The sequence below is a fragment of the Tachypleus tridentatus genome, chromosome 2 (genome assembly GCF_004210375.1).
Source record: "Tachypleus tridentatus isolate NWPU-2018 chromosome 2, ASM421037v1, whole genome shotgun sequence".
NCBI lineage: Eukaryota > Metazoa > Arthropoda > Merostomata > Xiphosura > Limulidae > Tachypleus > Tachypleus tridentatus.
Window position 1 is genome coordinate 155370804 of NC_134826.1, and position 66337 is coordinate 155437140.

The following is a 66337-nucleotide window of genomic DNA, read 5'->3' on the forward strand; positions in this document are numbered from 1 at the left end:
TGTTAGGTGATGTTGTATAGCTAGGATCCATTGTTAGGTGATGTTGTATAGCTAGGGAACCATTGTTAGGGTGATGTTGTATAGCTAGGAACCATGGTTAGGTGATGTTGTATAGCTAGGAACCATTGTTAGGTGATGTTGTATAGCTAGGAACCATTGTTAGGTGATGTTGTACACCTGGGATCCATGGTTAGGTAATGTTGTATATCCAGGAACCATGGTTAGGTGATGCTGTATAGCTAGGAACCATGGTTAGTGATGTTGTATAGCTAGGGATCCATTGTTAGGTGATGTTGTATAGCTAGGATCCATTGTTAGGTGATGTTGTATAGCTAGGAACCATGGTTAGGTGATGTTGTATAGCCAGGAACCATGATTAGGTGATGTTGTATAGCCAGGAACCATTGTTAGTGATGCTTGTATAGCCAGGATCCGTGGTTAGTGATGCTGTATAGCTAGGAACCATGGTTAGTGATGCTGTATAGCCAGGATCCATGGTTAGTGATGTTGTATAGCCAGGAACCATTGTTAGGTGATGTTGTATAGCTAGGGATCCATTGTTAGGTGATGTTGTATAGCTAGGGAACCATGGTTAGGTGATGTTGTATAGCTAGGGAACCATTGTTAGGTGATGTTGTATAGCTAGGGATCCATGGTTAGGTGATGTTGTATAGCTAGGGAACCATTGTTAGGTGATGTTGTATAGCTAGGGAACCATTGTTAGGTGATGTTGTATAGCTAGGGATGCATTGTTAGGTGATGTTGTATAGCTAGGGATCCATTGTTAGGTGATATTGTAATTTGTTTTGGTTTGGTTTATTATGGGTTTTGGGCAAAGCTGCAATAGGGCTATCTGCGCTAGCCGTCCGTAATTTCAGTGTAAGACTAGAGAGAAGGCAGCTAGTCATCACCACTCACTGCCATCTCTTGGGCTATTCTTTTACTAACCAATAGTGGGATTGACCGTTACATTATAACGCCCCCACTGCTGAAAGGGCAAGAATGTTTGGTGTGATGGGGATTCGAGCCCGCGACCTTCGAATTAGAAGTCGAGTATCTTAACTACCTGGCCATGCCGGGCCATGTAATGCTGTTTATCTATGGAAACAATGTTCAGTTAATGTTTTGTAGCTAAGGAAGAGTGTTTAGATGGTGTATTAAGTATACTATATAGTAGGGTAAGGAATGTTAATTATATAGTTTTGTTGTACAGTACACGAACTAATATTATGTATTACATACAGTACACGAACTGGTATTAGGAATGATGTACAGTACTGGGACGTCGTAGTTGTGAGACGTCACAACAGAGAGCCGGATGTTGTCATGCCGCCATGACAATTGACCACGGAAGTCGTCTGTCCTTTGAAAGAACTTTGGTGAGGCACGTCACGTGACACCATAGTTCAAGTGCTGTTATTTAAAATTCTGAATCATAGAACATTAAAGTTGAATGTTTTACCTTGTGTTTATAACCTGGTAATAAGTCATCTTGTACAATTAAATATGATAAACTAAAGACTTCTGTTTAATCATTCACTTCATTATTATAGAAACTACATGACATAGCAACACTTACTATTTTTATGATTTTATATAGAACTTGAAGTACAAAACATAGTATACCGTTAAAACTTTGTGGTTTGGGAGTAAAATTACAGATTTGTTTACGTGTTAATCATAAAATCTGTAACTGTTATCTTGTACAGACTTCTAACTTACGTTAATACTGTTTGAAATGTCCAAACTAAGATGGCGTTGTTGAACTTTGATTGTTATGAAATACAGAAGATGTTGTCACGTTTCTAATAAAACAATCCTTCCTTGAAGCCTGTAGAATAAAAGATGAATAGAATTTAGATGTCTGAAATGTTGTAAAATAACACACAGACGCGTTAGTAAAATACGTTATTTCTAGTTTGTTATGGTAAGTCATTTCATGATAATTAAAACGTGTGGCAAGTCAGAAATTATATTAAACCATAACATTTAACCTTAATAGTTCAGAAAATATCAAATAACTGTTTTACAAATGAAGATATTTTATATCCGAAAAGAGTTGGAAGTCACAGCTTAAAAAGGATTTTTAATTATAAATAATGTTATTATTATATCATGTTTTATAAATAAAAAAAACTTCTTGTTTATCATTACAGAATGCACTTTACAATAACGGTGTATCTCAGAACGGCTGATACGGGTATTAAAACTTTTATTGATATGCAGAGAACAACGTTTCGACCTTTCTTGTTCAACTTCAGGTTAAATGACCTAGGAAGATCGAAACGTTGTTCTCTCCTTATTAATAAAAGTTTTAATACCCATACCAGCCGTTCTGAGATACATTTTTATTTCAAGTGGGTTTCTCGTCTGCAAGAACTACTTTACGATAACAGTGTAAAATCACGGATGTGATAAATATACCTAAACATTTATTAACGAAACTTCAAGATACAATAATATATTTATGTTAACTTATAAAACACTGAATAAGGTTTCGTACAAATGTCGTACACTATGTTCATATTACTATTTCAGTTAGACTTTATATTTGTAATATGTGTAACATTACGTGAAAGCAGATGCTATGATTATCACGAAACATTTTGATACATTGTTCTAAAGATATGCCATTACATGAATAAAACATTAAAGGAATCAGACTTGTGCATCAAAGTCAGTCATAATCGTGCCATATTTATTCACGCTGCATATTGAATACAAACTAAACATTTGGGATTTCAGTTTATTAGCTTATTGAACGTTTCATTACTTTCATAATTTCGATATTATCTTTTTACTTAAAAAATATAAGAATTGTCAATTGTAAATCATTTGAAAGCTTTATGAATAGAATCTATAAACGATCTTGAAAAATATGTTAATTCTGTTGGTTGTTACGGTAGAAGATATGGTTTATAATAAAATACGGTTCTTTTACATTTTATAAACATATTATCGTTACTGTTTATCATTACAGGGTACACCCCTCCCCCTCCAAACTACATTGTTTGCATCTATAACCATGAAGAACGGAGTTTCTATGTCACTGAATTCAACAGTCTGTAACAAAAACAAGTTTTTATATTTTTGCACATTACATAATGACACAGAAAGATTCGATGGATATTAGAAAGTTGGTATCTGTATTAAGTCACTGCTTTCTGTAGAAGTCACATATTTGTAGTTGAAAACTACTGTTGTTTACAGATATAACCTGCACCAGATATATCTGTTCTTCAAGGTCGATTTGTAAATAAATATCAGTAAAGTCCACTCTACAAGTTAGGTTGTGTGCTCTTCAAATTTGTCAAAGGAACACATTTTGCTATTCTACAAGTTAGGTTGTGTGGTCTTCAAATTTATCAAAGGAACACATTCTGCTATTCTACAAGTTAGGTTGTGTGCTCTTCATATTTGTCAAAGGAACACATTCTGCTATTCTACAAGTTAGGTTGTGTGGTCTTCAAATTTATCAAAGGAACACATTCTGCTATTCTACAAGTTAGGTTGTGTGGTCTTCAAATTTATCAAAGGAACACATTCTGCTATTCTACAAGTTAGGTTGTGTGCTCTTCATATTTGTCAAATGAACACATTCTGCTATTCTACAAGTTAGGTTGTGTGGTCTTCAAATTTGTCAAAGGAACACATTCTGCTATTCTACAAGTTAGGTTGTGTGGTCTTCAAATTTATCAAAGGAACACATTCTGCTATTCTACAAGTTAGGTTGTGTGCTCTTCAAATTTGTCAAAGGAACACATTCTGCTAACAGCTTGATACCTTTAGATATTTAGGAATAACATAAATTGGAACATATATGAATTATAACACACTAAATAATGTAGATTAACTTAACTTTAATACAAGTCGTGTACATCTTAGTTAGTGTACAATTGTTGTGTACTTTCCAGTGATTTAGACACTCGTTACCGATCTGTGTTCATTATTCGTATAGCTGTCAGTGATTTCAACTCGATAATGAACCTGTTCTATTGTCATGCAATATTTGAACATAATCCTTACATGAACTAATATATTTCATTGGATACATAACAACACAGAACACTGATTGTAACATGAAAAATTAGATTCTTATCACATAGATACTAATAATTCGTAAACGTTATACTTACATAAATTATGTTAACAGCGTTAACAGCACCGTTATTAACATGATGTGCGGTAACTTATTAATATCTTATAAATCTTCATGATCTCGGGTTGGTTTATTGCTGAAGATTTGATGTGTTGAAGTGTTTTATGAGGTAGGGTTAACACTGTCAGGCTCTTGTACAATATAAATTATGGATAATGTGTTGAATACTTTGATGTTACATCAGTTTGTTTATGAATATCATAATGGTTATTTTCAATATGACGATACCTTTTTCTTGTTTCTTTTGTTTTGAATTTCGCGCAAACTACTGAAAGTTATCTGCGCTAGCCGTCCCTAATTTAGCAGTGCAAAACTAGAAGGAAGGCAGCTAGTCATTACCACCCACCGCCAACTCTTGGGCTACTCTTTTTACCAACGAATAGTGGGATTGACCGTCACATTATAACGCCCCCACGGCTGGGAGAGCGAGCATGTTTGGCGCGACGGGGATGCGAACCCGCGACCCTCAGATTACGAGTCGAACGCCTTAACTCACCTGGCCATGCTGGGCCTACGTTTTGTTAACTTTTGACAAAAATATAGTCAACAAAAAGAGACATATGTATCCCTTTACATGAAGTCAGTTTATTAAGATGGTTCATATAACTTCACGTTCATCAACATAGATTTATCTCCACAGACTGTGGATGACATAGGTTCCCTTGTACAGCTTGTACACAGTCTAAATAATAATAAAAAAACAACAACAAATAACTTTCGTTAATTGTGTAACTACACCCTGAGTAAATACGTGACGTTCAAACACGTAGCAATAAGGTTGATAATGTTGTTTTTACAAATCTTTCTTTAGTGACCCTTTTATATGGGTTTCAAACAGAATATGAACTGGACACAGCTTGCGACCATGCCATTACTAACGAGTTCTTTTTCTTAGTACCACAACTCGTAGGGTTAGCAGGAACACAACACAGGAGTCAATCAATCTCAGGTGACGATATGCAGAGATTGATTTTTAAGGTAATGTATATCATTGAAATTAATATCAATTAATTAAAAATTGTAAACAGTTAAAATGACATAAAAACAGAAGATGATAAAATTGGTTTTTCTCCACTGTTAACGCGACATCATCAAGTACGTTATAAACCCGAACGCAAGTTTTGATACTTTGTTTGTTTCGGAACAAAGCTACTCGAGGGCTATCTGTGCTAGCCGTCCCTAATTTAGCAGTGTAAGACTAGAGGGAAGGCAGCTAGTCATCACCACCCACCGCCAACTCTTGGGCTACTCTTTTTACCAACGAATAGTGGGATTGACCGTCACATTATAACGCCCCCACGGCTGGGAGAGCGAGCATGTTTGGCGCGACGGGGATGCGAACCCGCGACCCTCAGATTACGAGTCGCACGCCTTAACACGCTTGGCCATGCCAGGCCGTGATTTTGGATACATCTAACTGTGATGTCATGACCTTTACCTTAGAGTATATATAAACTTCTATTTTATAGATTATAGACGTACCAATTCGAATTGGTTCTTTTATTTAAAGTTTAATAACATAGGTTTCATAATTTTGTTTTCACTGCGATTTTGTGTTGGCAGATACGTAACGGACCATGTCCATGTTCTAGTATATAAGTATTGGTTTCCTCTTGATAGAATATGTTGTTGTATGGCTGTTCTTCCATTTTACATTATACGGGCCAGTGTACGTAAACTATAACACGTTTTTACAAGATTGAACAGTGTGACAACTTTTAGGCTAACTGTACCACACTAACGTAATGGGATCGAGTTACCAGTTCAGAACATTCCATGAGTGCGGCATCTATACAACAATGGTTGTCAGTTTTATTTTTAGTGTTAAAAATCTCAATCTTGGACTTTATTCAGTTAGTCACCAAAGTTTTCATATTTAACTTTTTTAATGGTTACACTTCAAACAATGTTACATGTTACATTGCTAATTCTGTAGGTTATATTGCTTGTTTATTATCGTTCTACTACTAAATATAACATAGCAATGCTACCTTCTCTTGACCTATAAAGATGTACTTATTTAGGGCTAAGAATTTGTTTCAATTATTTATGTATCAGAAATCATAGTTTATTTTCACAGCTTAATAGTTTTTACAACTGCCACCCGGGGCGCTTAAAAAGCACGACCTTGAGCAACTTGTGTAAGAAACTTTAGTATCTGTGATTGGTAGCAGCTGAACTACTTGAGATAAAGTTTAAATCCAATGTTTGTGACGTTTCTTCCTAAGCCACTAGGCCTTGTTTCTACTCCTTGAATAATGTTTCTTTGTAACGTGAAAAACTGCTCGTTTTGAGCTATCGCTGGGAATAATTGTAGACAATTTGAAAATCAGAATAATGAGTGAGACGGAAACCAGAAATGATATCTCAGGTTAGTAAAAATAATGAGTTGAAAATTAATTATTAACATTTATTAAATAATTAAACTTTACAATACAGATATCAGTGTTTGAAGATTATTGAAACTCTTAAGTGGATATCAGATGTTTACAACAAACTTTTGTTGACTCCGGGTTTTCGTGGGTTTGACCTTAGTCAAAGTGCTGGACCCATGTCATTTTATGTTATGTTTAGTTATTTAAAGGAAGAACACACTCAAATTGTTACTAGCTATAAAACTAGGTGTTAATCTTAACAGTTTTGTATTGTTCTAGTTAGATCATTTACAACAATATCACAAGCTATACAGTAGACAGGTAGTGGTTTATATATTTTTTAACGTCCTAACACTTTAACATCAAGTCCATTTGGTTGTTCCACGAAGCTCGGGATACAGAATAGATGAAATAAGCTTCGATCTCAGTATCAGGTGCTGACATTTCTCGATATGAAATAGATACATATGGGAAAATCGTTAAAAAATAAACCACGAACTTTGCAAGAGAAGGAAAATTGAGCCAAATGTTTATGTTAACATGGGAAGTGAAACGTGTTGATAAAGTGACACCAACACCGACCACTCTATCATTAACACTTTGACTTTTCACAAAACTTCACCTTTAACTATTCAAGTTAATCGTATCAAAAGAGAACGAATCGCTTTGGCCCAAAGTCTAAACAGTACAGCCCGAGAATGGACCAGTAAATAGCGTGCCGGACTGTGAATATGTAATTATGTGATTTTATTGGGTCCAACATGGATCTATGTTTTATACCCTGTACGTGTTATAAGAATAACAGTCATACTCAACTGTTCTGTTTGATGAAAACAGACAGTTAAAGAGTTGGAGATGTGTGGTTTGGGCTAGACACCTTCCATTTCAAAACTAGGAACGGTAAACTCAGATATACCCTCGTGAAGTATTGTACGAAATTCAGCAAAAATGAACACCATAGAGAAGCAGTACGCCAATCAAAAGAGAGTGAAACCTGACATCACTAAAGTGTATTAGTGCGTCTTCAGGTAGTTTGTTTTAGAAACTTAGGCTCATATTACTCGACTGCCCAAGAATCAAAACTATCTACATCTTGACACGTTTCTTACGTAGTGTTCAGTTCAGCAATTTAATATCCTGTCACAGACCGTGACTTTTGACCTCTGTTTTAGAGAAGTACCCCAGCGGTCACAGGTTATTTTCTGTCTCTGAAGAAATAACGGAATTATCAAAATAATCTGTTTAATGTGGCAAAAGTAAATAAGGATACAAAATACTGAAACTTTCGGTTGAAACAATGTTTGTTTGTTTGTTTTTGAATTTCGCACAAAGCTACTCGAGGGCTATCTGTGCTAACCGTCCCTAATTTAGCAGTGTAAGACTAGAGGGAAGGCAGATAGTCATCACCACCCACCGCCAACTCTTGGGCTACTCTTTTACCAACGAATAGTGGGATTGACCGTCACATTATAACGCCCTCACGGCTGAAAGGGCGAGCATGTTGGCGCAAAGGGGATGCGAACCAGTGATCCTCAGATTATGAGTCGCACGCCTTAACACGCTTGGCCATTCCGGGCCAGAAACAATGTTACGATACATGTCTGTGTTTCTATAGTGACATTGTTATAACAGATGTTTGTGTTTCTATAGTGGCAATGTTAAAGTAGTTGTCTGTGTTTCTATAGTGACAATGTTATAACAGATGTCTGTGTTTCTATAGTGACATTGTTATAACAAATGTCTGTGTTTCTGTAGTCACAGTATTATGATACATGTCTGTGTTTCTATACTGACAGTATTATGTTACATGTCTGTATTTCTACGGGGATAATGCTACGGTACACGTATGTGTTCCTGTAGTGACAGAGTAGTCTTCAGTTTGGAAGACAGTTTAGTGTAAGAAGTGTTCTAAACGGACGTTCCCTGTCTCCAGACAGTTTAGTGGATGAAGTGTTCTAAACGGACGTTCCCTGTCTCCAGACAGTTTAGTGTAAGAAGTGTTCTAAACGAACGTTCCCTGTCTCCAGACAGTTTAGTGTAAGAAGTGTTCTAAACGGACGTTCCCTGTCTCCAGACAGTTTAGTGTAAGAAGTGATCTAAACGAAAGAAAGAACAGCGATGGAGAATACACGTGACCTCCAAGAGAATGAGAGGAACTAGTCCTGAAAACTGCCTATTAAACATATCCCTTGTTTAGTCCCGAAAACTGCCTATTAAACATATCCCTTGTTTAGTCCTGAAAACAGCTTATTAAACATATCCCTTGTTTAGTCCTGAAAACAGCTTATTAAACATATCCCTTGTTTAGTACTGAAAACTGCCTATTAAACATATCCCTTGTTTAATCCTGAAAACTGCCTATTAAACATATCCCTTGTTTATTCCTGAAAACTGCCTATTAAAAATATCCCATTTTTAGTCCTGAAAACTGCCTATTAAACATATCCCTTCTTTAAAAATGAAGTGAATAATTATATTAGTGACACGTGTATTACATATCTATTTGAAACAAACCAAAAATAATAGTTCGTATATTTATTGGAAAATATTATAATTTTAATTGAGCAATTTCATACAGTCAGCTGTTTGTGATTGTGTTACAAATGAATATATAGTGTTATGTTTACATTAAAGATGGTTAACTAATACAGTTACATAAAACCATTTGTTTAACGTCCGTCTATGAGAGTGATAACGTTACATTCTTCTAACAGCAAAATCCAAACCAAACAAGAAAAATGTACAGCCAATAAACTTCTTAAATGATGGTTTTCAACTGTCATTTCGAAACGTACCACCAGATGGCGGATGGGGATGGATGGTTGTGCTGGGAATTGTTGTGAATAATATCTTTATAATGGGACAAGTGAAGGCATCTGGTGTTTATCTAACGATGCTGATGGACGAATATAAAGCTAAATCGTCGAAGGTATCATGGGTCACCTCGTTACAATATACATTAATAAATGTTCTGGGTAAGTCTGTTGGTTTACCTTATGTTATCTTGTTTCTTAAAGATTACCTTAACAAACATTCAGTGTAAGTCTGATGGTTTACCTTATGTTATCTTGTTTCTTAGAGATTACCTTAACAAACGTTCAGTGTAAGTCTGATGGTTTACCTTATGTTATCTTGTTTCTTAGAGATTACCTTAACAAACGTTCAGTGTAAGTCTGTTGGTTTACCTTATGTTATCTTGCTTCTTAGAGATTACCTTAACAAACGTTCAGTGTAAGTCTGATGGTTTACCTTATGTTATCTTGTTTCTTAGAGATTACCTTAACAAACGTTTAGTGTAAGTCTGATGGTTTACCTTATGTTATCTTGTTTCTTAGAGATTACCTTAACAAACGTTCAGTGTAAGTCTGATAGTTTTCCTTATGTTGCCTTGTTTGTTAAAGATTACATTGTTAAACGTTCAGGGTAAGTATGTTGGTTTACCTTATGTTATCTTGTTTCTTAGAGATTACCTTAACAAACGTTCTGGGTAAGTCTGTTGGTTTACTTTATGTTATCTTGTTTCTTAGAGATTACCTTAACAAACGTTCGGTGTAAGTCTGATGGTTTACCTTATGTTGCCTTGTTTGTTAAAGATTACATTGTTAAACGTTCGGTGTAAGTCTGATGGTTTACCTTATGTTGCCTTGTTTGTTAAAGATTACATTGTTAAACGTTCGGTGTAAATCTGTTGGTTTACCTTATGTTGCCTTGTTTGTTAAAGATTACATTGTTAAACGTTCGGTGTAAGTCTGATGGTTTACCTTATGTTGCCTTGTTTGTTAAAGATTACATTGTTAAACGTTCGGTGTAAATCTGTTGGTTTACCTTATGTTGCCTTGTTTGTTAAAGATTACATTGTTAAACGTTCGGTGTAAATCTGTTGGTTTACCTTATGTTGCCTTGTTTGTTAAAGATTACATTGTTAAACGTTCAGGGTAAATCTGTTGGTTTACCTTGCTTTCAGTAAACGATGGACACACATTTAAGAACTATTTATCTGGTGATTTGTTTTGACTAGTTTAGTATAGGAATCACAGACTCTATTTTTGTTTGTTTTTTCTTCAGGTCCTTTCTGGAGCGCCACAGCCGAGATTGTTGATGTTCGCATAATCATGATAGGTGGCACTGTAATGCATTCTGTTGGCCTTGTGTGTTCTTGCTATGGACCAAATGTCGAATTTCTCTTCTTTTCATTGGGAATTCTGGGAGGTATAGAGCTGAAACTAAGTTTAGGCTATATATGCATGTTTTTAGATTACTTAGAATGACAAGCTCTATAAAAACTACAGCAGGTGTGCAACACTATTTATGATAAAAATGAAACTAAACTTATGAAAAGTTGAGGTATTTACGAAAACCGGTGTTCAAATAAATAACTGAGATCAATATGGAAAATATGTCATCCAGGGAGTTCTAAAAACATATAGTCTTATCTGTGGCGTGCAACTCGTAATCTGAGGGTCCCGGGTTCGCATCTCGGTCACACCAAACATGCTCGCCCTTTCAGCCGTGGGGGCGTTATAAAGTTACGACCAATCCCACTATTCGTTGGTAAAAGAGTAGCCCAAGAGTTGGCGGTGGGTGGTGATGACTAGCTGCCTTCCCTCTTACACTGCTAAATTAGGGACGGCTAGCACAGACAGCCCTCATGTAGCTTTGTGTGAAATTCAAAAATAAACAAAACAAACTTTTTATCTGCTATTTAATAAAACATAACAAATTAACAACATTTTCAAGAGGGGGGAAACTGTTTTTGCCCCTTCCTGTATATGTAGTCAAGACAGCTGAATTGGGTATGATAAAATTGTATTTAAGACACACTAAACAAGTAACAACGATTCGATCGTCTTAGGTCATCATCAAATTAAGAACGGTATTTGAAAAGTTACCATTATAGATCACGTGCCGTGTAAACGACAGCAAAGCTCACAGGGGCGATGTGAACACTTAATCTACAATAACTTTATTCTAATTATTCCTCTGTGTTAACTACATTATTGTTGTTAATATTAACTTGATACTGTCCTTAGAATATCAAAACGTTAACACTTCCATTTTCCTTTTAAATTAAAGTTTTTGCTACCCATATGCGAAATGTAAATACACAAAACAAATTAAATATCATAAACCTTAAGTAATCACGAGCAACACAATAATCTAATTTCATCAAAAGGAAACCTAATATTTACATATTCAGACTTCACATCTTTTGAGTAATTAAAAACTTTTTCCAACATATCTATCTGTATTACTTAGACATGGAAATATTTATTAATTGAAACTTATTTCCAGTATTTCTACTTGTATTACTTAGACATGGAAATATTTATTAATTGAAACTTGTTTCCAGTATTTCTACCTGTATTACTTAGACATGGAAATATTTATTAATTGAGACTTGTTTCCAGTATTTCTACCTGTATTACTTAGACATGGAAATATTTATTAATTGAAACTTGTTTCCAGTATTTCTACCTGTATTACTTAGACATGTAACTATTTATTAATTGAGACTTGTTTCCAATATTTCTACCTGTATTACTTAGACATGGAAATATTTATTAATTGAAACTTGTTTCCAGTATTTCTACCTGTATTACTTAGACATGGAAATATTTATTAATTGAAACTTGTTTCCAGTATTTCTACCTGTATTACTTAGACATGGAAATATTTATTAATTGAAACTTGTTTCCAGTATTTCTACCTGTATTACTTAGACATGGAAATATTTATTAATTGAAACTTGTTTCCAGTATTTCTACCTGTATTACTTAGACATGGAAATATTTATTAATTGAAACATGTTTCCAATATTTCTACATGTATTACTTAGACATGGAAATATTTATTAATTGAAACTTGTTTCCAGTATTTCTACCTGTATTACTTAGACATGGAAATATTTATTAATTGAGACTTGTTTCCAGTATTTCTACCTGTATTACTTAGACATGGAAATATTTATTAATTGAAACTTGTTTCCAGTATTTCTACCTGTATTACTTAGACATGGAAATATTTATTAATTGAAACTTGTTTCCAGTATTTCTACCTGTATTACTTAGACATGGAAATATTTATTAATTGAAACTTGTTTCCAGTATTTCTACCTGTATTACTTAGACATGGAAATATTTATTAATTGAAACATGTTTCCAATATTTCTACATGTATTACTTAGATATGTAAATATTTATTAATTGAAACTTGTTTCCAACATTTCTACCTGTATTACTTAGATATGTAAATATTTATTAATTGAAACATGTTTCCAGAGTTTCTACCTGTATTACTTAGACATGGAAATATTTATTAATTGAAACTTGTTTCCAGTATTTCTACCTGTATTACTTAGACATGGAAATATTTATTAATTGAAACTTGTTTCCAGTATTTCTACCTGTATTACTTAGACATGGAAATATTTATTAATTGAAACTTGTTTCCAGTATTTCTACCTGTATTACTTAGACATGGAAATATTTATTAATTGAAACATGTTTCCAATATTTCTACATGTATTACTTAGATATGTAAATATTTATTAATTGAAACTTGTTTCCAACATTTCTACCTGTATTACTTAGACATGTAAATATTTATTAATTGAAACATGTTTCCAGAGTTTCTACCTGTATTACTTAGACATGTAAATATTTATTAATTGAAACATGTTTCCAACATTTCTAACTCTACTTTTTGAAGTTGTTAATATATATTAATAGTAGCAATAAAATTTCTTATAGGAAGAACTCGTGTTGTTAACCCTTGTATGATGTTATTTTCCATTTTTGTGCCGTTATAATCTGTGTTCAACGCATTAAACGAAAGCATGTGGCCTCTAGCAGCCATTATTATAAGTAGAATTTAATGTTTAGTTTGAGATTCAGTGAGAACTATCTTATCTACAGATTAACTGCCATTAATTCTGTTAGTTAGCTTTCATTTCTTTCGTTGTCTCAGTTCTTTACCCCTTTTTTTTTTAGGAATTTCTTGTGGTATCTGCTATTTTTCTGGAGTGATAATGATTACAAAGTACTTTGATAAACGGCGAACCTTTGCTAACGGCCTTGGACTAGGAGCTACTGCTTTAGGGGGTATTTTAATGCCTTTACTACTAGAAGCATTGGTTTTTGAGTATGGAGTCCGTGGAACTATGCTTATTATGGGTTCTTTAATGTTACATGGAATTGTTGGCGCTATGTTATGGGAGCCGGTGGAGAGACATGTCAAAAAAGAACATATCATCATTGCAGAAACTCGCTTCAAGGATAATCATCAGACATTTCGCGGCCCTCGACATTCTGATCCTGTAATTAATTCAATATTTCAACAAGAAATTAGTGAACGCAAAGACCTGGAGAATCAGATCAAAGTTTCAGAAAAACATGAGAGAATTGATTCTGTAATTTCCGATCATTTGTCTCCAAGGAGGTTCACAGTTAACCATGTCGATCATTCCTTGATATGTAAGGATCTGGAAAGCAACACACGACGAGGAGCACGTGATTCCACTATGTTCACCAGCATGATCGACCTTGGAGGAACTGTTAGAAACATGAGTTCAGAGAAGCCGAAAAGAAAGGGCCTTGAAAATATTTTTCTACACTACAAGAATCTGTTCGACTTGTCACTGTTTTCGTCACTACAGTGGTACCTCCTAACTGTGACGTTTGTCCTCACGCTGACCGGATATCCTGGATCCCATATATTTCTCCCTCTTCGAGCACGCTACGCCGGATTGAGCTCTGAACAAGCGTCGTCTTTGATATCTGTCATGTCTGCGACGGATACAACAGCAAGAGTTACGTTTTCTTGGCTAGCAGATCGAAATTTCTGCCCAAGAAAATACTGGTACATTGGAGGTGTCGTATCGGCCGGAACTGCATGTATTGCCTTTATTTTCACCGACACTTACTTAAGCATGCTGGTTACAAGCTGTCTCACTGGCTCTGCATCCGGCTGTTATCTGCCACTGCTGTTAACCATCTTTGGAGAAGAATTTGAAGCAAGAAACTGGCTACAGCCTATAGCTTATCAGCCTTGTTCGCGGGCTTAGTTGTTTTGGGCACCATTCCATTTCTTGGTAAGTAATTCGTTTCATCATTCGCATACAAAACCTCTCTTTAAAAGTTTCATCATGAGCACAATTGTTGGAAAGATATCACTTGAAACGTTACGAAGAAAATAAAATGTAAACATTACCTCATAATGGATAAAATTTTTAATAAAAGCAAAAAAAACTGAAGTTTAATGTAAGAAAGAGATTACATTATATATCGGAACGAAACACTAATTAATACCAAGCAATGTAAGGAAACGTGTGTGTGTTATAGAAAATCTAACATTGTACTCGTCCTCTACCGACAAGGATGAATAAACACTGAGGTTCTAACTGTAAATTAACTGGTGTTCTAACTGTAAATTAACTGATGTTCTAACTACTAGCAAACTTAAACCTATCTTACCCTTCAACTGCTAACCATCTTAAACTGTCTCATGTTCTATTATTATACTGTCTGATGTTCTAGCTACTAGCCAATTTGAATTGTCTTACGTTTCAACTGCTAACCATCTTAAACTGTCTCATGTTTTGACTATTAGCCAACTTAAACTATCTTACGTTTCAACTACTAACCATCTTAAACTGTTTAATGTTCTAATTACAAGTCAAGTTCAACAGTCTCATGCTGTAACTACTATTATGCTGTATGATGTTCTAACTACTAGCCAACTTAAACTGTCTCTTGCTGTAACTACTATTATGCTGTCTGATGTTCTAACTACTAGCCAACTTAAACTGTCTCTTGGTGTAACTACTATTATGCTGTATGATGTTCTAACTACTAGCCAACTTAAACTGTCTCTTGCTGTAACTACTATTATGCTGTATGATGTTCTAACTACTAGCCAACTTAAACTGTCTCTTGCTGTAACTACTATTATGCTGTATGATGTTCTAACTACTAGCCAACTTAAACTGTCTCATGCTGTAACTACTATTATGCTGTATGATGTTCTAACTACTAGCCAACTTAAACTGTCTTGAGTACTGAATACTAGCCAAATTAAATTGTCTTAAGATGTAACTACGGGTTAAGTTAAATTCCTAAGTTCTAACTACTAGCCAATAAGTACCATATTAACAAACATGATAGTCCTAACAACTACTATATTGACTGACACAGCAGTTCTAACAACTACCATATCAACTAACATTACAGTCCTAACAGTTACCGTATTAGCTTACACTGGTCCCAACAGCTACCGTACTGACTGACATTACAGTCCTCACAAATACCGTATTATGTAATATGGATGAAAATGTAATTTTACATTCCTTTAAAATTGGTTTAAGTATACTATATCGCAGTGTTAACATTTGTATAAAAATACAATATTCATGTATTTTTAAAAGCATGATTATTTTACTTAACTAAATAGTAATGATCTTACTGTTTAGGCTACCTGGTGGACATCACAAGAAGTACAGTGTTGTGTTATAGCGTGCTCGGGGCCTGTTTGCTGACAGCAGGCTCTGTTGTTTTCCTCAGTCATCTCCTATCAACAAAAAGGGTAATATGAACATCTGTTGAATAGCAACACTTATAATAACAGTTGGACAGGATGTCTGGTCCACATAGTGTCGTGGATCTTCAACATTCCTTCATGGTGAACAATAAAACATACGTTGTCTTACAATAAACACAGAATGAAAATCATTCTTTTTTTAACGCTTGCAGTGTATAAATGTCAACATTTCTTTTAGCCTTTTGGCGTGAAGCAGAGTCATTCTCATGGTCGGCTTCACTGACGCAATCCCAGATTGTTGGCTTTAATCGAGACACACAGATTTTAACACTGGCAATACCAAATAAACTGACCAGAGACATATTACCATGATACAGACACACAGGGTTTAATACTGGCAATACCAAATAAACTGACCAGAGATACTTCCTCATGTCAACTGAGAATACAGATGTTCTATTCAAAAGCTTCAACCTTTTACAATGTGCTTCATATCAGGTTCACCTGTAAAGTTTATTTTGCCTTACGCTGCGTCATTACAGTCAACACGGTATGTGGCACATCCGAGGCTGTTGTTAGTAAGGAGGAGTTGAGACTGCACATTATAAATGGAGACAATAATCCATGGAGCTGTGATCCACGATGGGGATTTCAGAACGTGATCATCAGCTGCTGTGAAAGCTTTCTTCTGCAGCTTCCAAAGTCAGTCTCTCTCGTTTTTTACCAGCGAGTCACAGTCACTGCTTAAACTTGATCCTGCCACCAATCTGTATGGACATCTGCTTAAAAACAATGACTGCTTCCACGTGATGACGAGAAACCCATTTGAAGTAAAAATCTGTTCTGAAGAAGGCTGGTATGGGTATTAACACATTTATTGACATGGAGAGAACAACGTTTCGACCTTCCTAGGTCATCTTCAAGTTAACAAAGAGAGAGTTTGCACCTGACCGTTGCACGTCTTAGGAACGAGAGTGTAACCAGGTACGGGATTGTAGGGGGAGTGGAATTTAGATGTTAGGTTAGTGGTGTGTTCTTTATTTTAAAGAGGTCTAATGTACCTGATCCTCCTGGGTATTTAACATCAATACCCAAATACCCACTCAGCGAGACTCGACTCTTCAGATTAAAGTGCTAATACCCATACCAGCCGTCTTGAGAATAGAATATCTGCTTTTATATTTTCGTAGAGTTAACTAGTAACCACAGGTCATGATATCTTCTCCGATGTGCATTCTGTCAATAGACTTATAAATTAACCCTAAGCTAGAACCTCCGTTTATAGCTAGGACCTGCAAAGCTGACAGTGATATGATTTAACACTATTGTGTCATCCATAAAGCAGTAACTACACCTACATTAGTTAGAAACACATGACCAAATTGTGTGGTGTGATAAATATTTCCACCATTATAATAACAATTCTGATATTGGTGAAGCGACTAATAACAAATCGTATATTTCTACATTTTGTAAGAAATTAATAATAACTCTCTAGTTTCTACAATAAACATTTTATATTATAACTTTAGTAAGTAGGTTAGTATCACACTAACATTTATAATCCTTATAAGTAGGTTAATATCAAACAAACATTTATAATCCTTATAAGTTGGGTAATATCAAACTAACATTTATAATCCTTATAAGTTTGGTAATATCACACTAACATTTATAATCCTTATAAGTAGGTTAATATCACACTAACATTTATAATCCTTATAAGTAGGTTAATATCAAACTAACATTTATAATCCTTATAAGTTGGGTAATATCACACTAACATTTATAATCCTTATAAGTAGGTTAATATCACACTAACATTTATAATCCTTATAAGTAGGTTAATATCACACTAACATTTATAATCCTTATAAGTTGGGTAATATCAAACAAACATTTATAATCCTTATAAGTTGGGTAATATCAAATTAACATTTATAATCCTTATAAGTTGGGTAATATCAAACTAACATTTATAATCCTTATAAGTTGGGTAATATCAAACTAACATTTATAATCCTTATAAGTTGGGTAATATCAAACTAACATTTATAATCCTTATAAGTTGGGTAATATCAAACTAACATTTATAATTCTTATAGGTAGGGTGATATCACACTAACATTTATAACTTTATAAGTTGGATAATATCAAACCAGCATTTATAACCCTTATAAGTTGGGTAATATCAAACTAATATTTATAATCCTTATAAGTGGGTAATATCAAACTAACATTTATAATCCTTGTAAGTTGGGTAATATCAAACCCTTGCATGTTGGGTAATATCAAACTAACATTTATAACCCTTTAAGTAGGGTAATATCAAACTAACATTTATAATCCTTATAAGTTGGGTAATATCAAACTAACATTTATAATCCTTATAAGTTGGGTAATATCAAACTAACATTTATAATCCTTATAAGTTGGGTAATATCAAATTAACATTTATAATCCTTATAAGTTGGGTAATATCAAACTAACATTTATAATCCTTATAAGTTGGGTAATATCAAACTAACATTTATAATCCTTATAAGTTGGGTAATATCAAATTAACATTTATAATCCTTATAAGTTGGGTAATATCAAACTAACATTTATAATTCTTATAGGTAGGGTGATATCACACTATTATTTATAACTTTAGTAAGTAGGATAATATCACACCAGCATTTATTACCCTTGTAAGTAGAGTAATATTAAACTAATATTTATACTCTTGCAAGTAGGTATTATCAAACTAACATTTATTACCCTTGTAAGTAGAGTAATATCAAACCCTTGCATGTAGGATAATATCAAACTAACATTTATAACCCTTTAAGTAGGGTAATATCAAACTAACATTTATAATCCTTATAAGTTGGGTAATATCAAACTAACATTTATAATCTTATAAGTTGGGTAATATCAAACAAACATTTATAATCCTTATAAGTTGGGTAATATCAAATTAACATTTATAATCCTTATAAGTTGGGTAATATCAAACTAACATTTATAATCCTTATAAGTTGGGTAATATCAAACTAACATTTATAATCCTTATAAGTTGGGTAATATCAAACTAACATTTATAACCCTTGTAAGTAGAGTAATATTAAACTAACATTTATAATTCTTATAGGTAGGGTGATATCACACTATTATTTATAACTTTAGTAAGTAGGATAATATCACACTATTATTTATAACTTTAGTAAGTAGGATAATATCACACCAGCATTTATTACCCTTGTAAGTAGAGTAATATTAAACTAATATTTATACTCTTGCAAGTAGGTATTATCAAACTAACATTTATTACCCTTGTAAGTAGAGTAATATCAAACCCTTGCATGTAGGATAATATCAAACTAACATTTATAACCCTTTAAGTAGGGTAATATCAAACTAACATTTATAACCCTTTAAGTAGGGTAATATCAAACTAACATTTATAATCCTTTTAAGTAGGGTAATATCAAACTAACATTTATAATCCTTATATGTAGGGTAATATCAAACTGACATTTATAACCCTTGTAAGAAGGTACTATCATACTAATATGTATAACTGTAGTAAGTAATGTAATTTCAAACTAACTTTTATATCTCTAGTAATATGAAACTAACATTTATAACCGTTGTAAGTAGCGTGATACCAAACTGACGTTTAAAGACGACTGTACTGGTTAGAAGTACACGTGACAGATGGAAGTCGTTTTGCCTATATGAGCTTCACTAGTGAAAGTTGTCTGCTGACAGAGAGCGCGTTGCTAGGAGATGTCATGTTGCATCATGTTCGAGTGTTCCTAGGTGTGGAGTATATGGGTAAGTGTCGTAGTTTCACGACTTAACACCAGATGGCGCAACATTAGAGACTGATGCTGTTATTTAGGTTCTTTAGGCAGACAGTGCTACTCAGTGTATTCTAAACACGGCTGATATGGATATTAAAACTTCAAATAAAATAAAGTACAGAACACAGTATCGACCTTTTTAGGTCAACTTCAGGTTAACAAAGAGAGTTTGCAACTGATTGTTGCTGGGTGCATGTCTTAGGAGCAAGATTGTAAACAGGTACGGGATGATTAGTGTTGTTAAAGGTCTGTAGGAACACAGTGTTAATAAACTTCTATATTTTCATTTATATCTTTAAGTGACAAAAGCGATTGGTGTTATTGGGTAAGTATTGTTGTTAAGGCTCGTGCTGCTTGGTTGAGTTGTGTTTCTATAAATGGGTAGTTTAATAGGACGATGAGTTCATCTTAGGGTAATTACCTCATTAACATTTAGGACAATTAATTATATACACAAAAAATTTATAGGAGAAATCATTATTTCAATAAGACACCTATTATACCATAGTGTATTACCAATTAGTTACTTTATAATAATTTTACAATTATATGTCGCAACAATAAATTTTGTCATAACTGTTGTTTTTTTGCTTTTTCATAATACTGAATGAAACCGTTACATTATTATATTACATGTGATTGCGATTTTGATGATTTAGTACATATTTAACACATTAAAACTATACTGCAGTACAGTTTTCGCTTCTGTTTTCAATGTGCATCAGATAATTTTACAACTATTGTCCTGAAAAAAGATGTATTTTTCACCATAACATAATTATTTAAAACCAGATAACATACAACAACCTAACATTAAAGTTGAATGTTTTACCTTGTGTTTTATAACCTGGTAATAAGTCATCTTGTACAATTAAATATGATAAACTAAAGACTTCTGTTTAATCATTCACTTCATTATTATAGAAACTACATGACATAGCAACACTTACTATTTTTATGATCTTACTTGAAGTACAAAACATAGTATACCGTTAAAACTTTGTGGTTTGGGAGTAAAATTACAGATTTGTTTACGTGTTAATTATAAAATCTGTTATCTTGTACAGACTTCTAACTTACGTTAATACTGTTTAAAATGTCCAAACTAAGATGGCGTTGTTGAACTTTGATTGTTATGAAATACAGATGTTGTCACGTTTCCAATTAAACAATCCTTCCTTGAAGTCTGTAGAATAAAAGATGAATAGAATTTAGATGTCTGAAATTAGAAAAATGTTGTAATATAACACACAGACGCGTTAGTAAAATACGTTATTTCTAGTTTGTTATGGTAAGTCATTTCATGATAATTAAAACGTGTGGCAAGTCAGAAATTATATTAAACCATAACATTTAACCTTAATAGTTCAGAAAATATCAAATAAATGTATCACAAATGAAGGTATTTTATATCCGAAAAGAGTTGGCAGTCACAGCTTAAAAAGGATTTTTAATTATAAATAATAATATTATTATATCATGTTTTATAAATCCAACATATTTACTGTTTGCCATCACAATAAATATTTCTTTACAAAAAACTCTCTGGACAGCACTACTTTTCAGTACAAATCCACAAATGGACTGTTTACTAAATGTTTCATTTAAAGGTTACTAAAATTAATTACATTAAACAAACACAATTAGCAAAGTAACTCAAGTTTAAGCCCACTGACCTCGTGAGGGCACCAACAATCATTACGAACCGACAACCCTTGCACTGAGAGAGGACGCTGTTCAATGGGGCTGTAAGAAAAGTTCAGTTACTCATGTTTAGTGTTAGAGATAAAACACCTAAAATAGTGAATACAAACTCGTACTTGTGTTTAGAATCTGCATTATAATGAAGATAGTTATTATAATTTTAGAACTGTTTCCATGAAGTGTGGAATTTTGTCAACAGATGTCGGGTAACATCGTTACAAGATAGTACATCCAAAGCTATTCATATTTTGTTTCTTATTGCAGACTCACTATTTTGTAAATTTATTATTCCGTTGAGCTGGTTATTTTAAGATAATTGTACAAAATAATTCGAAGTCCATTTGATAGTAACAACAAATTAGTTTATTTCTTAATTAACATTTCTTCAGTCTACTTTCAGTAGATGATGACCCGGCATGCCCGAGCATGTTAAGGTGTTCGAATCGTAATCCGAGGGTCGCGGGTTCGAATCCCGGTCGCACCAAAACATTATAGCCCTTTCAGCCGTGGGGACGTTATAATGTGACGGTCAATCCCACTATTCGTTGGTAAAAGAGTAGCTCAAGAGTTAGTGGTGGGTGGTGATGACTAGCTGCCTTCCCTCTAGTCTTACACTGCTAAATTAGGAACGGCTAGCGCAGATAGCTCTTGAGTAGCTTTGCGCGAAATTCAAAACAAACAATTTTTTCAAAACAAACAAACATAATTTACTTTTGTAAATTATGGGCTTAAACATAAAAATAGCGTAAAAAGAGAAATACCTCGTTAGTTGTGCTGCGTAAAAATAAATTCACTTGTACAATGTTACGAGTTGTTAGTCGTGTAACTAAATATATGACTGTTAACAATAAACTAAATATACCACTCAAGTTAAACACTTAAATAGCACTCTTCTAATGATCGTAAAGAGGTTGATTCACTGTTCACTTTTAGCTGACTAGTCTACTCGCATTTGTATTGAATTTTCACTTCAAGCTGTTCGTCTAAGTTACTACCTTTTCACGACATGAAATTTAATGGTCACCATATTTTAACTATGAAATCATCGTCACTATTTTATTTAGTGCTTCAGTTATATTTTGTTAGTAAATTAAAATAAATTCAGGTCAACAGTGTTGATAAAGTAACTTATTTTATTCTAATTTATTTAGTGCTTCAGTTATATTTCATTTACCTATTTTATTCTAATTTATTTAGTGTGTAATTAGATAAAAGTAGTTCAATAAACAGCAGTTTCAGCAGTTCGGTTAAGACGATAAAGTTTATCGTTTCCTTGATAATAAAAAAAAGCTTGAAATTTGCTAATTCGCTTTTCTCCAGTAGGTGGAGCAACACAATAGCTTTGACAAAAGTTGAAGACATGCGATGTTGTTCACGTTGTTAAGTATTTCTTTGTCAGTATTTAGTTTTTAATCAAGTAACCATGTTTTTTGTTATACAATATATGTTATGTTTGTTTTATATGTTTTTGTGTTATTTGTTATACAATTGAAGTTATGTACATAATACACGCTAGTGTTGTACAGAACAGAAATACTGCCGTACATAATACACACTAGTGTTGTACAGAATAGAAATACTGCCGTACATAATACACACTAGTGTTGTACAGAACAGAAATACTTCTGTACACAATGCACAGTAGTGTTGTACAGAACAGAAATACTTCTGTACACAATACACACTAGTGTTGTACAGAACAGAAATACTTCTGTACACAATACACAGTAGTGTTGTACAGAACAGAAATACTGCCGTACATAATACACACTAGTGTTGTACAGAACAGAAATACTTCTGTACACAATACACACTAGTGTTGTACAGAACAGAAATACTTCTGTACACAATACACACTAGTGTTGTACAGAACAGAAATACTTCTGTACACAATACACAGTAGTGTTGTACAGAACAGAAATACTTCTGTACACAATACACAGTAGTGTTGTACAGAACAGAAATACTGCCGTACATAATAATACACTAGTGTTGTACAGGGACAGAAATACTTCTGTACACAACCACAGTAGTGTTGTACAGAACAGAAATACTTCTGTACACAATACACACTAGTGTTGTACAGAACAGAAATACTTCTGTACACAATACACACTAGTGTTGTACAGAACAGAAATACTTCTGTACACAATACACAGTAGGTTGTACAGAACAGAAATACTGCCGTACATAATACACACTAGTGTTGTACAGAACAGAAATACTTCTGTACACAATACAACACTAGTGTTGTACAGAACAGAAATACTTCTGTACACAATACACAGTAGTGTTATACAGAACAGAAATACTGCCGTACATAAACACACTAGTGTTGTACAGGACAGAAAATACTCTGTACATACAATACACAGTAGTGTTGTACAGAACAGAAATACTGCTGTACATAATAACACTAGTGTTGTACAGAACAGAAATACTGCTGTACATAATACACACTAGTGTTGTACAGAACAGAAATACTGCTGTACACAATACACACTAGTGTTGTACAGAACAGAAATGCTGTACACAATACACAGTAGTGTTGTACAGAACAGAATACTGCTGTATATACAATACACACTAGTGTTGTACAGAACAGAAATACTGCCGTACATAATACAGTAGTGTTGTACAGAACAGAAATACTGCCGTACATAATACACACTAGTGTTGTACAGAACAGAAATACTGCTGTACACAATACACACTAGTGTTGTACAGAACAGAAATACTTCTGTACACAATACACACTAGTGTTGTACAGGACAGAAATAATGCTTCTGTTATTCGTTATTAGAGGTTATGTTTGTTTCACCAGTTAACCATGTTTATGTTCTTTGTTTTGCAATGTAAGTTATGTTTGTTTGACCTGTTAACCATGTTTTTGTTATTTGTTATACAACATGTGTTATGTTTCTTTCAACGATTAGCCATGTTTCCATTATTTGTTATACAATATATGTTATGTTTATTTCACTAGTTAACCATACTTGTGTTATTTGTTTTACAATAAATGTTATAGTTGTTTCGCTGGTTAACCATCTTTCTGTTATTTGTTATATGACAAGACTCTTGTGACTTTGTTGTGATGTCATCTCAGCGCCTTTTGGTCATGTGTGCGAAATCAAATTTAAGAACACGTATGTTAACATTTATTTATTGTCATACAACATTCTAGGCTTATCGTTTAAACAAGATAATACAGACACCAGAAGTATTTTTACACAGTACAGAAAACAAACACTTCGCACTATACACACTTTTCTCACGTATAATAAATAATCCATTTAGGCCCAACAAACAAGCAATCAGTCATATCCACTTCACGTAGTTATTTATATTATATCATTACGCACACAAAAGAAATATTTAATATCTAAGAAAATATATTCATAAAGTTAAAATATAATTTAACATCCAGATGCAACTTTTCAACATTTCTTACTTACTATCCTAATATTTTACTACCAATATTATTATCTTAAATATTGGTTGAGTATAAATTTAATATCTACATCTTATCATCATTTGGTCCGAATTTTTTCCAAATTAGTGTTTAGTATAAAACTTTCCAGCTTGGAGCAAAATATTCATTTAGAAACAATTTACATTTCCATACAAAATCTTAGTTAGATTATGTTCAGCAAACTGCAGACTGATGAATTTATTATATCTTATTTCACATGAAAAATATCTTTATATCGTAATTACCATTTAATGACATTAAATATTTTATTTACCAGTTAGGAAATTTGTTTCATCATCATCTTACGCCACTAAGAACAGGCTCGAGTCGTCAATAAATATTCAGTATAAAACCTTAAACAGGAAATATTGGTCCCGACATGAATATTTTTCTCACTAATCCTTTCAGAGAACAGTTGGAATGGACAGTGTGATGAATATACCACTTCAGTAACACTTAATTAACACATTATCTGCGCAATAACTTAAGTCAAGGGCATCGACCATTAGGGTAAAAACCATACCTTGTATAAATTTTAAAAAATAAACTAATGTCTTTCCGGTAGTCTTAACATAAGATTTTTATTTAAATAACTTCGTGAAATTTTGTTTATACATTATGTAAATTATTTTAAGAATGTAGAAACTTTAGTACTATTAACGCAAATAAGATTAAACTATGCACAATTAACCTTTTGGAAGCTTGAATATCAGTAGTTATTTTAATTAAGTTAAAACCTTCCGAGGAATATGAAACAACAAATTATATCAATATTTAACCTGAAGATGACTTGAGAAGGTCGAAACGTTGTTCTCTGCTTTATTTTGGATAAATATGTTAATACACATACCAGCCGTCTTGAGATACATAATTAGAAAACTGATAAGAAAAACAAACAAACAAACACACACACAAAAAGTTATATGTAATTTTAGAGAAATCGCAGAATAAGAGGAGGTGACAACAGTTGAAGTAAATAGAAAGAGTCGCCGTTTTATCAGTTTCTTATTGACACATAAGTTAAATTTGTCAAAATATATAAAAACATAAAATAATTGTACATTATAGTTTTGGGACAACAAATTGAAATAATTAAATTTTGCATTTCTTGAGAAACGTGCCTGAAACTTTTGTACAACTAACTTGATTTTTAAATACATCAAAGGGTAAATTTGTTTTACTTGTACAGATTGGAGGCGAAACGTTAAGTTCTACATTTAGCCTCTAATTACAAATCGTGTTACCTTTCAAGAAATGTTCATTAACTGGTTTATAACTTTCCTCATACAAAAATAAGCACTAAGACATTTAAGCATTTTATAATCTTGAAGCAAAGTTCCATTTACTACGAAATAATATATTATAATCAACCCTAAACCTAGACACACTATGCAAACCCTGCTATTTCTGTAAATGGTAAACATGGGATAATTATACATGGAAAACTTAGTTATTAAAGTGAATTCTTTTCTCTTCTTTTCAAGATGTCGCCCTTGTCGCACCTTTCATCATATCTCACAGCTAGTGGTAACAACAACGTGACGAGTGCACCACAAAGCATGGTCGATCCGAAGAAGGCGAAAACTGCCAAATATTCCCCGGTATAATGATAGAGATTACCTGTCAGTTGAAAAACAGTCAAAATACACGACGCCATAACATCTTTATCTTGACAAATAGAAAAAAAATGTATTATAAGACGTTTACTAAACAGATACACTTGCCCTCATATTTCCATAACATGGTTTTACGATTACTAACATTCAAGGTAATATCATTCAGGCTACCAGTAATTATCTCTTTTCTTCACGATCAAGGTCTATGATAAGAATGACAAGTTTTAAATTATTTTCTCGACAGTACTGCTTTGAGGTTATGTTTCTTTATACAGAACTCTCTGGACAGTACTGCTTTGAGGCTATGTTTCTTTATACAGAACTGTCTGGACAGTACTGCTTTGAGGTTATGTTTCTTTATACAGAACTGTCTGGACAGTACTGCTTTGAGGCTATGTTTCTTTATACAGAACTGTCTGGACAGTACTGCTTTGAGGTTGTATTTCTTTATACAGAACTGTCTGGACAGTACTGCTTTGAGGCTATGTTTCTTTATACAGAACTGTCCGGACAGTACTGCTTTGAGGTTATGTTTCTTTATACAGAACTCTCTGGACAGTACTGCTTTGAGGTTATGTTTCTTTATACAGAACTCTCTGGACAGTACTGCTTTGAGGTTATGTTTCTTTATACAGAACTCTCTGGACAGTACTGCTTTGAGGTTATGTTTCTTTATACAGAACTCTCTGGACAGTACTGCTTTGAGGTTATGTTTCTTTATACAGAACTGTCTGGGCAGCATTGCTTTGAAGTTATGTTTCTTTATACAGAACTGTCTGGACAGCACTGTTTTGAAGTTATGTTTCTTTATAAAGAACTCTCTGGACAGTACTGCTTTGAGGTTATGTTTTTTTATACAGAACTGTCCGGACAGTACTGCTTTGAGGTTATGTTTCTTTATACAGAACTCTCTGGACAGTACTGCTTTGAGGTTATGTTTCTTTATACAGAACTCTCTGGACAGTACTGCTTTGAGGTTATGTTTCTTTATACAGAACTCTCTGGACAGTACTGCTTTGAGGTTATGTTTCTTTATACAGAACTCTCTGGACAGTACTGCTTTGAGGTTATGTTTCTTTATACAGAACTCTCTGGACAGTACTGCTTTGAGGTTATGTTTCTTTATACAGAACTCTCTGGACAGTACTGCTTTGAGGTTATGTTTCTTTATACAGAACTCTCTGGACAGTACTGCTTTGAGGTTATGTTTCTTTATACAGAATTGTCCGGACAGTACTGCTTTGAAGTTATGTTTCTTTATACAGAACTGTCTGGGCAGCATTGCTTTGAAGTTATGTTTCTTTATACAGAACTGTCTGGACAGCACTGTTTTGAAGTTATGTTTCTTTATAAAGAACTCTCTGGACAGTACTGCTTTGAGGTTATGTTTTTTTATACAGAACTGTCCGGACAGTACTGCTTTGAGGTTATGTTTCTTTATACAGAACTCTCTGGACAGTACTGCTTTGAGGTTATGTTTCTTTATACAGAACTCTCTGGACAGTACTGCTTTGAGGTTATGTTTCTTTATACAGAACTCTCTGGACAGTACTGCTTTGAGGTTATGTTTCTTTATACAGAACTGTCTGGACAGCACTGTTTTGAAGTTATGTTTCTTTATACAGAACTGTCCGGACAGTACTGCTTTGAGGTTATGTTTTTTTATACAGAACTCTCTGGACAGTACTGCTTTGAGGTTATGTTTCTTTATACAGAACTGTCTGGACAGCACTGTTTTGAAGTTATGTTTCTTTATACAGAACTGTCCGGACAGTACTGCTTTGAGGTTATGTTTCTTTATACAGAACTGTCTGGACAGCACTGTTTTGAAGTTATGTTTCTTTATACAGAACTGTCCGGACAGTACTGCTTTGAGGTTATGTTTCTTTATACAGAATTGTCCGGACAGTACTGCTTTGAAGTTATGTTTCTTTATACAGAACTGTCTGGGCAGCATTGCTTTGAAGTTATGTTTCTTTATACAGAACTGTCAGGACAGCACTGTTTTGAAGTTATGTTTCTTTATAAAGAACTGTCTGGACAGTACTGCTTTGAAGTTATGTTTCTTTATACAGAACTGTCTGGACAGCACTGTTTTGAAGTTATGTTTCTTTATAAAGAACTGTCTGTACTGTACTGTTTTAAAGTAATGTTTGTTTATAAAGAACTGTCTGGACAGCACTGTTTTGAAGTAATTTTTTATGTAAAGAACTGTTTGGACTGTACTGTTTTGAAGTAATATATCTTTATAAAGAACTGTCTGGACAGCACTGCTTTGAGTAGTGTTGTTTTTTTTGTGAATAACTTTCTGGACTGTACTGTTTTGAAGTGAAGTTTCTTCATAAAGAATTGTTCGAACAGCACTGTTTTGAAGTAGCGTTTTTTTTATGAAGAGCTATTAGGAGTGTACTGTGTTGAAGTTAAGTAATGTTTCTTTATAAAGAATTGTCTGTACAGCTTTTCAATACACTATGTTGTTGTTTGTCTCTTGTATGAAGAAGTATCTAGGCAGAACTGATTTCCAGTACAGTAACGTTTCTTTATAGAGATCTTTAGAGAAAGTAACATATAACTAATTTGTTATTAACCACTGATATGATAATTAAGAGAAATGCAACATTACACGTTTGGAGAGATTTACTGACCTGCTATAAGAGGCACTAATAAGTTACTACCACCTTGGAAGAGTCGAGCCAAAGAGATAGTAGGGCCTAGTTTTTCATTCCCATGATAATCCGCTAGGAGAACTGGTGTCAGACAATACCAAGCTCCTGAACCAATCCCATACACTACTCCACAAACTGCATGCGTAAAGAAGTCGTGAGCTAAGGTGATGGCCAGTACCGCAGCGCCTCCTATGGTTATATTTAACGTGTACCAATAACGTCTCGGGACAAGATCCTTGTCTGCTACCCAGCCGAAGAAAATCCGACCAATCAAGTCTCCAAACGCTGTGAGTAACAATAAGGTGTTGACGTCAGTTTTGGATATCCCAACTTCATCTGCATGAGGTGGGATAGAAGAAAGCATGGGGACTGCCATACTTGTAAACGTATAGGCCAGGCATATGCAGAGAAACACAGGATCTTTTAAAAAATGTAGGTCAAAAATCCTAATGAAAGATTGGTATTTTCCTCCAGAGACTTTGTTTGAAGTGTTTATGGCGGAGTATTTTGGTTTGTTATTTAAGGGTTTGACGTCATCATTGTGGCCTGCAACAGGTCTGGCGTACCATTCTACAGGCCTGAAGAGTAATCCGCTGATGCAGTTGTGAAGGACCATGCTGCTCAGTATCAAGTAGGTCCCTCTCAGTTCGAATTCTTCCAAACACGCTTTGATCAAAGAAGGAAGGACGAAGACACCGACACTAGCGCCACTAAGCGAAATGGACTGAGCCAAAGCTCTTCGCTTGACGAAATAATGACCCACGATAATAATACTTGCCGTCATGGAGAAAGCTGACCCTATTCCTGCCAAACAAGGAAAACAGCAAGTGTTGTTAAACTCAATCACATCTAGTAAATTTCGTTAGAATAATATCAACTTCCCAAGACTGGTAAGGTTCGATAGAGCAATTTTGTTTTAGTTCTAAAAATAAACAATCAATCCACAAATGGGTTATTTACTAAATCCTTCACTTAAAGAATATCCAAAATTGATTATATTAAACAAACACAATTTCCAAGTTAAATTGGAATGACTATGTTACACTCCTAAAACATTAACATTTATTATTTATTGTTAATAAGAAACTCACCTAGCAGAACACCAGCCGTGAAAATTAAGTAAGTAACATTCGGAGCAAAGTAACTCAAGAATAAACCCACCGACCCCATGAGGGCACCAACAATCGTTACGAACCGACAACCCTTACGCTGAGAGAGGACGCTGCTCAATGGGGCTGTAAGAAAAGTTCAGTTACTCATGATTAGTATTAGAGATAAAACACCTAAAATAGTGAATATAAACTCGTACTTATCTTTAGAATCCTTATAATATATTTGTATAAAGAAAAGTTATTTCTTTGAACTTTTACAGCTCTTTTTACGAAAATGTCATATTTTGCCAACAGACAGGAGATTGTTTGTTTGTTTGAATTTCGTGAAAAGCTACTCGAGGGCTATCTGCGCTAGCCATCCCTAATTTAGCAGTATAAGACTAGAGGGAAAACAGCTAGTCATCACCACCCGCCGCCAACTCTTGGGCTACTCTTTTACCAACGAATAGTTGGATTGACCCCACATTATAACGCTCCTAAGACTGAGAGGGCGAGCACGTTTGACGCGACGGGGATGCGAACCCGCGACCCTCAGATTACGAGTCGCACGCCTTAATACGCTTGACCATGTCACGCCTAGGAGATAGCACGTCTGCAACTTAACATTTTCCTATTGCAGACTCATTATTATGTTGTAAGTTTGTTGGGCTGGTTATTTCAAAATATATGTTGAAAATAACTCGAAGTTCATTCGACATTATAACGAGAAATTACTTATCGATTTTTCAGTCTGTCTTCGCTAGTCTATTGTATTGTAGGCTTAACTTTACAAATGGCGTTGAAACAGAAGTACCTTGCTAGTTGTGCCAAGACGAACGTATAAATAAACTTTCTTGTACAATGTCGATAGTAGATGAATGTACGATAAAGCTAACATTAAAAAATATAATGAATTCAAACTGTACACTTCAATAACATTCTAATGACGAGTGTAAGTGATTCATTGTAAACTATGTAGTTCACTAGCCCACTCAAATGTATATTGGATTCTTATATTAAATTGCAAGTATATAAAACAAATAAAATTGAAAATCATACATTTAAAAAACGGGTGGAATGAGTAGAGAAAGCACTAATAAAGAACAACGTTTTGACCTTCTTCGTCATGTTCACAATACAATTGAACATTTCACAATTATAGAATTCAAATACAATTGAAAATTAAATATTTATTTTGACTTCTCTTAAAGTTCTGTTTTTTCTCTCCAATTTCTATATTCTAACTTCCATTTCCCCTTTGTAGCTTCTAAAGTTCTGTTTCTTGTCTCTAGTTTCTATATTTTAACTTCCATTTCCCTTTTGTACCTTCTAAAGTTCTGTTTATTGTCTCTAGTTTCTATATTCTAACTTCCATTTCCCCTCTGTAGCTTCTAAAGTTCTGTTTATTGTCTCTAGTTTCTATATTCTAACTTCCATTTCCCTTTTGTAGCTTCTAAAGTTCTGTTTATTGTCTCTAGTTTCTATATTCTAACTTCCATTTCCCTTTTGTACCTTCTAAAGTTCTGTTTCTTTGCTTTAGTTTCTATATTCTAACTTCCATTTCCCCTCAGTAGCTTCTACAGTCGTGTTTCTTTTCTTTAGTTTCTATATTCTAACTTCCATTTCCCTTTTGTAGCTTCTAAAGTTCTGTTTCTTTTCTTTAGTTTCTATATTCTAACTTCCATTTCCCCTCAGTAGCTTCTAAAGTTCTGTTTCTTTTCTTTAGTTTCTATATTCTAACTTCCATTTCTCCTCTGTAGCTTCTAAAGTCGCGTTTCTTTTCTTTAGTTTCTATATTCTAACTTCCATTTCCCTTTTGTAGCTTCTAAAGTTCTGTTTATTGTCTCTAGTTTTTATATTCTAACTTCCATTTCCCCTCTGTAGCTTCTAAAGTCGTGTTTCTTTTCTTTAGTTTCTATATTCTAACTTCCATTTCCCTTTTGTAGCTTCTAAAGTCGAGTTTCTTTTCTTTAGTTTCTATATTCTAACTTCCATTTCCCTTTTGTAGCTTCTAAAGTTCTGTTTATTGTCTCTAGTTTCTATATTCTAACTTCCATTTCCCCTCTGTAGCTTCTAAAGTCGTGTTTCTTTTCTTTAGTTTCTATATTATAACTTCCATTTCCCTTTTGTAGCTTCTAAAGTTCTGTTTATTGTCTCTGGTTTCTATATTCTAACTTCCATTTCCCTTTTGTAGCTTCTAAAGTTCTGTTTATTGTCTCTAGTTTCTATATTCTAACTTCCATTTTCCCTCTGTAGCTTCTAAAGTCGTGTTTCTTTTCTTTAGTTTCTATATTCTAACTTCCATTTTCCCTCTGTAGCTTCTAAAGTCGTGTTTCTTTTCTTTAGTTTCTATATTTTAACTTCCATTTCCCTTTTGCAGCTTCTAAAGTCGTGTTTCTTTTCTCTAGTTTCTATATTCTAACTTCCATTTCCTCTTTGTAGCTTCTAAAGTCGTGTTTATTTTCTTTAGTTTCTATATTCTAACTTCCATTTCCCTTTTGTAGCTTCTAAAGTTCTGTTTATTTTCTCTAGTTTCTATATTCTAACTTCCATTTCCCTTTTGTAGCTTCTAAAGTCGTGTTTCTTTTCTTTAGTTTCTATATTCTAACTTCCATTTCCCTTTTGTAGCTTCTAAAGTTCTGTTTATTGTCTCTAGTTTCTATATTCTAACTTCCATTTCCCTTTTGTAGCTTCTAAAGTTCTGTTTCTTTTGTTTTAGTTTCTATATTCTAACTTCCATTTCCCTCAGTAGCTTCTACAGTCGTGTTTCTTTTCTTTAGTTTCTATATTCTAACTTCCATTTTCCTTTTGTAGCTTCTAAAGTCGTGTTTCTTTTTCTAGTTTCTATATTCTAACTTCCATTTCCCTCTGTAGCTTCTAAAGTCGTGTTTCTTTTCTTTAGTTTCTATATTCTAACTTCCATTTCCCTTTTGTAGCTTCTAAAGTTCTGTTTATTGTCTCTAGTTTCTATATTCTAACTTCCATTTCCCCTCTGTAGCTTCTAAAGTCGTGTTTCTTTTCTTTAGTTTCTATATTCTAACTTCCATTTCCCCTCTGTTGTTTCTAAAGTTCTGTTTCTTTTCTCTAGTTTCTGTATTCTAACTTCCATTTCCCCTCTGTAGCTTCTACAGTCGTGTTTCTTTTCTTTAGTTTCTATATTCTAACTTCCATTTCCCTTTTGTAGCTTCTAAAGTCGTGTTTCTTTTCTCTAGTTTCTATATTCTAAGTTCCATTTCCCCTCTGTAGCTTCTAAAGTCGTGTTTCTTTTCTTTGGTTTCTATATTCTAACTTCCATTTCCTTTTGTAGCTTCTAAGATCTGTTTATTTTCTCTGGTTTCTATATTCTAACTTCCATTTCCTTTTTGTAGCTTCTAAAGTCTGTTTCTTTTCTTTGGTTTCTATATTCTAACTTCCATTTCCTTTTGCGGCTTCTAAAGTTCTGTTTATTGTCTCTAGTTTCTATATTCTAACTTCCATTTCCCTCTGTGGCTTCTAAAGTCGTGTTTCTTTTCTTTGGTTTCTATATTCTAACTTCCATTTCCCTCTGTGGCTTCTAAAGTCGTGTTTTTTTCTTTGGTTTCTATATTCTAACTTCCATTTCCCTTTTGTAGCTTCTAAAGTCGTGTTTCTTTTCTTTAGTTTCTATATTCTAACTTCCATTTCCCTTTTGTAGCTTCTAAAGTTCTGTTTTTTGTCTCTGGTTTCTATATTCTAACTTCCATTTTCCCTCTGTAGCTTCTAAAGTCGTGTTTCTTTTCTTTGGTTTCTATATTCTAACTTCCATTTTCCCTCTGTAGCTTCTAATGTCGTGTTTCTTTTCTTTGGTTTCTATATTTTACTTCCATTTCCCTTTTGCAGCTTCTAAAGTCGTGTTTCTTTTCTCTAGTTTCTATATTCTAAGTTCCATTTCCCCTCTGTAGCTTCTAAAGTCGTGTTTCTTTTCTTTAGTTTCTATATTCTAACTTCCATTTCCCTTTTGTAGCTTCTAAAGTTCTGTTTATTTTCTCTAGTTTCTATATTCTAACTTCCATTTCCCTCTGTAGCTTCTAAAGTCGTGTTTCTTTTCTTTGGTTTCTATATTCTAACTTCCATTTCCCCTCTGTAGCTTCTAAAGTCGTGTTTCTTTTCTTTAGTTTCTATATTCTAACTTCCATTTCCTTTTGTAGCTTCTAAAGTCGTGTTTCTTTTCTTTAGTTTCTATATTCTAACTTCCATTTCCCTTTTGTAGCTTCTAAAGTTCTGTTTATTGTCTCTAGTTTCTATATTCTAACTTCCATTTTCCCTCTGTAGCTTCTAAAGTCGTGTTTCTTTTCTTTAGTTTCTATATTCTAACTTCCATTTCCCTTTTGTAGCTTCTAAAGTTCTGTTTATTGTCTCTAGTTTCTATATTCTAACTTCCATTTTCCCTCTGTAGCTTCTAAAGTCGTGTTTCTTTTCTTTAGTTTCTATATTCTAACTTCCATTTTCCCTCTGTAGCTTCTAAAGTCGAGTTTCTTTTCTTTAGTTTCTATATTTTAACTTCCATTTCCCTTTTGCAGCTTCTAAAGTAGTGTTTCTTTTCTCTAGTTTCTATATTCTAACTTCCATTTCCCCTCTGTAGCTTCTAAAGTCGTGTTTCTTTTTTTTAGTTTCTATATTCTAACTTCCATTTCCCCTCTGTAGCTTCTAAAGTCGTGTTTCTTTTCTTTAGTTTCTATATTCTAACTTCCATTTCCCCTCTGTATCTTCAAAAGTTCTGTTTCTTTTCTTTGGTTTCTATATTCTAACTTCCATTTCCCTCTGTGCCTTCTAAAGTTCTGTTTCTTTTCTCTGGTTTCTATATTCTAACTTCCATTTCCCTCAGTAGCTTCTAAAGTTCTGTTTCTTGTCTCTAGTTTATATATTCTAACTTCCATTTCCCCTCTGTTGTTTCTAAAGTTCTATTTCTTTCCTCTAGTTTCTATATTCTAACTTCCATTTCCCTTTTGTTGCTTCTAAAGTTCTGTTTATTGTCTCTAGTTTCTATATTCTAACTTCCATTTCCCCTCTGTAGCTTCTAAAGTCGTGTTTCTTTTCTTTAGTTTCTATATTCTAACTTCCATTTCCCTTTTGTAGCTTCTAAAGTTCTGTTTATTTTCTCTAGTTTCTATATTCTAACTTCCATTTCCCTTTTGTAGCTTCTAAAGTCGTGTTTCTTTTCTTTAGTTTCTATATTCTAACTTCCATTTCCCTTTTGTAGCTTCTAAAGTTCTGTTTATTGTCTCTAGTTTCTATATTCTAACTTCCATTTCCCCTCTGTAGCTTCTAAAGTCGTGTTTCTTTTCTTTAGTTTTTGTATTCTAACTTCCATTTCCCTTTTGTAGCTTCTAAAGTCGTGTTTCTTTTCTTTAGTTTCTATATTTTAACTTCCATTTCCCTTTTGCAGCTTCTAAAGTCGTGTTTCTTTTCTCTAGTTTCTATATTCTAACTTCCATTTCCCCTCTGAGCTTCTAAAGTCGTGTTTCTTTTCTTTAGTTTCTATATTCTAACTTCCATTTCCCTTTTGTAGCTTCTAAAGTTCTGTTTATTGTCTCTAGTTTCTATATTCTAACTTCCATTTCCCCTCTGTAGCTTCTAAAGTCGTGTTTCTTTTCTTTAGTTTCTATATTCTAACTTCCATTTCCCTTTTGTAGCTTCTAAAGTCGTGTTTCTTTTCTTTAGTTTCTATATTTTAACTTCCATTTCCCTTTTGTAGCTTCTAAAGTCGTGTTTCTTTTCTCTAGTTTCTATATTCTAACTTCCATTTTCCCTCTGTAGCTTCTAAAGTCGTGTTTCTTTTCTTTAGTTTCTATATTCTAACTTCCATTTCCCTTTTGTTGCTTCTAAAGTTCTGTTTATTGTCTCTAGTTTCTATATTCTAACTTCCATTTCCCCTCTGTAGCTTCTAAAGTCGCGTTTCTTTTCTTTAGTTTCTGTATTCTAACTTCCATTTCCCTTTTGTAGCTTCTAAAGTCGTGTTTCTTTTCTTTAGTTTCTGTGTTCTAACTTCCATTTCCCTTTTGTAGCTTCTAAAGTCGTGTTTCTTTTCTTTAGTTTCTATATTTTAACTTCCATTTCCTTTTAGCTTCTAAAGTCGTGTTTCTTTTCTCTAGTTTCTATATTCTAACTTCCATTTTCCTCTGTAGCTTCTAAAGTCGTGTTTCTTTTCTTTGGTTTCTATATTCTAACTTCCATTTCCTTTTGTTGCTTCTAAAGTTCTGTTTATTGTCTCTAGTTTCTATATTCTAACTTCCATTTCCCCTCTGTAGCTTCTAAAGTCGTGTTTCTTTTCTTTAGTTTCTATATTTTAACTTCCATTTCCCTTTTGCAGCTTCTAAAGTCGTGTTTCTTTCTCTAGTTTCTATATTCTAACCCATTTCCTCTGTAGCTTCTAAAGTCGTGTTTCTTTTCTTTGGTTTCTATATTCTAACTTCCATTTCCTTTTGTTTGCTTCTAAAGTTCTGTTTATTGTCTCTAGTTTCTATATTATAACTTCCATTTCCCCTCTGTAGCTTCTAAAGTCGTGTTTCTTTTCTTTAGTTTCTATATTCTAACTTCCATTTCCCCTCTGTACCTTCTAAAGTTCTGTTTCTTTTTTCTAGTTTCTATATTCTAACTTCCATTTCCCCTCAGTAGCTTCTAAAGTTCTGTTTCTTGTCTCTAGTTTATATATTCTAACTTCCATTTCCCCTCTGTTGTTTCTAAAGTTCTGTTTCTTTTCTCTAGTTTCTATATTCTAACTTCCATTTCCCCTCTGTAGCTTCTAAAGTCGTGTTTCTTTTTTTTAGTTTCTATATTCTAACTTCCATTTCCCTTTTGTTGCTTCTAAAGTTCTGTTTATTGTCTCTAGTTTCTATATTCTAACTTCCATTTCCCCTCTGTAGCTTCTAAAGTCGTGTTTCTTTTCTTTAGTTTCTATATTTTAACTTCCATTTCCCTTTTGTTGCTTCTAAAGTTCTGTTTATTGTCTTTAGTTTCTATATTCTAACTTCCATTTCCCCTCTGTAGCTTCTAAAGTCGCGTTTCTTTTCTTTAGTTTCTATATTCTAACTTTCATTTCCCCTCTGTACCTTCAAAAGTTCTGTTTCTTTTCTTTAGTTTCTATATTCTAACTTCCATTTCCCCTCTGTACCTTCTAAAGTTCTGTTTCTTTTCTCTAGTTTCTATATTCTAACTTCCATTTCCCCTCAGTAGCTTCTAAAGTTCTGTTTCTTGTCTCTAGTTTATATATTCTAACTTCCATTTCCCCTCTGTTGTTTCTAAAGTTCTGTTTCTTGTCTCTAGTTTCTATATTCCCAGTTCAATTTATTCTTTCTAGTTTCTAGTTTTCAAAGTTCTTTTTTTTTCCTCAAATTTATATAATTTCAGACTTAGTCTGTTTCTTCATTTTATATAGTCTCAGCCCCAGTGCATTTCTCTAGTGTTAAAGTCCTGCTTCTTCTCTCTAGTTTGTATCATTCCAGTTTTATATTATTTCTCTAGTTTCAATTTTTTCAGTATTATTTCAGCTCATTAATTTTCTGATTCAGAAAACAACGTCACGACCGCACACAACGACTCTGAGTGTGTCAATTGAAACATGAGCTATTGATTTCTTCATGTCTACATTCTTTCTACACCTACACTGCAAAGACCTGTAACGTGTCTGTTTTCTCTAATACTGTATAAAACAGTGATTGTAGCTATCCTTTGTGTAATAATCTTTGTTTGTTGTACAGTTTTAATTAATTTGAACTGAGACCTGTTAACTTTGTCACAACTGAAAAAATGTAGTAATTTCTAATATTTTTACCATTAAAAATGTTTGTTTTTATACCTAACATGAACATCACTATTTTTAAATTACAAACATTTTAAGAATCATTAGATTATTACCTAAGAAAGGTTTGTACCGTCATTAAATAAAATATTTAATCATAATCATAAACTAACATTATGTTTCCATAATATCGTTTCTCACGCTATGACCTGATGTCGCTACAACAATCTTTATTCTGTTAGAATGCGTAATATCATTAGAACATACTGTGTTCTTTCAGACCTGTTTGGTATCATTAGAACATACTGTGTTCTTTCAGACCTGTTTAGTATCCTTAGAACATACTGTGTTCTTTCAGACCTGTTTAGTATCCTTAGAACATACTGTGTTCTTTCAGACCTGTTTAGTATCCTTAGAACATACTGTGTTATCGCTCATTACAACCTAGTGTTACTTTAATGTACTCCCTTCTTTTGCTTTTCGAATGCCTGAATCCCACTATTGTAATGATTTAATTAGTTGTGAAACGTATTTTAACTAAGACAACCACTTCCAAGCATAAACTGTTTGTATCGAGGAAGTATTTATTTTGTTTGTTCCCCCACAAGTTTTGTCTGTTAAACTGCTTCACAGAAAGGTCCAAACGTTTGTACAATATAAACTGACATGTTTTAAACAATTATAATTCATCTTTTTTTAAACCACATAACCGAAAAGATTCAGTGTCTCACCCATGAATAACTGTTGTATAAAAACATTTCATAAATACCACGTACTAAATAGTTTTACTTACACATCCCAAAAGTCAGGATGGCTAGTACACCTGGAACCCAACTAACTGTCCTCGAAGTTGAATCCGGGAAGGTTTCCAAGGTAGCTACATATATAAGGCCAGTAGATCTCATGAAGCCAGAGGACAAAAGAGCGACCACAAATCCACTAAACACCACGACCCAGCCATAGCCCCCGTCTGGAGGAATTAGTGGTCCACGTGTTTCTTCGCTCAGAACACTTGCTTCTTTACTGGTGATGCAGTCATCTGTTTCCACATCTAGCCTCAGAGGCTGATGGTCAGGTGATGACTCTTTACTGGAGGTATCTCCCGTATCTCGGACCTCTGGATGGGTTGACCTTGTAATATCCTGATGTGCCTCATCTCGAACCATGTCATAAAATTGTGTACAATTTGGACTCGACCCAGCATTGATCCTAGAGAGCCTTCTCGTCTGGCGTATGTCGATCTGTCTGTCACACGATATCTCATCGTTACAAGACATGAGTGTACTCTTCCTGTCGTGTAACTCAGTAGGAAAATAACCACTGACGTCATATAAGTCTTCATTACAGATACTGGGCTCCTGGCTTTCTCCTATGTAAAAAAGTGCATGTTTCAGGTGTGCTACTCTCAAGAAATCAGCAGTGGAAGAACAAGCATACCGTACGTCACTCCTGCAAGTATGCGCAGCTAAGGATGCGCCGGGTTTATTGACGTCACAGAATTCTAAATCAATTCGGCTTTGCGTCTGGTCTAGTTCGTTGTTAACACTGTAACTGAAGGATGGATTCTCTCCATATTCTGCCAGTCCTTTAGAATCGTTATTCGACAAGACGGATGGAAGGTTCTTTAGTTTTCCTTCCATCTGTAGACTATTTTAATTCTAACTGAGGAGAATACCACAGTGTTCACAATGTTCATCTTCAGAAAGACAAACTCCAGATCAAGACCTCATATCGTGTTTCTCTGTCATCTTCCATGTTGGATATCTTCAAATAATTATAAAATATTTATTTAGCTATACGTTATCAATACACCGGGAAACATGTTGCAATGAAAAAAAACTGAGTTATTTTTATGGTGAGCATGTCTTTTTCAAGATAACGAAATATGTTACAAATAATTACACTTAACACAAGATATCAGTATTATATAGTAAATTATATAATAAGCAAACATTTTGTTAAACGTCCCTCGGTAGGACAGAGGTAAGTCTACATACTTAGTACACCCAAATCCGTGGTTCGACTTTCTGCAGTGTATACAGCAGGTAGCCCAGTGTGGCTTTGCAAACAAATCACCAGTTATAAACACATATCATCAAACCTTTTGCTGTAACTAAATCTCAGAATATGACACAGATTATATCATTTACTGGCTATCACAAGTTAATGAAACACATTGAATAATGAACCTGGTAACCTAGTAAAATCTAAGAAAGTTGTTGTTGTCATTTCCAGAAACTAACACCATCACACCTTGTTAGCCGAAACCTTTCAGACATTTTATATTAAAAAACTACCACTATTACACGAGATATTTAATATTGAAGAACAAACACCATTACAACATCTGAGCTACAGATATCCATATATTTTATATTGAGAAACAAACACTGTCATACAATCCAGATATTTTAAATTGATATTACATTTTGTGAGCTAAAACAATTCATATCCTGGTTTAACGGATATGGTGGTTGGTTAGTTTTATAGAAAGGACACACTACACTATTTGTTGTGTTGGTGGTTGGTTAGTTTTATATAAAGGACACACTACACTATTTGTTGTGTTGGTGGTTGGTTAGTTTTATATAAAGGACACACTACACTATTTGTTGTGTTGGTGGTTGGTTAGTTTTATAGAAAGGACACACTACACTATTTGTTGTGTTGGTGGTTGGTTAGTTTTATATAAAGGACACACTACACTATTTGTTGTGTTGGTGGTTGGTTAGTTTTATAGTAAGGACACACTACACTATTTGTTGTGTTGGTGGTTGGTTAGTTTTATATAAAGGACACACTACACTATTTGTTGTGTTGGTGGTTGGTTAGTTTTATATAAAGGACACACTACACTATTTGTTGTGTTGGTGGTTGGTTAGTTTTATATAAAGGACACACTACACTATTTGTTGTGTTCACAAAGGTATTTAATCCCACATATTAGGATCATAAATTCAGTGACGATCAAGTGATATTTCATAAGTCTAACAGAAACAGTAAAAACTTCACTCAATACGTACAACAGCGTCATTAAAAATATTCATTTTCTAAACGTTCACAGATATAATAACAGTAACAGATACTCGGTTTTATCTAAAGTTGTAAGTTACTTTCAAACAACTTGAACCAAAACAATTAATTAATCTATTAATTATAGAACATATCAAACGTTTATACAAGTAAGAAACTTAAGAAAAAAATTAATACATACATATTGTTGAGAAAGAAATAACTCTTAATAGAAGTCGTTTCAAAAAGACTTAAGAATTATTGCATACTATTATTAATGATAGAATCTAACAGCTCTTAACACAAACCTAAAACTTGAGGTAAGACTTATTATAACGTTATTCTTAATTTTGGAATTTATTAAGTCGTTACAACACGAAACTTAAGCTCTTAAGCTTAAAATTATCATAAATATTCTTAATGACAGAAGTTTCGTACAACTATTTATTTGGAAACATTAAACATTCCAAGTTAACTTCATACAAATATACTGTTGGTGATCATAGATTGTATTACCATAATATGGAACAGTACAAACAAGTCTGATTATTAGGTGTTTATTGTTTAGTTTTTCCATGCATAATATTTAAAACGAACTATTTTATGATGAATAAATTATAATGATAACCTAACTGTTAAACTTCGCGTGGTTTCAGTGTTCACTATGTTTTGATAAAGAATTTAAAATTTAATTAGTACGATTCTCAGACATATACACTGGTATAGCTGCTTATTGTAAAGACATTCTTAAGCATTCCAGAAACGCTCAAATATATTTGACCAGGTTTTCCATGACACTGACATATAAACTGAAAGTGGCCATGTTTCTTGCATCTGAACAAGGCCTCTGACATACTTGACTGTCAGAATTTGAAATATGAAACATCTACCACTCGACTATCGTGTTAGAGATATCGTAGTGTAACAATTTTAAGCAGCCTGTACCAGCATTTCAGTACAGCTCACGCGTAACAATCGTCACAAAAGTTATACAGAAAACCCAAACCTATATATAGTTGCTATCTTTCAAAGAAATAAACATTTTAAGGAGAAAAAATATATGAAAGGCTCTACTTATTAGTGAGAAAAATCCAAATATTAATAAAGACAATGGGTGATACACGTAACTCAACCACTATTTATGCACCAATACGTTTACTACTTACATGTTATGCAATGTGATACAGTCTTACAGTTTGTTGTTAACATTGCTAATAAGCTGTATCTTTCCATTTATCAACTTCTATTTCGGTTTGTGCGTTTTCAGTCAATAATTAAACACATTATGGTTCTCTCCTTTTTAATTTTGTATAATTTATTTAAGTCGTAATTCCCTGGTCGCAGATTCGAGTCCCCGTCGCATCAAAGATGTCCGCCCTTTCAGCCGTGAGTGGTTATAATGTGAAGGTCAACCCACTCTTCGTTGGTAAAAAGAGTAGCCAAGAGTTGGCGGTGGGTGGTGATGACTAGCTGTCTTCCCTCTAGTCTTACACTGCTAATTTAGGACGGCTAGCGCAGATAGCCCTCGTGTAGCTTTGCGCGAAATTAGAAAAAAACAATAATGAAACAATAGTTTATACATTGTTAAACGCACGTTTCGACAGACTCGAGAAATAAAATACTACAAGCAGTTTTATAAATTAACGAATATTTTAATATCAAACAGTTAAGTATAGTAACTGTTAAGAAGCCGCAAAGGCGAAACGTTGGTTTAAATAAAAATATATTATTTTATATTTATTTGTAGGTAAACGTCATTTTTTCTTAATTCCTATCAAAACGACCAGAAATATTCATGGATTTAAGGAATACGCCAGACCATTGTAATTCCCAGACCATTGTAATTCTAAAAGATAAAATAAATTTAGTCCAAGTGGTTAAGGAACTCGATTCGTAATCCGAGGGTTGCAGATTCGAATCCCCTTAACACCGAACATGCTCGCCCTTTCAGCCGTGGGGGCGTTATAATGTAACGGTCAGTCCCACTATTCGTTAATAAAAGAGTAGCCCAAGAGTTGGCTGTGAGTGGTGATGACTAGCCGCCTTTCCTCTAGTCTTACACTGCTAATTTAGGACGGCTAGTGCTGATAGCCCTCGAGTAGCTTTGTACGAAATTCAAAAACAAACCAAAATAAATTTCTTTCCTTTACTTCCTTACACTGAAACCTTTAGATGGAACCTGTGATTTGTCTTGGATCCAAGTTTTATTCCAAAATACGTGTAATACACTTTTTCGATGAATTTTGGAATGCCTTGTATATTTAATACAATATCTTTGAGTCATTTATATAACAATAGCTACATTAAATAAACAATAACCATAGCTATTTTAAATAAACAATAACCATAGCTATTTTAAATAAACAATAACCATAGCTATTTTAAATAAACAATAACCATAGCTATTTTATATAAACAATAACTATAGCTACATTAGATAAGCAATAACCATCGCTACGCTAAATTAACAATAACCATAGTTATATTAAATAAGCAATAACAATAACTACATTAAATAAACAATAACCATAGCTATATTAAATAAACAACCATAGCTACATTAAATGAACAATAACCATAATACATCAAATAAACAATAACCATAGCTACATTAAATAAACACTAACCATAACTACATTAAATAATAAATAACCATAACTACATTAAATAATACTGTGTAACACAATTTGTGTTACATTGTGTAATTAATACTTCTCCAAATGGTTATTAATTGTTGGTTTAATTCTGATTTTCAAAAGTTTATTAGATGCTCTATTAATGAAAAGAGGTGTTATTAGATGGTCTGTTAATCAAAAGAAGTGTTACTAGATGGTCTGCTAATGAAAAGAGGTGTTATTAGATGGTCTGTTTATGAAAAGAGGTGTTACTAGATGGTCTATTAATGAAAAGAGGTGTTATTAGATGGTTTGCTAATGAAAAGAGGTGTTATTAGATGGTCTGCTAATGAAAAGAGGTGTTATTAGATGGTCTGCTAATGAAAAGAGGTGTTACTAGATGGTCTATTAATGAAAAGAGGTGTTACTAGATGGTCTATTAATGAAAAGAGGTGTTATTAGATGGTCTATTAATGAAAAGAGGTGTTATTAGATGGTCTATTAATGAAAAGAGGTGTTATTAGATGGTCTGCTAATGAAAAGAGGTGTTACTAGATGGTCTATTAATGAAAAGAGGTGTTATTAGATGGTCTATTAATGAAAAGAGGTGTTATTAGATGGTCTGCTAATGAAAAGAGGTGTTACTAGATGGTCTGTTAATCAAAAGAAGTGTTACTAGATGGTCTGCTAATGAAAAGAGGTGTTATTAGATGGTCTGTTTATGAAAAGAGGTGTTACTAGATGGTCTATTAATGAAAAGAGGTGTTACTAGATGGTCTATTAATGAAAAGAGGTGTTATTAGATGGTCTGCTAATGAAAAGAGGTGTTATTAGATGGTCTGCTAATGAAAAGAGGTGTTACTAGATGGTCTATTAATGAAAAGAGGTGTTATTAGATGGTCTATTAATGAAAAGAGGTGTTATTAGATGGTCTATTAATGAAAAGAGGTGTTATTAGATGGTCTGCTAATGAAAAGAGGTGTTACTAGATGGTCTATTAATGAAAAGAGGTGTTATTAGATGGTCTATTAATGAAAAGAGGTGTTATTAGATGGTCTATTAATGAAAAGAGGTGTTATTAGATGGTCTGCTAATGAAAAGAGGTGTTACTAGATGGTCTATTAATGAAAAGAGGTGTTACTAGATGGTCTATTAATGAAAAGAGGTGTTATTAGATGGTCTATTAATGAAAAGAGGTGTTATTAGATGGTCTATTAATGAAAAGAGGTGTTATTAGATGGTCTGCTAATGAAAAGAGGTGTTACTAGATGGTCTATTAATGAAAAAGAGGTGTTATTAGATGGTCTATTAATGAAAAGAGGTGTTATTAGATGGTCTATTAATGAAAAGAGGTGTTATTAGATGGTCTGCTAATGAAAAGAGGTGTTACTAGATGGTCTGCTAATGAAAAGAGGTGTTATTAGATGGTCAATTAATGAAAAGAGGTGTTATTAGATGGTCTATTAATGAAAAGAGGTGTTATTAGATGGTCTGCTAATGAAAAGAGGTGTTACTAGATGGTCTATTAATGAAAAGAGGTGTTACTAGATGGTCTGCTAATGAAAAGAGGTGTTATTAGATGCTCTGTTAAAGAAAAGTGGTGTTATTAGATGGTCTCTTAATGAAAAGAGATGTTATTAGATGGTCTGCTAATGAAAAGAGGTGTTACTAGATGGTCTGTTAGTGAAAAGAGGTGTTATTAGATGGTCTGTTAGTGAAAAGAGGTGTTATTAGATGGTCTATTAATGAAAAGAGGTGTTATTAGATGGTCTGCTAATGAAAAGAGGTGTTACTAGATGGTCTGCTAATGAAAAGAGGTGTTATTAGATGGTCTATTAATGAAAAGAGGTGTTATTAGATGGTCTGCTAATGAAAAGAGGTGTTACTAGATGGTCTATTAATGAAAAGAGGTGTTATTAGATGGTCTATTAATGAAAAGAGGTGTTATTAGATGGTCTATTAATGAAAAGAGGTGTTATTAGATGGTCTATTAATGAAAAGAGGTGTTATTAGATGGTCTGCTAATGAAAAGAGGTGTTACTAGATGGTCTATTAATGAAAAGCAGTGTTATTAGATGGTCTATTAATGAAAAGAGGTGTTATTAGATGGTCTGCTAATGAAAAGAGGTGTTACTAGATGGTCTGCTAATGAAAAGAGGTGTTATTAGATGGTCTATTAATGAAAAGAGGTGTTATTAGATGGTCTATTAATGAAAAGAGGTGTTATTAGATGGTCAATTAATGAAAAGAGGTGTTACTAGATGGTCTATTAATGAAAAGAGGTGTTATTAGATGGTCTGCTAATGAAAAGAGGTGTTATTAGATGCTCTGTTAATGAAAAGTGGTGTTATTAGATGGTCTCTTAATGAAAAGAGGTGTTATTAGATGGTCTGCTAATGAAAAGAGGTGTTATTAGATGGTCTGCTAATGAAAAGAGGTGTTACTAGATGGTCTGTTAGTGAAAAGAGGTGTTACTAGATGGTATAATATAGTCTCAATTCTAATATCTACACAATTATGAATAACGTAATACTTGTTAAAATTGTATTACTTACACTATGTAACACAAATTGTGTTCCTGGATAGTATGTGTTATTTTTAATTGCTTATATTGTAAAAGTACAGAAAATATTCATTAAACTTTTTTCAAACTTTGTTTTTGTGACCTGGATAATGAAATTTAGAAACTAACCTATTTTCTATATAAAAACGGGGAAATTTGCACATTTTCATTTACATAAGGTCTGGATAAAACAACATATGAATCAAGATTTACATGTATTTATACTAAAGTTATACAAAAATGTTTAGAAGTGAGTGGTTTTTCGAGTTTTGCGACTGTAATGTAAATCACTTTCACGTATCAGCCCCCAAATATAGTCTCCCATCATGTTTTCGTTATACGCTCCCAGGTCACAAAAGTAAAGTTTGAAGAGAAAAATAGGTCTTTTCCATTTACTTTAGGCATAAGCAGTTGGGAAATAACACTTTCTGTCCAGGAACAAAAAAAAGTAAAAATACTGTAACACAATGGTAATAGATGAAGAAAACTTGAATGTATATTCTACCTTTATAAGTGAACAAAATGTTACTGTTTATCAGTAGTTTGCTGGTTTATTTAGCTATTAGAACCTCCACACTGCACGATTAATTTTAAGTTGTTAAAATCGAACCCTAAGAAAAATAAATGTGAAGAAGAATTACCTACCTAACATGTTAGAATATTATTAGCTCAGCAGTGTGCATATAATATTTTTAGCTCAGCAGTGTGTATATAATATTATTAGCTCAGCAGTGTGCATATAATATCTTCGCTCAGCAGTGTGCATATAATATTTTTAGCTCAGCTGTTTGTATATAATATTATTAGCTGAGCAGTGTGTATATAATATTTTTAGCTCAGCAGTTTGTATATAATATTATTAGCTGAGCAGTTTGTATATAATATTATTAGCTGAGCAGTGTGTATATAATATTATTAGCTCAGCAGTGTGTATATAATGTTATTAGCTGACCAGTGTGTGTATAATATTATTAGCTGAGCAGTGTGTGTATACTATTATTAGCTGAGCAGTGTGTGTATAATATTTTTAGCTGAGCAGTGTGTATATAATATTATTAGCTGAGCAGTGTGTGTATAATATTTTTAGCTCAGCAGTTTGTATATAATATTTTTAGCTCAGCAGTGTGTATATAATATTACTAGCTCAGCAGTGTGTATATAATGTTATTAGCTGACCAGTGTGTGTATAATATTATTAGCTGAGCAGTGTGTGTATAATATTTTTAGCTGAGCAGTGTGTGTATAATATTATTAGCTGAGCAGTGTGTATGTAATATTTTTAGCTGAGCAGTGTGTATATAATATTATTAGCTGAGCAGTGTGTGTATAATATTTTTAGCTCAGCAGTTTGTGTATAATATTATTAGCTGAATAGTGTGTATATAATATATTTAGCTCAGCAGTGTGTATATAATGTTATTAGCTGACCAGTGTGTGTATAATATTATTAGCTGAGCAGTGTGTGTATACTATTATTAGCTGAGCAGTGTGTGTATAATATTTTTAGCTGAGCAGTGTGTATATAATATTATTAGCTGAGCAGTGTGTGTATAATATTTTTAGCTCAGCAGTTTGTATATAATATTTTTAGCTCAGCAGTGTGTATATAATATTACTAGCTCAGCAGTGTGTATATAATGTTATTAGCTGACCAGTGTGTGTATAATATTATTAGCTGAGCAGTGTGTGTATAATATTTTTAGCTGAGCAGTGTGTGTATAATATTATTAGCTGAGCAGTGTGTATGTAATATTTTTAGCTGAGCAGTGTGTATATAATATTATTAGCTGAGCAGTGTGTGTATAATATTTTTAGCTCAGCAGTTTGTGTATAATATTTTTAGCTCAGAAGTGTGTATATAATATTACTAGCTCAGCAGTGTGTATATAATGTTATTAGCTGACCAGTGTGTGTATAATATTATTAGCTGAGCAGTGTGTGTATAATATTTTTAGCTGACCAGTGTGTGTATATAATGTTATTAGCTGACCAGTGTGTGTATAATATTATTAGCTGAGCAGTGTGTGTATAATATTTTTAGCTCAGCAGTGTGTATATAATATTTTTAGCTCAGCAGTTTGTATATAATATTTTTAGCTCAGCAGTTTGTGTATAATATTTTTAGCTCAGCAGTTTGTATATAATATTTTTAGCTCAGCAGTTTGTGTATAATATTTTTAGCTCAGCAGTTTGTGTATAATATTTTTAGCTCAGCAGTTTGTGTATAATATTTTTAGCTCAGCAGTGTGTATATAATATTACTAGCTCAGCAGTGTGTATATAATATTATTAGCTGAGCAGTTTGTATATAATATTTTTAGCTCAGCAGTTTGTGTATAATATTTTTAGCTCAGCAGTTTGTATATAATATTTTTAGCTCAGCAGTTTGTGTATAATATTTTTAGCTCAGCAGTTTGTATATAATATTTTTAGCTCAGCAGTTTGTGTATAATATTTTTAGCTCAGCAGTTTGTGTATAATATTTTTAGCTCAGCAGTTTGTGTATAATATTTTTAGCTCAGCAGTGTGTATATAATATTACTAGCTCAGCAGTGTGTATATAATATTATTAGCTGAGCAGTTTGTATATAATATTTTTAGCTCAGCAGTTTGTGTATAATATTATTAGCTGAGCAGTTTGTGTATAATATTTTTAGCTCAGCAGTTTGTATATAATATTTTTAGCTCAGCAGTTTGTGTATAATATTACTAGCTCAGCAGTGTGTATATAATATTACTAGCTCAGCAGTGTGTATATAATATTATTAGCTGAGCAGTGTGTGTATAATATTTTTAGCTGAGCAGTTTGTGTATAATATTATTAGCTGAGCAGTGTGTATAATATTATTAGCTGAGCAGTTTGTGTATAATATTATTAGCTGAGCAGTGTGTGTATAATATTTTTAGCTGAGCAGTTTGTGTATAATATTATTAGCTGAGCAGTGTGTGTATAATATTTTTAGCTCAGCAGTTTGTGTATAATATTACTAGCTCAGCAGTGTGTATATAATATTACTAGCTCAGCAGTGTGTATATAATATTATTAGCTGAGCAGTTTGTATATAATATTTTTAGCTCAGCAGTTTGTGTATAATATTATTAGCTGAGCAGTTTGTGTATAATATTTTTAGCTCAGCAGTTTGTATATAATATTTTTAGCTCAGCAGTTTGTGTATAATATTACTAGCTCAGCAGTGTGTATATAATATTACTAGCTCAGCAGTGTGTATATAATATTATTAGCTGAGCAATGTGTATAATATTTTTAGCTCAGCAGTGTGTATATAATATTATTAGCTGAGCAGTGTGTATATAATATTATTAGCTGAGCAGTGTGTGTATAATATTATTAGCTGAGCAGTGTGTGTATAATATTTTTAGCTGAGCAGTGTGTGTATAATATTTTTAGCTGAGCAGTTTGTATATAATATCTTTCTCCAGTTAATGTTGTACGCAATCACTGTATTTCTCTAATTTCTTTTCTTCTTACTTAAAATGGGGTGGTTTTGTTCTAACAAGCTAACCCACTTTGTACTCCCATACATACGAGGTTACAACACCCCCTTTACTATACAGGGTATCTTCACGGAAACAGTGGATATAAAATAAGTTTCCTTATTGGGTTAGTTGCTTAAGTTGGAAACAGGGTGATACTGTTTCTTTCTTTGTAAATGCCCCCCAGTGGCTCAGCGGTATATCTGCGGACTTACAACGTTAAAATCCGGGTTTCGATACCCGTGGTGGGCAGAGCACAGATAGCCCATTGTGTAGCTTTGTGCTTAATTCAAAAGAACAACAACATCTTCTGCAAATACCAAGTGAAAAGGTTAAGTTCAAACTGCGGGTCATTGGTCACATCACAGGAGTTACTCATTAGTTGTTGGGTTCTGGTCACTTCACCCACAAATAATGAATTTGGTTTAACGATTATTTTCTCCTATCTACAAAATTATTTATAGACGCTACTCCGGACTCAGTTGAGCTTCGAAAAGATCGAGAAAACAAGAATACGGTAAACGGAAACATTCAAAACATAGTCGACTTGAGTGAAAAATACCACGGAATTTTCATTATACACTACATCTGGACATATATAAGCAAACATATGGAACACACAAACTTTTGGGTATCTTCAAACTTCTGCAGAAGTGGTAGGACCAAAGAATTATTAGAAATAACCTCAGACATTCTTCAGTGACACGTTCATCGGAAAAGTCTAGCGATATTAAGGAACGATGCTTTCTGACCGTGTGGGATGAATTTAATACATTTTCTAGTAACACAATGTTTTCCTGTAAAATAATTTATGTCAGCTGCTACTTACCCTACCTTGAGTTCATGAATATATTCGTTCTAAATTAAAATTTCTATCTTACCAGTGAAAATATCACATATTCTATCTTTCTTCATGTAGCAGACACTAGGGTTCATGTAGCAGACACTAGGGTATGGTTTTACTTCACATTCGTTCAGAATTCTGGAGAAGTTTCTTCTCTGTGGCTTTCCACGTATTCCATTCATGCACGTACAACAGAAAAGTTTCACAATATATCATTAACACTCCACAGACATGTGCGACACGTATGTATATACTAATTTTTTTTTCGTGTTTAAACAATACACAGAATACCACCTGCTCAAGTTATGCTTATTATGGCAACCAAACTAATATAGCCAAAAATCAACAGCACTAATGATAACATCATTAAAAACAATTTAAAACATCATCTGTATGAAAGATATATTTATTACAAATTTCAAAAGATCTACTTGCAACCAACGATACCTGAATAAACTGAAATTGATAGCTACAAAACAAACTAAAGAGAGCTTTCTGTACAATTTTCCTGATGAATCAACTAAAGAGAGCTTTATGTACGGTTTTCCTGATAAATCAACTAAAGAAAGCTTTATGTACGGTTTTCCTGATGAATGAACTAAAGAGAGCTTAATGTACAGTTTTTCTGATGAATGAACGAAAGATAGCTTTATGTACGGTTTCATCGATGAACATATAAATAAATAATACAGCACTACAGATGTCTCTTCAAATTTATAAATACAGCAGGACTACTGTTGTCTCTACATATATATAATTACTACAGCACTACTGTTGTCTCTACATATATATAATTACAACAGCACTACCGTTGTCTCCTCATATATATAAATACAGCAGGACTACTTTTGTCTCTCCATATATATAAATAGCGCAGCACTACTCTTGTCTCTAAATATATATAATTACAACAGCACTACAGTTGTCTCTTCATATGTATAAATACAGCAGCACTACTCTTGTCTATACATATACATAAATAGAGCAGCACTACTCTTGTCTATACATATATATAATTACAACCGCACTACTGTTGTCTCTAGATACATACAATTAACACAGCATTACCGTTGTCTCTTCATATATATAAATACAGGAAAACTACTCTTGTCTCTACATATATATAATTACAACAGCACTACTGTTGTCTCTACATATATATAAAGTATAACAGCACTACTGTTTTCTCTACATATATATAAATACAACAGCACTACTGTTGTCTCTAAATATATATAATTACAACAGCACTACTACACATATATATAAATAGAGCAGCACTACTGTTGTCCTACATATATATAAATACAACAGCACTACTGTTGTCACTCCATATATATAAATACAGCAGGACTACTTTTTTTCTCTACATATATATAATTACAACAGCATTACTGTTTTCTCTACATATATATAATTACAACAGCATTACTGTTGTCTCTACATATATATAAATACAGCAGCACTACTGTTGTCTCTATATATATATAAAATTACAACAGCACTACTGTTGTCTCTACATATATATAATTAACACAGCACTACTGTTGTCTCTTCATATATATAAATACAGCAAAACTACTGTTGTCTCTACATATATATAATTACAACAGCACTACTGTTGTCTCTACATATATATAAAATATAACAGCACTACTGTTGTCTCTACATATATATAAATACAACAGCACTACTTTTGTCTCTACATATATATAAATACAGCAGCACTACTGTTGTCTCTACATATATATAATTACAACAGCACTACTGTTGTCTCTACATATATATAAATACAGCAGCACTACTGTTGTCTCTACATATATATAAATATAACAGTACTACTGTTGTTTCTCCATATATATAAATACAGCAGCACTACTGTTGTCTCTACATATATATAAATACAGCAGCACTACTGTTGTCTCTACATATATATAAAATATATCAGCACTACTGTTTTCTCTACATATATATAAAATACAAACAGCACTACTGTTGTCTCTACATATATATATATATACAACAGCACTACTGTTGTCTCTTCATATATATAAATACAGCAGGTCTACTCTTGTCTCTACATATATATAAATACAGCAGCACTACTGTTTGTCTCTACATATATAAAAAATAGCAGCACTACTGTTGTCTCTACATATATATAAAATACAAACAGCACTACAGTTGTCTCTTACATATATATATATATAGCAGCACTACTGTTCTCTCTACATATATATATAATTACAACAGCACTACTGTTGTCTCTACATATATATAAATACAACAGCACAACTGTTGTCTCTCATACATATATAAATACAACAGCACTACTGTTCTCTCTACATATATATAAATACAACAGCACTACTGTTGTCTCTACATGTATATATATAAATATAAACAGCACTACTGTTGTCTCTACATATATATATTTACAACAGCACTACTGTTGTCTCTACATATATATAATTACAACAGCACTACTGTTGTCTCTACATATATATATAAATACAGCAGCACTACTGTTGTCTCTACATATATATAAATACAGCAGCACTACTGTTGTCTCTACATATATATAATTACAACAGCACTACTGTTGTCTCTTATAATATATATATATACAGCAGCACTACTGTTGTCTCTACATATATATAAATACAACAGCACTACTGTTGTCTCTACATATATATATAATTACAACAGCACTACTGTTGTCTCTACATATATATAATTACAACAGCACTACTGTTGTCTCTACATATATATAAATACAACAGCACTACTGTTGTCTCTACATATATATAAATACAACAGCACTACTGTTGTCTCTATACATATATATAATACTACTGAGCACTACTGTTGTCTCTACATATATATAAATACAACAGCACTACTCTTGTCTCTACATATATATAAATACAACAGCACTACTGTTGTCTCTACATATATATAATTACAACAGCACTACTGTTGTCTCTACATATATATAAATACAACAGCACTACTGTTGTCTCTACATATATATAAATACAACAGCACTACTGTTGTCTCTACATATATATAAATACAACAGCACTACTGTTGTCTCTACATATATATATATATAATATACAACAGCACTACTGTTGTCTCTACATATATATAATTACAACAGCACTACTGTTGTCTCTACATATATATAAATACAGCAGCACTACTGTTGTCCTTACATATATATAAATACAGCAGCACTACTGTTGTCTCTAAATATATATAATTACAACAGCACTACAGTTGTCTCTACATATATATAATTACAACAGCACTACTGTTGTCTCTACATATATATAAATACAACAGCACTACTGTTGTCTCCATATATATAATTACAACAGCACACTACTATTTTCTCTACATATATATAATTACAACAGCACTACTGTTGTCTCTACATATATATATATAATTACAACAGCACTACTGTTGTCTCTACATATATATAAATACAGCAGCACTACTGTTGTCTCTACATATATATAAATACAACAGCACTACTTTTGTCTCTACATATATATAAATACAACAGCACTACTGTTGTCTATACATATATATAATTACAACAGCACTACCGTTGTCTCTCCATATATATAAATACAACAGGACTACTGTTGTCTCTACATATATATAAATACAACAGCACTACTGTTGTCTCTACATATATATAAATATAACGGTGCTACTGTTGTTTCTACATATATATAAATTACTACTGTTGTCTACATATATATAATTACAGCAGCACTACTGTTGTCTCTACATATATATAAATACAACAGCACTACTGTTGTCTCTACATATATATAAATAGCAACAGCACTACTGTTGTCTCTACATATATATAAATACAACAGCACTACCTGTTGTCTCTCATCATATATATATAATTCTTATATATACATACAGCAGCACTACTGTTTTCTCTACATATATATAATTACAGCAGCACTACTGTTGTCTCTACATATATATAATTACAACAGCACTACACTGTTGTCTCTTCATATATATAAATACAGCAGCACTGCTGTTGTCTCTACATATATATAAAATTACAGCAGCACTACTGTTGTCTCTACATATATATAAATAAAGCAGCACTACTGTTGTCATATATATAAATACAACAGCACTACTGTTATATATATTACATGTAAATACAACAGCACTACTGTTGTCTCTAGCACTATATCTCTATATATAATTTACAACAGCACTACTGTTGTCTCTACATATATATAAATACAACAGCACTACTGTTGTTTTTATATATATATACTGTTGTCTCTACAAAGTACTACTGTTGTCTCTACATATATATATAAATACAGCAGCACTACTGTTGTCTCTACATATATATATAAATATAACAGCACTACTGTTGTCTCTAATATATATATAATTACAGCAGCACTACTCTTGTCTCTACATATATATAAATAGAACAGCACTACTGTTGTCTCTACATATATATAATTACAACAGCACTACTGTTGTCTCTCCATATATATAAATACAACAGCACTACTGTTGTCTCTACATATATATAAATACAGCAGCACTACTGTTGTCTCTACATATATATAAAATATAACAGCACTACTACTGTTGTCTCTACATATATATAAATACAACAGCACTACTGTTGTCTCTACATATATATAATTACAACAGCACTACTGTTGTCTCTCCATATATATAAATACAACAGCACTACTGTTGTCTCTACATATATATATAAATACAGCAGCACTACTGTTGTCTCTACATATATATATAAATACAACAGCACTACTGTTGTCTCTAAATATATATAATTACAACAGCACTACTGTTGTCTCTAGATATATATAAATACAACAGCACTACTGTTGTCTCTACATATATATAATTACAACAGCACTACTGTTGTCTCTACATATATATATAAATACAACAGCACTACTGTTGTCTCTTCATATATATAAATACACAAAGCTGTACTGTTGTCTCTACATATATATAATTACAACAGCACTACTGTTGTCTCTACATATATATAATTACAACAGCACTACAGTTGTCTCTTCATATGTATAAATACAGCAGCACTACTCTTGTCTCTACATATATATAAATACAACAGCACTACTGTTGTCTCTACATATATATAAATACAACAGCACTACTGTTGTCTCTACATATATATAATTACAACAGCACTACTGTTGTCTCTACATATATATAAATGACAACAGCACTACTGTTGTCTCTACGTATATATATAAATACAACAGCACTACTGTTGTCTCTTTATATATATAATTACATTAGCACTACTGTTGTCTCTACATATATATAAATACAGCAGCACTACTGTTGTCTCTACATATATATATAAATATAACAGCACTACTGTTGTCTCTAAATATATATATAATTACAACAGCACTACTGTTGTCTCTACATATATATAAATATAACAGCACTACTGTTGTCTCTACATATATATATAATTACAACAGCACTACTGTTGTCTCTACATATATATAATTACAGCAGCACTACTGTTGTCTCTACATATATATAAATACAACAGCACAGCTGTTGTCTCTTGATATATATATATACAGCAACATCTACTGTTGTCTCTACATATATATAAATACAAGCAGCACTACTGTTGTCTCTACATATATATAAATACAGCAGCACTACTGTTGTCTCTGGATATATATAAATACAACAGCACTACTGTTGTCTCTTCATATATATAAATACAGCAGCATTTCTCTTTCTCTACATATATAAAATTACAACAGTTGCTTTACTGTTGTCTCTACATATATATAAATACAACAGCACAATCTGTTGTCTCTATCATATATATAAATACTACAGCACTACTGTTTTCTCTTCATATATATAAATACATAAAGCACTTCTCTTGTCTCTACATATATATAAATTACAACAGCACTACTGTTGTCTCTCTTCATATATAAATACAGCAGCACTACTGTTGTCTCTACATATATATAAAATATAAACTGTTGTCTCTACATAATTACAACAGCACTACTGTTGTCTCTACATATATATAAATACAGCAGCACTTCTCTTGTCTCTGCATATATAAAATTACAACAGCACTACTGTTGTCTCTACATATATATAAATACAACAGCACTACTGTTGTCTCTATATATATATATAAATATTAGAGCACTATTGTTGTCTCTACATATATATAAATACAGCAGCACAACTGTTGTTTCTATATATATATAAATATTAGAGCACTATTGTTGTCTCTACATATATATAATTACAACAGCACTACTGTTGTCTCTACATATATATAAATACAGCAGCACTACTCTTGTCTATACATATATATAAATACAACAGCACTACTGTTGTCCTTACATATATATAAATACATCAGCACTCCCTGTTCTCTCTACATATATATAAATACAGCAGCACTACTCTTGTCTCTACATATATATAAATACAGCAGCACTACTGTTGTCTCTAGATATATATAAAATATAACAGCACTACTGTTGTCTCTACGTATATATAAATACAACAGCACTACAGTTGTCTCTTCATATGTATAAATACAGCAGCACTCATGTTCTCTCTACATATATATAAATACAGCAGCACTACTGTTTGTCTCTACATATATATAAATACAGCAGCACTACTGTTGTCTCTACATATATATAAATACAGCAGCACTACTGTTGTCTATACATATATATAAATACAACAGCACTACAGTTGTCTCTTCATATGTATAAATACAGCAGCACTCCTGTTCTCTCTACATATATATAAATACAGCAGCACTACTCTTGTCTCTACATATATATAAATACAGCAGCACTACTGTTGTCTCTACATATATATAAATATAACAGCACTACTGTTGTCTCTACATATATATAAATACAACAGCACTACTGTTGTCTCTTCTTATATGTATAAATGCAGCAGCACTCATGTTCTCTCTACATATATATAAATACAGCAGCACTACTCTTGTCTCTACATATATATAAATACAACAGCACTACTGTTGTCTCTACATATATATAAATACAGCAGCACTACTGTTGTCTCTAGATATATATATAAAATATAACAGCACTACTGTTGTCTCTACATATATATAAAATATAACAGCTCTACTGTTGTCTCTACATATATATAATTACAACAGCACTACTGTTGTCTCTACATATATATAATTACAACAGCACCACTGTTGTCTCTACATATATATAAATACAGCAGCACTGCTGTCTCTACATATATATAAATACAGCAGCACTGCTGTTGTCTCTAGATATATATAAAATATAACAGCACTACTGTTGTCTCTACATATATATAAATACAACAGCACTACTGTTGTCTCTACATATATATAAATACAGCAGTACTACTGTTGTCACTACATATATATAAATACAGCAGCAGTACTGTTGTCTCTAGATATATATAAAATATAACAGCACTACTGTTGTCTCTACATATATATAAAATATAACAGCTCTACTGTTGTCTCTACATATATATAATTACAACAGCACTACTGTTGTCTCTACATATATATAATTACAACAGCACCACTGTTGTCTCTACATATATATAAATACAGCAGCACTGCTGTTGTCTTTAGATATATATAAAATATAACAGCACTACTGTTGTCTCTACATATATATAAATACAACAGCACTACCGTTGTCTCTCCATATATATACATATAGCAGTACTACTGTTGTCACTACATATATATAAATAGAGCAGCACTACTGTTGTCTCTACATATATATAAATATAACAGCACTACTGTTGTCTCTACATGTATATAATTACAATAGCACTACTGTTGTCTCTACATATATATAAATATAACGTTGCTATTTTTGAAACAAATATTTCTCATAGTAATATTTATAGATAATGTAAGAATTGTATCTTTTTAATAGTGTTTCGTAGGACTTGCACAATGAATAACTTGTGTAACCGGTTACCCCTCACTCATTAATCGGTTAATTTACTCAGTGTAATTTATATGTAGCTTACTTTCATTCGGAGTTTCATAGCTTTGTGTCAGTTTTGTTTCAAGATTACTTTTGGATTGATTGATTGCCACCACATACCACAAATATAATTCGTATGAAACACAGAAAAACTAGTTCTGTCTTTGAACCAAATTTTATCGTATTATAGCGACTCCTACACGGTAATTTTTACTTTATTTGTTACTCACAAAACATCAGTTCAAGTTTTTGGTAGTCTTTGTATTTGGCAGGTTGTGGTTTTATCATAACTGGACGAAGTAATTTTTATTTTCATATGTATATGGATCTGGAAGACATGAAGCTACGCCATCTGCTTAAATATTATGTTCATATGTGCTTGTTTATTTGTTTATGTATGTACAAAAAGTGACATTGAAATGTAAAATAAACAGATATCAGATGCCAGTACCTGTATATGTTATTATTATGATTATAAGTTTACAAATACAATGTTGGCTTGTAGAGTTAATCTAGAGATATTCATGATATAAATCGTATGAATTGTTTATTTATAATTGTGATATTCTATAAAGTAAGCTTCATGAGTGTCAGTAGGCCTGCCGGTTCTTTGGAGATAACACCTACACTTTTATGTGATGTGGCTTAGCATGTTAGAAGTTCCACCAATATACGATATGATACAGGGGTAAGTTTACGGATTTACAACACTGAAATCACGGTTCGATTCCCGTTGGTGGACTCAGCTGATAGCCAGATGTGGCTTTGCTATAAGAAAACATCCACATACATACTTTTGGAATACGAACTACATCTAGTGTTTTTTTCTTATATTTAGGTATTTGTAAGAGTTTTCAAATATCTGAAGCATATGTTTCTTTATCCATGTTAATGTTTACCATCTTCGATTTCTTGTGGTATTCACTTTAATATGTCGACTATAACCCAAACAAACAACGAATCGCTGTAATGTTTGTCCAAGTTCCTCACCGAGTTTCTAGTCTTATGTACGATCAGATCTTTCAACCTGAAATCACACCAAAATCGTGTAACGAAATCATGCTGTACATTACATATAGCATGGAAGCACCGGAAATGAAATGTAGAACTTTACATAGAAGAGCGAACGAGCCCAAACGAGCCGTTTTTGCATATAAATTTCTCAACAAGTGGGTTTCTCGTCATCACTGAATATAGAGAATATGTTATTAAAAACTACGAAATTCAAACTATGTTTGGAATGTGCCTCTACTCTACGAATCTAATAAATTAACCATTAATCGTTTAGTAATTTTGTAATTAGTTATTCGTGATTAACTGGCAGCTTTGTACTGTTAACGTCGGTTTGTGTTTAGTGAACGCTTCTGAAGAAACCGTAAGGCGACACTTTGAGTGTTTAATTAAATAAAAACAACACTTTGGTGTTATAAGGTTGTTTATTTCTAGTATTAATGTCTTCTATACACTAACATGTACACAAAAATTAAATAACGATTTAACAGCATTTATAAACTAAACTAATATTAAATTCAGTTGAACATATAAAAAGTATTTATTAAATATAGAGAGTTATAAACAAATAGAAAGAAAAATGTCACATCAAAGATAAGCGGCAAAACATCAGCTCCAACACCTGAGTCTGACAGAAAGCGTCGACCATAAATAAATAACATTGGGTTGAACTGTTACTAGTCCTTGTTATTGAAGGACATATGCGCGTGCACTCGCTATTACTTTGTGTTGAAGTACGAGCTGCATACGGTATAAAATGGTTACGAGTGATGAAATAAAAACCTTATAACCCCCATAACATCATCTCTATCATTCATGAACCTGCGTGTTCTCTAATGCCGTACATGTTTGAGAATGGCAGTTGTCCGTCTGACCCAAAATAACGAAGGGAAGATGGTACTATATCATTAACTCTTATATATATCGTAACTAAGAGATGATTTCTGAGAGTGTTACATTCCACAAATAAGTAAAACTTTTTTTCCTGTAATATATTACACTACAATGACTGGCATAAAACTGATATGGATGTTTACAGCCAGTTTTAAAATATATATGTGAGTCTATTTTGAAAGGCATGACATAAGCCGGCATGACAGTCTGACAACCTTTGATTTGGAATAATTCTCATCACCTTGATCAATGGTACTGTTCCACTTTCAGTGTAGCTCGCTTACAGTAATGCTGGACAGATTTTACTCAAAATTCTAGCTGAATTCCAGACTTCAATCGACGAAAACGTCATCTAGCTGTTTCAAAAGGTTCTTCTTCAATCTTCAATCTGTCTTCCACTTTTTTGAATGTCATCAACTAACACAGCAGTGCAAGTATAATATTTCTCTGGCAGAGCTAGTTGTACATCTGCAGCAGAGCTAGTTGTACATCTGCAGCAGAGATAGTTGTATGTCTGCAGCAGAGCTAGTTGTACATCTGCAGCAGAGCTAGTTGTACATCTGCAGCAGAGTTAGTTGTACGTCTGCAGCAGAGCTAGTTGTACATCTGCAGCAGAGCTAGTTGTACGTCTGCAGCAGAGCTAGTTGTACATCTGCAGCAGAGCTAGTTGTACATCTGCAGCAGAGTTAGTTGTACGTCTGCAGCAGAGCTAGTTGTACATCTGCAGCAGAGCTAGTTGTACGTCTGCAGCAGAGCTAGTTGTACATCTGCAGCAGAGCTAGTTGTACGTCTGCAGCAGAGTTAGTTGTACATCTGCAGCAGAGCTAGTTGTACATCTGCAGCAGAGCTAGTTGTACATCTCCAGCAGAGTTAGTTGTACGTCTGCAGCAGAGCTAGTTGTACATCTGCAGCAGAGCTAGTTGTACGTCTGCAGCAGAGCTAGTTGTACATCTGCAGCAGAGATAGTTGTACATCTGCAGCAGAGATAGTTGTACATCTGCAGCAGAGATAGTTGTACATCTGCAGCAGAGCTAATAGTTGTACATCTGCAGCAGGTGCATCAGATTTCTTACAAGTGTAGGCCCGGCATGGCCAGGTGGGTTAAATCGTTCGATTCGTAATCTGAGGGTCGAGGGCTCGAATCCCCGTCACATCAAGCATGCTCACCCTTTCAGCCGTTGTGGCGTTATAATGTGACGGTCAATCCCACTATTCGTTGGGAAAAGAGTAGCCCAAGAGTTGGCGGTGGGTGGTGATGACTAGCTGCCTTCCCTCTAGTCTATTCTTACACTGCTAAATTAGGGACGGCTAGCACAGATAGCCCTCGAGTAGCTTCACGCGAAATTCAAAAAACAAACAAACATTTCTTACAAGAGCATTTTCAGATCACGTCCATAAGATCAGTAAAATCTTCTGGTACACAGAATCCTTAGTGCAGTCATCCAAGCATGCGGTTGTTCTCGTCAATAGTATTGAAACTTTATGCCTTCCGTCTAGCTTCTTCAGTTGGAAAGTTTGATGTTTCTGTGAATTCAATATCAAAGAAATGTCGAATTCATTGTTCATCATTCCCGTGCCCTGTTGAAGTACTACAACAACTAGTTAATAACTATTGAGTTATTGGGTGATCTGCGTTGTTTGTCTAAATCTATGGGATCCTCAGATGTATCGTTAAACGCTTCATCTTTACCACACTCTCCAATAGATCAACGTATTCAAACATTGCTTCATCTTTACCACACTCTCCAATAGATCAACGTATTCAAACGTTGCTTCATCTTTACCACACTCTCCAATAGATCAACGTATTCAAACGTTGCTTCATCTTTACCACACTCTCCAATAGTTCAACGTATTCAAACGTTGCTTCATCTTTACCACACTCTCCAATAGATCAACGTATTCAAATGTTGCTTCATCTTTACCACACTCTCCAATAAATCAACGTATTCAAACGTTGCTTCATCTTTACCACACTCTCCAACGTATTCAAACGTTTCTTTCTTCGTGTTTTCAATTTGTTCTGTGGCTGTTTCCCACCTGTTTTGTTTTTTTTTGTGTCGTTTTGAACTCTTGGTCTAAATTGTTACATTCACACTAACATCGATAGCATTACTTACAAGTAACAATATGGCACTTACCATTTACAAGCCATTTTCTTCATTTTCCTATCTTAATGTTACTCTGTCAGTATAAGATCAGAACACTTACTCACTGAATGCACATGATATTTCAATGTCTGAGTTGTGACCAGCCGTAGATCCAGTTTACATAAAGGGTGCGGCAACTGCCTGGTTTTTGTCCAATCAGGTTTTGGTAAAAGTGTCAGCCAATAAACAAACGATCCGGAATGACTTAAAAATTAGTTTTTGCGGAAGCACTATTAAGATTTGTGAAGTTACGCTGCAGCATACATTACCCACAAGTCCCTTCACTCAAAACAAAAACAAGGCGTTGGGGCATAATTGAGATTTATATTTTTGTATTTTAATTTATTATTATAAAAACTGGTCGACTACAATTATTGAACAATCGTAAGTTTATACAAGTTGACAAAAGACCGTTAAGGACTGTATTGAAGTGTCCATTACGTACTGGTAATAAAAATTTAGGTATGTACATGGCAGAGTAAGACATGTTTTTTTTTTTTTTGTTTGTTTGGGAATTTCGCACAAAGTTACTCGAGGGCTATCTGTGCTAGCCGTCCCTAATTTAGCAGTGTAAGACTAGAGGGAAGGCAGCTAGTCATCACCACCCACCGCCAACTCTTGGGCTACTCTTTTACCAACGAATAGTGGGATTGACCGTCACATTATAACGCCCCCACGGCTGGGAGGGCGAGCATGTTCTTACAGCAAATATTGGATATACATCATGATATGCAGATGAGATAATGCCAGACTTATGAAATGGTAATGAAACGTGACACGTCTCATTTTAGTTATTTAAATATACATCCATAAGTCTGACTTACTTAAAACTTACAAGATTACTTGCACATAAAAATGTATACAATTTGTAATTTCATAAATTGTCATATTTTTATGAAGTCAACACCAGTTAAATATACCAGATCAAATTTAAAAGTGCTTTCATACTTTGATCTGCACGTGTTTAATACTATACCGGTGATATATGATATTAGATTATTTTTGTGATTAAGTAACCCCACTTTGTTATGCCGACATTCAAAGGTGAATGATATTTATCTTAATGAGAGAGTGATTTTGAGAGCCGCTGTTATAATGAAGAAAATGCTAACATTAAATCCAGAATATTTTGTTCTAATTACAAAACAATTATATTAGTGAAATTTTTTAAAGTGGGTTTCACCAAGATGATAAATTTACAGTATCATGATGAATGTTTTCTTTACAACAACTGACTGATTATGTACACGAGTTAAGCAGCAATGAAACTTGGACGGTTGAAACTATATTTATTTGTTTTTCTACATTTCAAGCCTTTAATTATAAGACCTTGTAGAGACCATTTGGAAGGAAGGGCTAGGACCTAAAAGGTTTAGTGGTGGATGAAGGGACGGAGAAGAACCTGACCGGTTTAGTGGTGGATGAAGGGACAGAGAAGAACCTGACCGGTTTAATGGTGGATGAAGGGATGAGGGAGAACCTGACCAGTTTAGTGGCGGATAAATGGACGGAAAAGAACCTGACCTGTTTCGTGGTGGATGAAGGGACGGAGAAGAACCTGACCAGTTTAGTGATGGATGAAGGGACAGAGAAGAACCTGACCGGTTTAGTGGTGGATGAAGGGACGGAGAAGAACCTGACCAGTTTAGTGGTGGATGAAGGGACAGAGAAAAACCTGACCGGTTTAGTGGTGGATGAAGGGACAGGAAAAGAACCTGACCTGTTTAGTAGTAGATGAAGGGACAGAGAAGAACCTGGCCAATTTAGTGGTGGATGAAGGGACGGAGAAGAACCTTATTAATTTAGTGGTGGATGAAGGGACGGAGAAGAACCTGACCTGTTTAGTAGTAGATGAAGGGACAGAAAAGAACCTGACCTGTTTAGTGGTGGATGAAGGAACGGAGAAGAATTTGACCTGTTTAGTAAAGGATGAAGGGATGGAGAAGAACCTGACCTGTTTAGTAATGGATGAAGGAACGGAGAAGAACCTGACCTGTTTAGTAATGGATGAAGGGATGGTGAAGAACATGACCAGTCGGTCATTGTTTGTTTGTTTTTGAATTTCGTGCCAAGCTACACGAAGGCTATCTGCACTAGCCGTCCCTAATAAGGCAGTGTAAGACTAGACTGAGACCATCTAGTCATCACCACCAACTGCCAACTCTTGGTCTACTCTTTCACTAAAAAATAGTGGGATTTAAAGTCGCATTATAACGCCCCACAGCTAAAAGGGTGTAACGGGGATTTAGATCTGCGACTCTAAGAGCACGAGTCATTTAAATTAAGAACGTTAAATGTTTGGATGTGTAAGTATATAAATAAAATTCTTCTCCAACCCCCCTGTAAAGGTTATGATTCGCCACCTGTTGGCCATTGTCAACAATATTCGAGATATATATTTTTCTGTGACAGAAAATAAACACCGAAGAAAAACAACATATTTCAATCTTGAGATTTTCTTCTGGGCTAAAATTTATTATCTTATTGATGTTCTTCAGATAAATTTTACACATATCAGATATGTGTATTTAGAGAACGACTTTTGCACTAATTTTAAGTTAAAATCAGGTTTAGATAGTCATAGTTAGATAATTAAACAAAATTATCCAACAGTTTAGTTTACGTGAAAAAAAGACATGAGTTGTGAATTGAGGTCGCCTTGCCATCGTCAGTTCATCTGGTAGAATTTGACAGTTCAACATATAACAATGGTGGCCGCTTGCGTATTCCGAAAAGCAAGTGATTTCAAATCCAGTATTATTTATATCTGTGGCATAGATAAGCCTAATTAAGCCCAAAACAGCATATATGTATACAAATCTATATTCTTTCACAATTTTGCAAAATATAATTACATACAATATATCAGATCATCCCATAAGTAATGTCCGAAAATTTAATATAGAAAGTGCATAAACATTTCTGTCTTTGTAGAAGGCTTTAGTGACTAAAATTTGTAGTAGGACGTGCATAAAAATGTTGAGATAATAAAAGAAACTAATCCAACTCCACTTTTTCAGATCATTAATCAAATCAACCCTGATGAAGAGAGATGTGTCTGAGGAGCACATTAGGCATATAATGCTTCATGAATTTTAAAAAGGCAATAGTGCAGCAGAAACTAGATGAAACATTTAAGGTGTTTATGGTGCAGAGTCTCTCAATGAAAGAAAATGTCGAAGTTGGTTTCAAAAGTTCAGATCAGGTGACTACAACTTAAGTGATGCGTTACGTTCAGGTCTTCCTACTGAGTTTAATAATGACTTGTTGCTGTCTGCAGTTGATGAAGATTGTACTGTAACAGTTGCAAAACTAGCACAGAAGCTTAATTCAACCCATTCAATAGTTCACCGTCATCTGCAACAGCTTGAAAATTGTCAAAACTTAGAAAATGGGTCTTCCATTATTTGACAGGAGCCAACCTTTAAGAAAAAGTGGACAT

General features: G+C 33.3%; 2 protein-coding genes across 2 annotated transcripts; one reads left to right on the forward strand and one right to left on the reverse strand.

The window, feature by feature from the left end:
- The first annotated feature begins 6312 nt into the window (after positions 1–6312).
- LOC143245429 (monocarboxylate transporter 5-like) lies at positions 6313–16243 on the forward strand. The gene is made up of 5 exons (XM_076491780.1): positions 6313–6530; positions 9249–9509; positions 10600–10743; positions 13524–14623; positions 16001–16243. The coding sequence occupies exons 1-4, from the start codon at positions 6497–6499 to the stop codon at positions 14594–14596; spliced, it is 1512 nt and encodes a 503-aa protein (XP_076347895.1). The 5' UTR covers positions 6313–6496; the 3' UTR covers positions 14597–14623; positions 16001–16243.
- Positions 16244–26060: 9817 nt separating this feature from the next.
- On the reverse strand, positions 26061–39937 carry LOC143245659 (monocarboxylate transporter 12-B-like). The gene is made up of 4 exons (XM_076492008.1): positions 39018–39937; positions 30469–30612; positions 29357–30181; positions 26061–26715 (listed from the first exon to the last, which is right to left on the reverse strand). The coding sequence occupies exons 1-4, from the start codon at positions 39862–39864 to the stop codon at positions 26549–26551; spliced, it is 1983 nt and encodes a 660-aa protein (XP_076348123.1). The 5' UTR covers positions 39865–39937; the 3' UTR covers positions 26061–26548.
- Between the last annotated feature and the right edge of the window lie 26400 nt (positions 39938–66337).

Excerpts from the sequence above, each read along its gene's own strand:
- LOC143245429 (XM_076491780.1), top strand. The coding sequence starts at position 6,497 with ATGAGTGAGACGGAAACCAGAAATGATATCTCAG. Across the intron at positions 6,531-9,248 it reads AACCAGAAATGATATCTCAG|CAAAATCCAAACCAAACAAG; the intron begins GTTAGTAAAAAT and ends TTCTTCTAACAG. Across the intron at positions 9,510-10,599 it reads TACATTAATAAATGTTCTGG|GTCCTTTCTGGAGCGCCACA; the intron begins GTAAGTCTGTTG and ends TTTTTTCTTCAG.
- LOC143245659 (XM_076492008.1), bottom strand. The coding sequence starts at position 39,864 with ATGGAAGGAAAACTAAAGAACCTTCCATCCGTCTTGTCGAATAACGAT. Across the intron at positions 30,182-30,468 it reads CACGGCTGGTGTTCTGCTAG|GAATAGGGTCAGCTTTCTCC; the intron begins GTGAGTTTCTTA and ends CTTGTTTGGCAG. Across the intron at positions 26,716-29,356 it reads ATTAGTGCCTCTTATAGCAG|GTAATCTCTATCATTATACC; the intron begins GTCAGTAAATCT and ends TTCAACTGACAG.